The 72,089-nt window shown below is 42.3% G+C and overlaps 1 protein-coding gene across 2 annotated transcripts; it reads left to right on the top strand.

Moving 5' to 3' along the window:
- Positions 1–21,603: 21,603 nt before the first annotated feature.
- LOC144603939 (BTB/POZ domain-containing protein KCTD5-like) lies at positions 21,604–70,040 on the top strand. Of its 2 annotated transcripts, XM_078417781.1 has the most exons (7): positions 21,604–21,861; positions 42,523–42,631; positions 42,897–42,988; positions 45,216–45,311; positions 47,846–47,962; positions 59,970–60,095; positions 64,827–70,040. In XM_078417781.1, exons 1-7 carry the CDS (start codon positions 21,643–21,645, stop codon positions 64,854–64,856), a joined length of 789 nt encoding a protein of 262 aa, XP_078273907.1. In that variant the 5' UTR covers positions 21,604–21,642; the 3' UTR covers positions 64,857–70,040. The 2 variants fall into 2 exon arrangements, with proteins under 2 accessions (XP_078273907.1, XP_078273908.1); XM_078417782.1 differs by lacking the exon at positions 47,846–47,962.
- The last annotated feature ends 2,049 nt before the right edge of the window (positions 70,041–72,089 follow it).

The raw sequence follows: 72,089 nt of genomic DNA, 5'->3' as shown, positions 1-72,089 counted from the left end.
ACATTAGTATATGTCTGTCCCTATTTTTCTCTCTACAAGTTCCTCAATTATTGGTTCTGATTTGAGTGTACATGCCCAGTGTTCTTTCTGTATGTGTCTGGCCGTTGGAGTGATTATCTCAGGGGCTGCATCTGTTTTCTGTCCCCCGTGGCTGGGACAGCTACAGTGCTAAGTGACTAGATACTCAAGCCATTGGCTACCCCTGCATGGGTTAGATACAGAGCAAAGCCCAGGTTAGTGGAGGAACTGCAGATGCTGGTTTATACCGAAGATAAGACACAAAATGCTGGAGTAACTCAGCGGGTTAGGCAGTATCTCTGGAGAAAAAGAAAAGGTGATGTTTCAGGTCTAGACCCTTTTTTAGACCCAGGTTATCTTCTACCCAGCACTTCTGGATAGTTGTCTTCGGATCCATCCACCTCCAAATTATCCCATCCAACACTTTGGTGGCCGGTACTATTATCGCTTCTAGCAATTATTTCATGGATTTCATGTTTTAAACAGAGAAGTCATCCAATGCCTTTGCCTTACTGTAACCCTGGCATCAAGAGAACTGTCTTCTTTCAGTAATCAGGGTCATGATCAGTGAACAACCGATGGGGGATTGGGGCCCTCTTGTGGTAGGATGAGTCCACATCCCTGCCATAGAAACGTCCAGGCATTTAGAGAGAACTTTAAACACTATCTAACACTGGGAAAGTTCGATGGGCAATCATGGAGAGCTTTAGTCTGCATCTATCCTGTTTCGAGATTCTGTACCTAAATATATTTTCTTCCCAGTTTTCATCCTCCATTTTGAGTTTTTATTTTGCTTATTTTCATTTTATTTGAATAACAACGTTTACTTAAATCACCAAAAGAAAACTTTAATTAAAATGTTCTCCTCCCGGTCAGGTTGCATTCCAACTACAATGCCCTGCTGGTCCCAGAAGGCCTACAAACAGCCAGCAGATGCCCGGTGCTCTATCTCCAGGGATGTCCAGGTACAGTCATAATCTCAGATGAGGGGCTCATATCAACTCCATCGATGGCCTACTGTGTGGACCCATGAATAGCTGGGCTGGCCAGGTCTGGGACTAGACTGACCAGGAGATCATTTAATCAGCATGTTCCTTCAGTACTGGGTCATTAGAATGGGGCTGAAGTGCAGCCAGAATGTGAAGAGCAGTCCACTTAAACACTCAGAGGCTGCAAGCTCATTTATTCCATGAATGCATTCCATGCATACCTACACAGGCTGCAGAAATGACAGGTGGCCTGAACCTATTTAAAAAACCCTTTGCACGGGACTGCTTTGTCCTGCACTCTCCATCCCTGGTGTCCTATCTAAAGGGGAAGCACTTCCGCGTAGAGAGCTCTCCACCAAGAAACCCTACGGCTGCCAGGTGGCAAAATATACTGTCACTACACATTCAGATGAGGGCATGGAAGTGGAGAGTGTATGGAAGCAGCCCACACATAAAACACCTCTGTGCGATGTGGAATAGCGAGGAGGGGCGGCATGGTGACGCAGAGGTAGAGTTGCTGTCTTACAGCACTAGAGACCCGGGTTCGATCCTGACCACGGATGCCGTCTGTGTGACGTTTATACGTTCTCCCTGTGACCTCATGGGTTTTCCCCGGGTGTTCCAGTTTCTCCCACACTCAAAAAACATGCAGGTTTGTAGTTTAATTGGCTTTGGTAAAGATTATAAATTGTCCCTAGTGTGTAGGATAGTGCCAGTGTACGGAGATGGCTGGTCGGTGTCAGCGTAAATCCCCACACAACCCTCTCCTTTTTTTCCACCCCCTCCTCTCCGCCCCACTTAGATTCCCACCTATTTCTCACCTCCCCCCCCCCCCCCCCCCTCCTGCTATTTTCCTCACTCTAGCTCCACAATTCACAACTCCAACCCTATCTCACATCTTCTGCTTTGATCTCTGGCCTTTTTTCCAACCAACTGCCTATCACAAGAACCCTCTTGTCTGTGTACACCTATTACCCACCACACTTTGTCCTCTCTCGCCCCTCTTCTAGCTTACTTCTGCCTCCACCCCCCCCCCCCCCCCAACAATCAGTGTGAAGATGGGTCTCGACCTGAAACGTCACCTATCCATATTCTGCAGAGATGCTGTCAGATCTACTGTGTTACTCCAGCACTTTTTGTGTCCTTTTATGCTTCATTGTTGTTTATAGCATCTACAGCGGATTGCTATGTAGGTTGCTTATGCTGTGTAAGGGCCTGACCGCCTATTTTAATTAATACCTTTTATTTTATCAACTATAGTAATGTTTTTGTAATATTAGAAATTCTAAAAATGTGAAAATCGAATCTTTAATGTAGAGGTGTACCGCCACATACCGTCATGATAAAAGCGCCAGTTGTAGCTATGAATGTGTTTAATGCAAAGAGTACACTTTATGCTGCATCGGGCCTGCAGTATATAGAGGGAGGAACTGCAGATGCTGGTTTAGACAGACACAAAAAGCTGGAGTAGCTCAGCGGGTCAAGCATAGTAGGGGGTGTTTTGAGTCAAGATCCTTTTTCAGACTGAACCTCAAGTCTGAAGGTCTCGACCCGAAACGTCACCTATTCCTTTTCTCCAGACATGCGGCCTGACCCGCTGAGTTACTCCAGCTTTTTGTGTCTGCGTTATGTATACTTCTCTTGAAGGTGTGTAAAGATATTTTTTATTTTGGCATTGGCATTGCACATGTGAAGCCGCTCAGGATGTTTCGTATGTGAAGGGTGTTATGTAAATACAATTTATTGTTGTTGGTTCACTGAGAGGCATCAAGAGTATATGAAACGGTTGCAGATTTTCCACTGCTAGAATCACCAGATGTCTTAACGGTTACGGGCAGGAAATAAGTGTTGTTAGCCTTTGACAATAATTCTGTTTCTTATTCACACACGGGTGTTATTACAACAACCCTTATCCGGTGACTGATTGGGTCTTCCATTTATATTATTTTGCCTACAAGTAATGCAAATAGTTCCACAGCTTCAAACAATGCCACAAAGACTCATTGTGTAGGAAGGAACTGCAAATGCTGGTTTAAACCGAAGATAGACGCAAAATGCTGGAGTAACTCAACGGGACAGGCAGCATCTCTGGAGAGAAGGAATGGGTGTGGTTTCGGGTTGAGACATTTCTTCAGACTGATGTTCATAAAGTTCATAAAGCATGACTATTCATGCTTTCAAATAGAAATATTGATCCCTGTGAAGAATCATGAACTCAGAATGTGCCAAGTTGTAATACTTCGGTACCAATTTGTATTGGTAATAAGTGATAAGTCAAATTAACAGTCGCAATTAAAACCAAAACATAATGCAAAAATCCTTTCCCATTTCCAGCTGAAACATTAACTTTGCTTCTTCTTCCACAATGGATAGTCAGCATGTGCTTTGTGCATGGGAAATCGTGTCTCACAACTTTGATCAAGCTTTTGAAGACATGGCCAAGAAGATGGATAAGGACAGTGCGATAGACATGGACTTTAGCAAGATTTTTGTTAAGGTCCTGGATGGCAGGCTGGTCTGAAAGGTTAGATCACAGGGAATCCAGAGGAGCTAGACAATTGGATACAAAATTGGCCTGAAGGTGAGACAGAGTGATAGAGGGCTGTTTTTCACAGTGAAGGCCTGCAACGGGTGGTGTACCACAGAGATCAGTGCTGGCCCACTGTTGTTCATTACTTAAATTAACAATTTGAATCGGAATGTTGGTCCCAAAGTTAGTAAATTTGTGGATTGCACTAAAATTAGTGGTATAGTGGACAGTGAAGAAGGTTATCCAAGATTAAATGGGCCGATGAGCAGTGCAATGGCAGGTGGACTTTAATTCAGATAAATGTGTGGTGTTGCATTTTAGTAAGAAAAAGCAGGACAGGACTTTCACAATAAATGGTAGGGCCCTGGGGAGTGTTGGAGAACAGAGCAGCCTAGGGGTGCAGGTACATAGTTCCATGAAAGTAGCGACACAAAGTGGTGAAGAAGGCATTTGGCTCATTTGCCTTCATCGGTTAGAGTACTGAGTACAGGAGTTGAGGCATCATGTTACTATTGTACAAGATGATTTTAGGCCCACATTTGGAGTGCTGTGTACAGTTGTGGTGGCTGAACTCTAGGAAGAATGTCATAATACTGGAAAGGGTGCACAAAAGGTTTTGTGTGACTGCTACTTGGTCTGGAAGGTTTGAGTTATAAGGAGTGGCTGGGTTGGCTGAGTCTTCTTTCCCTTGAACGCAGCAAGCTGAGGGGACACCTTATAGAGGTTCATAAAATCACGAGGGGCATGGCCACTTCTTTCCCCTGTGGTAGGGGAGTCCATATCTTCCTATGAGAAAGTCTAAAACTCCCTTGAGGGCTTAGGACTGAGGTGAGAGGGGAAAGATTTAAAAGGAACCTAAGGGGCTTTTCTTTTCTCACACAAGGAGTGGTGTGTATGGATTGAGCTGCCAGGGGAAGCAGGGAATGCGGGTAAAATTCCAACATTTAAAAGACAGGTACATGGATAGGAAAGATTTGGAGGGATATGGGCCAAGCACAAGCAAGTGGGAATAGCTCGGTTAAGCAACTCAGTCGGCAGAGACAGGTTTGGCTGAAGAGCCTGTTTTGGGTCCATGATTCTGCAACACCACACTATGATCGCTATCAGACTTATGATCAGACACTTTTAGGCTTTTTTTCCCATTATTGAGCTTGCTTTCGGTGATGTTTCTGGTACATAATGCTCTACAAAACTATACTAAACACATTCAAAAAAATTATTTTGTAGAGTTAGTCGATCTGCATTAGAATCACACTACCCTTTTATTTATTTTTCCAAACACAGAACCCGTACAATCTACCACTTTACAGCCTCTACCAGAGACCTCATTCACAACTCCCACAGAGTCCAAAATCCTCTTCTGGATCTCAATTCTCCCCACAATGCGTTCTCTGTCTTTTTGCTTCTCGATTAATTCAGTTCACCCTTCACCACAAACGCCACAGAGGCAGAAATGTACACCACTGTAGCGACCATAGAGAATGGTCCAGGTCGTCGAACCCTCGGATTGGCCAGCGAGGTCACGTGTGAACGCGACCATGGGGATTGGTCCAGGGAGCGACATCGCTGATTGGCCAGCAATGTCATGTGCGCTTTTGGCGCCCGAAATAGACAGTTCGGCGAAGTCTTCGAAGAAGACAGTAAGTTTTTGATGGTTGTCCTTTACCTTGTTGTTTAACTCTGTATTCGAATATTGCGGCTGCAATAAACTTCTTCTACAACCAACAAGTTTTCGGACTCGCCATATTGGTGACCCCGACGTGATCTGGACGATCACCGACTAAGCAGGAACCCGACGCCTCGTTGACGATGACCGCGCCGGGCACACCGGAGTTAAGCGCGGCAAGCGTTCACCTTCCGTTGTTTTGGACGCACGCACCGCAAGCTTGGTTTATCCACACCGAAGCTCAATTTCATATAAAGAAGATATCGGACGAATCCACGATGTACTACTACCTCGTCAGCGCTCTATCGCCGGACACGACCAAGCGCGTGATGCGGTTCATCGTGAATCCACCTGCGGAAAGTAAGTACGAGGCCATGAAGAAAGTATTACTGCGAATCTTCGGGTTTAATAAGCATGGTGGTGCGGCAAGACTTCTGCACCTACCGGATCTTGGAGACCAACTGCCTTCCGTCCTCATGTCCGAAATGATGATGCTAGCCGGTGAGCATACGGATTGCCCTATGTTCGAACAGGCATTCCGCGAGAGACTTCCTGAGGATGTCCGACTGCTGCTCACGGATTGTTCTTTTAAGGACCCCGAAGCATATGCAGCGAAAGCGGACGCGCTCATAGCGGCAAAAAACAAGGCAAGCGGTTCGATCAACAAGGTCTCGACATCAGTGACCACGCCACAGCGACGGCAAGATGGCGCCACGTCTCCCGCCAATTCTCCGAAAGCCCGCCAAAAAGATCCGCACAAGCGCGGCTGGTGCTATTATCACCTACGATGGGGTAGCGAATCCCGCAACTGCCGCTTGCCTTGTACCTTCGCGGGAAATGCCTCGGCCGATCGTACATAGGGGCAGTTACGATTGGCCAGAACCGGCGCCTCTATGTCCATGATCGATTCACGGACACAGAATTTTTGGTGGACACGGGAGCCATCGTCAGCATAGTGCCGCCGACCGACCTCGAAACCAGATCGGGTAAGACAGGTCCCACCCTCATCGCGGTTAATGGCAGCCCAATTCGCACTTTCGGTATATGGAAGATGTCCCTTGTGTTAGGCCTCCGCACGTACGAATGGCCATTCATCATAGCCAACGTCAAACAAGCGATCCTGGGCGCAGATTTTCTCTGGGCTTTTTCACTGGTCCCTGATGTCCGCGGTAACGACCTCCGACCCTCCGCCGAAGATGAGCACGTCGCTCCGACAATCGCCTCCTCGCCCAGCCCTACTGTCCAGGCCGTCGTCGCGGCCCCCGACTCGTATGCTGAGATTCTGGCAGAGTTTCCAGAGCTGCTCATTCAACGTTTTGACACGCCTTCGGCCAAGCACGGCGTGGTCCATCACATCCGCACCGAAGGCCCTCCCGTTTTCGCTCGGGCCAGGAGACTACCGCCAGACAAACTGGTGGTGGCACGGGCGGAGTTCAGGAAGATGGAAGAAATGGGAATTGTCCGTCAGTCTGACAGCCCGTGGGCCTCGCCGTTACATATGGTCTCCAAGGCATCTGGGGGGTGGAGACCATGTGGCGATTATCGGCGTCTCAATGCTGTCACCACGGCTGATCGCTACCCCATACCGCACCTACAGGACTTTTCATCTGGGCTGGAAGGAGCGGTGGTGTTTTCCAAAATCGATTTGGTGCGAGGATACCACCAGATCCCGGTGCGACCGGAGGACATACAGAAAACTGCAACGATTACTCCGTTCGGGTTGTTTGAATGGTTGCGTATGCCTTTCGGTTTAAAGAACGCGGCACAGGCTTTCCAACGACTGATGGACCACGTGGGCCGGGGTTTACCCTTTTTGTTTATTTATTTAGACGACATCCTGGTCGCCAGCCCCTCAGTGCAGGAACACCAGGCCCACTTGCGGACCGTGTTCCAGCGGCTCCAAGACCACGGGCTCATTATCCAACCCTCCAAATGTCAATTCGGCCTTCCTGCTCTTGATTTTCTAGGGCACAGAATTACCCCTGCTGGCGCCTCCCCTTTGCCCGAGAAGGTGGAGGCTATCCGGGCATTTCCCAGGCCCACCACAGTAAAAGGGCTACAGGAGTTCGTAGGCATGGTTAATTTCTACCATAGGTTCGTTCCGGCAGCTGCGCGAGTCATGCGCCCGCTTTTCCAATGCCTTGCAGGGAATCCGGTAGAGTTGATATGGTCCCCGACCGCAGAGTCGGCTTTTACAGCAGCTAAGGCAGCCTTGGCAGACGCCACCATGTTGGTCCATCCGAGCCCCTCCGCCCCCACGGCCCTGATGGTTGACGCCTCTGACGTGGCGGTGGGCGGGGTTCTGGAGCAGCAGGTCGGTGGCCGTTGGCAGCCTTTAGCGTTTTTCAGCCGGCTACTAAATTCGGCCGAGCTGAAGTATAGCGCATTTGACCGAGAGCTTCTGGCTCTCTATTTAGCTGTTCGTCATTTCAGGTACTTCCTCGAGGGCCGCCCATTTGTGGCCTTTACGGACCACAAACCATTAACATTTGCTTTTTTGAAATTGTCTGACCCATGGTCGGCCCGCCAGCAGCGGCACCTGACTGCTATCTCCGAATTTACCACCGATGTCCGTCATGTCGCGGGTAAGCTTAATGCCGTTGCTGACGCCCTGTCTAGACCCGCTTTTCCCCCTATTTCGGCGGTGGACTGCGAAGTGGATCCCCAGGAGCTTGCGGAGGCACAGCTTCTAGCGGATACCGTTTCGGCATACCGGTCCACCACTTCGGGATTGAAGTTGGCCCAGGTAGCTTGTGGGTCGGAAGGCACAAAAGTCTGGTGCGATGTTTCTCTTCCCCGTCCCAGGCCGGTAGTACCGCCCTCCCTTCAGCGCCGGGTTTTCGATGCCATTCATGGGCTGGCGCACCCGTCCATCCGCTCCACCTCTGCCTTGGTAGCAGCGAGGTTTGTCTGGCATGGCCTACGGAAACAGGTAGCGGGTTGGGCACGTTCCTGCGTTCCCTGTCAGACCGCTAAAGTCCAGCGCCACGTCCAGCCCCCCGTACAGGATTTCGAGGTCCCAGCAGTTCGTTTTTTCCACATCCACGTGGATTTGGTCGGGCCTTTGCCTTCCTCCCGGGGCTGCACCCACCTCCTCACGGTGGTGGATCGGTTCACCCGGTGGCCAGAGGCTTTCCCATTGTCTGATATTTCGTCAGCGTCTTGTGCTAGGACTTTGGCCCTTCATTGGGTAGCTCGTTTCGGGGTCCCGGCAGTTATTACCACTGACAGAGGGCCACAGTTCACTTCGTCCCTCTGGGCCGCGCTCGCAGAACTGTACGGTTCCAAGTTACAACCCACTACTGCATATCACCCCCAGGCAAATGGACTCGTAGAAAGGTTCCACCGTCAACTTAAGGCATCCCTCAGTGCAAGGCTTGAAGGTCCGGACTGGGTAGACCAGCTCCCTTGGGTTCTTTTGGGCATCCGGACTGCTCCTAAGCTAGATCTCGGTGCGTCGTCCGCGGAGCTAGTATATGGCTCGACACTTCGAGTACCCGGAGATTTGTTTCCGGACCTTTCAGACCAGCTGCCTACAGTCCCATCGGTGTTAGCATCTCTCCGGGAACGGGTGGGCTCCCTGGCCCCAGTTCCAACTTCACGTCATGGGTGTCCCATGGTACATGAACCGCCTTCCCTGAAGGACTGTGAGTTTGTTTTTCTGCGAAAAGATGCCCATCGCGCCCCGTTGCAGAGGGTCTATCAAGGGCCGTTCCGGGTTTTGCGTAAGGGAACGGCTACCTTCACCTTAGACATGTGCAGCAAGAGTGAGCTCGTCTCGGTGTCCCGGCTCAAACCTGCACATTTGGATCCGGATCAACCAGTCCTGGTCGGTCAAACCCCTAGGAGAGGCCAACCTCCGTTAGTTCCGCTCAGTCCAGGACCCCCCGTTCCGACAGTTCCTCCAGGACCCCCCGTTCCGACAGTTCCTCCAGGACCCCCCGTTCCGGTAGTTCCTCCAGGACCTCCCGTTCCGGCTGTTCCGCCAAGTCTGGAACCCCCGGCTCCTGTGGTTCAGGCTGTCCCTCTCCGTACTCGTTATGGTCGCGAAATCCGGCTCCCTGCTAGGTTCCGCACCTCGGGTTCTGGGGGGGGTCATGTAGCGACCATAGAGAATGGTCCAGGTCGTCGAACCCTCGGATTGGCCAGCGAGGTCACGTGTGAACGCGACCATGGGGATTGGTCCAGGGAGCGACATCGCTGATTGGCCAGCGATGTCATGTGCGCTTTTGGCGCCCGAAATAGACAGTTCGGCGAAGTCTTCGAAGAAGACAGTAAGTTTTTGATGGTTGTCCTTTACCTTGTTGTTTAACTCTGTATTCGAATATTGCGGCTGCAATAAACTTCTTCTATAACCAACAAGTTTTCGGACTCGCCATACCACCACAATTTGTAACCTCACATCACAGCCAAATATTATTCACCACCATTTGCTGATTCATCCTCACTACCAGGTTCCCCATGTTTCCTGACGATTTCGAGACACAAGAGACCATAGATGCTGGAATCTTGATCAAAGATCAAACTGCTGGAGGAACTATTGCCTGACCCGCTACATTCCTCCAGCTGTTAGTTTCCTACAGGCTTTATCAGCCAGTATTTGTACTTTCCGGTCTTATCTTTTTTGGTAATGGCTATTATGTCAAGCTGAATTTGTACCAATAATACATTCTATTTTGGTTGGGCAAATTGCTGGAGGATTAGTGTGTTGTATTCAAAATATTTACTCCACTAACCATTTATATATTTGCAATATTAAGAGTACTCAATCCATTACAATACCATGTAGTGTGCCTTATGATGAAACTGCCTTCATTCGTATAGAGTGTAACTTCTGTCTGTAACCTTTACTGCACCATGGGCACTTGGCCCGGCTGCTTCTAGCTAAGTAAAGAAACCTGCACACCCAGCTTCAGCAAGGACACGATAGTGCTATTTATATTGTAAGACTTCCTGTAAGGCAAAAGCACACAGCAAGCACCTAATTGCTACTGTACTTGCTGCCACAATGAGTCTGAACACTGACTGTGCAGTAAAGAGCAGGCATAGGAAACGCTTGTGCAGGGAGAGTGGCAACATGGGTGGCAGAACACAAGTGTGACAGCTGCATCAATGGCTTAAAACAAAAGGGTGAACGGATGTGAAGACCCAGGGTGGAGAGCCTGCAGGTCATCTGCAGAGCAAGAGGCAGCACCACCAGGTAGTACAGGTGCCTACATTTAGACAGGTTTAGAGGAAAATGGGGCAAACGCAGGCAGGTGGGACTAATGTAGACGGCACATGTTGGTTGGGGTGGCCAGGTTGGGCTGAAGGATCTGTTTCCATGCTGTATATAGGACAGGTAGGGCAGTGAAGAAATGTAGACAGTTTGCTTTGGCACAAAATACCCCCAACCAACAATGATGTGAGAATAAATAGAAGATTGACACAGAGGCATGGGTAACCCACATGGATAATTAAGGAGAAATTAATAAAGTTTCAGTGTCATTTTTGAAGGGAGACATTTGAAATACTAATCAGAAAAATAGTAGAGACAAACAGGCGGCTGTGGAGAAAATGTAAACGTATTAAATAGTGAGATAAGATTAAGGAGAATCTCAAGACATCCTATATTAGGAGCAAGAGGGTAGCTGGAGAAATAGTGGGTCCCCTTACAATGTGGGTGAGGTTTTTAGACTTTAGAGATGCAGTGCAGAAACGGGCCCCTTGGCTAACAGAGTCCACGTCGAACAGCAATCACCCCATGCACTAGCGCTATCCTACACACTAGGGGCAATTTTACAATTTACCGAAACCAATTAACCTACATACTGTACCTGTACGTCTTTGGAATATGGGAGGAAACTAGAGAGCAACCAGAGAAAACCCAGGGTGAACGTACAAAGTCAGTACAGACAGCACCCCTAGTCAGGATCAAATCTGGGTCCCTGGCGCTGTAAGGCAGCAACTCTACCATTGCGCCACTGTACCGCCCAATAAAGTTTTCTCACCAGAATTTTCCATGGGGAAACACGTACAAGTTAATGAGTTCAGGGAGACATTTTAATAGCTTGATCGCGTCAGTAATAACAAAGTGGCGATGTCAGGTGACTTGGAATGTATTAGAATGGATAAATTCTCAGGGCTGGATGTGGTCTGTCGCAAAATGCCACGAGAAGCAAAGGGTGAGATTGCTGGGACCCTGACAGAATGTTTTATCTTTATTAGCCACAGGCAAAATATGAGAAGGAGAGAGGATAGCTAATGTCGTTCCTTTATTTAAGAGGGGCAGCAGGGATTAACTAATAACGACAGGCTGATGAACCTTATGTCAGTGGTGGAAAAATTATTAGAGAAAATTCTACATGAAAGGATTTATCTGCACTTGGAAAGGCAGGGACAGATCAGGGATTGTCAACATGACTTTATGTGGGGGAAATCCTGTCTTACCAATTTGATTGAGGTTTTTGAGGAGGTAATTGAAGAAGATTGATGAAGGTATCGTAGTAGATGTGTAGGAAAGAACTGCAGATGCTGGTTTAAATCGAAGGTACACACAAAATGCTGGAGTAACTCAACGGGACAGCCAGTATCTCTGGAGAGAAGGAATGGGTGACGTTTCGGGTCGAGATCCTTCTTCAGACTGATGTCAGGGGAGTGGGTGTGGCAGAGATAAAATGTAGTCGGAGACAGTAAGACTGGTAGGAGAACTAGGAAGGGGGAGGGGATGGAGAGAGAGGGATAGCAAGAGCTGCTTGAAGTTAGAGAAGTCAATGCTCATACCGCTGAGGTGCAAGCTACCCAAGCGAAATATGAGGTGCTGTTCCTCCAATTTGTGCTGGGCCTCACTCTGACAATAGAGGCCCAGGACAGAAAGGTCAGTGTGGGATTGGGAGGGGGAATTAAAGTGTTGAGCAACTGGGATATCAGGTAGGTTATGGTAATAGATGTTGTCTACTTGGACTTCAGAAATGCATTTAACAATGTCACACATGGCAGGCTAGTCGAAAAGGTTAAGACACATGGGATACAAGCTGGATCCTCTCCAACACCAGCACATCCTTCCTCAGATATGGGGCCCAGAATTGCTCCTAATTGTAATATATATTAACAACTTGAATGTTGATGACCAAAAAGACATTGGGGCTGAAGTCCATAGTTCCCAGAAAGTGGCAATACATGTCAATAGGGTGATGAAAAAGGCATATGACATGCTTGCCTTCATATGTTACTTACGTAAACCTTTCATAAGTCACAAAACGACACAAAGTGCTGGAGTAACTCAGCAGGTCAGGTAGCATCTCTGGAGAACATGGATAGGTGATGTTTTGGGTTGAGACCCTTGTTTTGACTTAATTGAACATAGATGGACTTCAAATTCACAATCTGTTTTTTTATTTTTTGGATATACTATACTGTATATACCATGCTTCCTCATCCCTGCTATAGAGAAACATTGATACAGTCTGACAAGTAAATGGAAGTAAGGGTTCCTTAAGAATGTAAATTCCTTGAATGCCTTGTAAAATCTGCCTAGCTCATCACTCTGAAAATACTGAAAGCTGTTAATTTACCAAATGGAGAAGAAATACAGTGAAACTGAAGGAAGTTGTTTAATGCAGAGTTCCTGGAATGCAGTAGAATTGCTTAGTGCAGCATGTTAACACTGAGAAATCAGGAGAGAATCCGAATCAGAATAACCTTTATTGTCATCCAAAAAAAACAAGTCTTTTGGACGAAATATCGTCACCCACAGTCCAACAATAAGAGCAATAAAAATAAGCAATTACACACACAACCACAAACCAACACAAAACAAAAAAAAGAAACATCCATCACAGTGAGTCTCCTCCAGTCACCTTCTCACTGTGAGGGAAGGCCAGAATGTCTTTTCTCTTCCCCTGCCGTCTTCTCCCGCGGTCAGGCTGTTGAAGTTGCCATGTTCCAGGCCGCTCACAACTCCATTCAGAAGAACATGAACTCCAGCTTTTGCTCATTGAAGCTTTTGACAGATTGAGATTTTGGCAATCCATCTTTTTCAAATGCAACCATGACAAAAATATCGAAGTGATAACGTGTATCTTTGGTAGACTTCACAGCAGCCTGACAGATGCTCCTCAACAAGTCTCAAGCCACCCCACCATTCAATACAATGACGTCTGATCTGCCCCAGGCTAGATTAGAGAGATTGGGAAAAAAACATTCATGTGGGATTAGAGTGAATGGGTGGGATGAAGGGTCTGTTTCTGTGATGTACCTCTCTATGACTCTTTTTCTTGGAAGGGGCAGCTGAAACGATTGGTATTGATTTATTATTGTCCCATGTACCAATTTACAGTGAAAATCTTTGTTTTGCTCACTATCCAGGCAAATCTCACCAGACATCAGGTAGTGCAAAACAAAAAAATAAACAGGGGACAGAATAAGGTGTTCCAGTTACGGAAAAAGTGCAAAGATAAAGTGCAGGGGCCACATCATGGTAGATTGGAAAACTGATATTTTGTCTTTAGCCTATAAAAGATTCATTCAAGAGTGTTTCTGGTCTCCGACTGGAGGCGTGGGTTCGTATCCCTCTTCTGACACCATGTTGTGGTGACCGTATAATAACAGAAGCCTTACACCTGGATAACGATCCAAAGACTTTATTAACTACATACCAAGCACGACCTCACGCCTGCACGTTCCACTTACACTAACCCGAATCTCGCAAGCAGTGGTCACTCAAAAGCTAAAGGGGCGTAACTACAAAAACATGACGCGTAACATGAGTGACACAATTACACTAATCTACAAAGAGTATGATAATAGCAGGGAAGAAGCTGTTGAATCTGGAAGTATGCGTTTTTAAGCTGATGTATATACTGCCTAATGGGAGAAGGGAGAAGAGAGAATGCTCGGGATATGAACTGTTCTTTATTATGTTGGCTACTTTCCCAAGGCAGCATGAACTGTGGATGGAGTTGATGGGAGGGAGGGGGGGGGGGTGGAAGGATGGTTTATTTGGTGGACTGGGCTACGTTCACATCTCCTGCAATTTCATGTGACCTTGGGCAGAACAGTTGGCTTCACATCCAGATTGAATGCTTTCTATGGTGCAGCCGGAGAAATTGATGAGTGTTTTTTTTTCCCTTTGTTTTATGAGGATGTAGCAGCGTTAGTGTGCTCTTTTGGCCATAGTATCAATGTGGCTGGACCAGGAGAATATTTTGGTGACATTTATGCCTAGGAACCTGAAGCTTTTTATCATCTCCATTTCAGTACTATTGACACAGAGTGGGGCCTGCTTCGTGAAGTCAATGACCAACTCTTTTGTTTTGCTGACTTGAGGGAAAGATTGTTGTCCTTACACCATGTAACTAAGCTCCCCATGTCCTTCCTGTACTCTGTCTCATCATTGTTTGAGATTCAGCTCACAATGGTGGTGTCATCTGCAAACTTGTAAACGGAGCTGGAGCTGGAGCAGAATTTGGCGGCACAGGCATGAGCATATAGGGAGTAGAGTAAGAGGCTGAGGGTGCAGCCTTGCAGAGCACTGGTGTTGAGAATTATTGTGGAAGATGTTTTGTTGCCTAACCTTACTGATTTCAATCTATGGGTCAGGAAGTTAGGAATCCAGTTGCAGAGGGATTACTGAGACCTCGGTCCAGGAGTTTGGAGATGTTTGGTTGAAGTTATGGCGTTGAAGCTGTTTCTATAGTCAATAAATAGGAGTCTGATGTAGATGTCCTGGTTATCCAAATGTTCCAGAGAAGAGTGTGGGGCCAGGGAAATGGTATCTGCCGTGGACCTGTTGCAGTGGTGGGAAAACTGCAGTGGATCATGATAGAGATGATGTGCACCATGACCAGCCTCTCAAAGCCCTTCATGATAGTGGATGCCAAAGCCACCGAACAATAGTGATGGCTACTTTGCTTTCCTTTGGCGCACAATGATAGTGGTCTTCTTAAAGCAGGTGGCAACCTCAAACTGGAGAAGGGAGAGGTTAAAGATGTCTGCAAATATTCCTGCCAGCCGATCTGAGCATGTTCCGAGGACATGACAAGGGATTGCATCTGGGCCAGTCGTTTTCTGTGGGTTCAATCTCAGAAAGGCCGATCTGATTTCTGCAATGCTGGCCGTGCATTCAGGTGCACCTGTCTGGTGGGGCATTGAACGTCATTCCACTGACCATCTGTACCAAATGAGCATAGAATGCATTGAGCTTGTTGAGGAAAGATGCATTGTTGCCACTGATTCTGGCCAAGCTTGATTTGTAGCTCATTATAGCGTGCAAGCCTTGCTACAATTAACAAGCATTGGTGTGGTTAGTCTTTGGCCTAGTCTGGAATTGTCTCCTGGCACCCCTGACGGCTTAGCGAAGGTCGTATCTAGATTTCTTGTACAGGTTGGGAACACCCGATGACCGTCTCAGACATGGACCACTCTGGAGTGAATTTCATGCTTCATCCATGATTTCCCGTCTGGATTACTCGGATTGATTTCTTTGGCACGCAGTCTTCAACACACTTGCTGATGAAATCTCTGATGGCAGTGGCATACTCATTTGGCTTGGTCCGTGTGTTGTTGAATATGGGTCATTTCACCATCTCAAAACAGTCATGTGGGAACTAATCAGTTTCCTCAGGCCATCACTGTACAACTTTCTGTACCGGATTCTCACACTTTGGTTTCTGCTTGTAAGCAGGAAGTAGGAGTACAGCCTGCTGATCAGATTTTCCAAAATGCGTGCGGGAAATGGTTTATGATGATTGTGTAGCCGTGGTCAAGGGTGTTTGACAGTATAAGTCACTGGATAGTCAAGTCAAGTCAAGTCAATTTATTTGTATAGCACATTTAAAAACAACCCACGTTGACCAAAGTGCTGCACATCTGACTAGGATAGACCACAATTGGAGTACTGGGACCAATTTGATCATTACATGAGCAATGAAGTGACAGTTTCAGAAACAGTGTGGAGGAAAATTACTATAAATGTTCCAGATTAGATCTGAGAAATTCAGGATCTCATTTTATGATAACTTTATATTTATCTGGAGTTCGCAGCAAATGTCTCATTATTGCCATCTGCAGGGAAACACCTGTATTGCTCCACCACTGCATAGCAATGGCAATGGGCATGATGGATATTTTTTAGTTCATCCAGTGGGAGATTATATCAGGACCAGTGCCGCCCACCACAGGTTCCACACTCTCCTGTCTTTTGTACAGTGTTGGAATTATGATGTCAAGAATAGGTGACATTCGAGGGCAATCCTAATCATCAAAGGTACGTTGAGAGAAAATAAACCGGAGTCATGCATGTACACAAAACACCCCAAAATCACAGATACACAATGTACACATGCACACAAATGCATGCACACCACACAAACAGATACTCAGAAACACAACACACAGACATAAATACAAACAATATACATAGACACACAAAATGCACATACATGGACACAAACAAAAACCAGAGACACACACTGTACATATGCACAAATCACACACACAACAAACACATATACTCCGGTACACACACACATATTTATTAAGTTAACTAGTCCCAAGGCAGGTGCAGCATGGTTAAGATGAAGAGATATGCTGCCTTTGCACTCCTCTGACAAGAACCATATTGTTAGATACAATGTAAGTATCTCTGTACTCATTTCACAGACAATTAGTTAAGGTAAAACAAGGGTTAACTGCAGTGTGAGCGCCTCTGAATTGTTATATCAAAATAAACGAGCTCAGCGGCTTTTAGAAAAATCGACAATTGGGCTTTGGCCACCTACGCAGTGGTTTGCAAGCATTGTTTTAAAAACTCCACCTCAGCTTTTGGAACAAACAGAATTAATAACTAAAATATAAAGAACAGGAGGCCATTATTTACAAGATTGTGTGGGCAATGGTACAATTGGTGAGCGTTTTAAATAAAACAATGGGTCATTTAGAAAAGAGACACTGCAGCAAAAAAAACTCTCATACATGGAGATTTTTTAAAACTAATCTGAGAGTTACTCAACGTCAAGAGTCAAGACTGTTTAATCATCATATGTACTGACAATGGAAAAATGAAATTCTTACTTGCAGCAGAATAACAGGCATATAAACATAATACTCATAGGTGACATAGAATAAACAAAAAATTCAATAGTGTGATAAAAAAAAGTCAGTCATTACAATAGACAAAAACCCCGGAATATCTGACAATCTGATTGTCTGGTCTATTCTCATTCTAAGATAGTGAGAACAAGAGTGGACGAAGTGAAGTAACAGTCAATAAATTATATAGTTATGTGTGGAATCTACAAAGTACATGATAAAGCTAGCTGTTCCAGGACCTGAAGTCTACTTACCCTGATCAGAGAGGACATATGTACTTGCTCACTGTCACTTATGTACTGTGATAAAACCTGGCTTTGATTCTGTTTCCTTTAAAAATATAGTGGATTTTCTCATTCATATTGCTGGTTTCTTCTGGAAAATGCATGGGGATTGAAGTGAGTCCTCTTTGCAATCTGTCAGAAAATGGATATTAGAAAGAAAATTATGCCATCTGTCAAATGATTTGTTGTTTTTTCTTTTCCCAAAATTGGAAAGAGTTTACAGAATTTCTGAAAGGCAATGCATCCTCTGAAGTGGGAAGCCTCAGATACTACAAACTGACCAGTTCTGATCTGGGTCATCTAAGTTTACAGCAGAAATCATCATCTATCTTACCGATTAGATCAAAGTGATCAAGAAGTAGCCTATGTTCAATATGTTTACGCCGTTCTGCAGCTCTGACAAAAAACATAAAGAAAGATTTAATGACGGTGGATCCGAAATCTATGCAAATTTATGGAGTCGGAATCTTGCACCCAGGGAAGGGAGCCTAGAATTTGAGGGCATGTTTGTGAAAGGGAATAAATTTAAAGGAGATCTAATAGGTACGTTTTTCATATAGAGTGCTGAAGAACGGAAACAAGCTGCCAGAGGGGGTGGTGGAGACAGTTACATATTACAATGCTGGAATGGCGGGACTGTCATATGTTGAAAGACTGGAACGACTAGGTTTGTATACACTGAAATTACGAAGGATGAGAGGAGATCTTATCGAAACATATAAGATTATTAAGGGGTTGGACTGGTTAGAGGCAGGAAACATGTTCCCAATGTTGGAGGAGTCCAGAACAAGGGGCCACAGTTTAAGAATAAGGGGTAGGCCATTTAGAACTGAGATGAGGAAAAACTTTTTCAGTCAGAGAGTTGTGAATCTGTGGAATTCTCTGCCTCAGAAGGCAGTGGAGGCCAATTCTCTGAATGAATTCAAGCGAGAGCTAGATAGAGCTCTTAAGGATAGCTGAGTCAGGGGGTATGGGGAGAAGGCAGGAACGGGGTACTGATTGAGAATGATCAGCCATGATCACATTGAATGGCGGTGCTGGCTCGAAGGGCCGAATGGCCTCCTCCTGCACCTATTGTCTATTGTCTAAAAGCATTTAGACAGATAGGGATGGCCTAATGCAGGCAAATGGGAATAGTTAGGTATTATGAAGATAGACACAAAATGGTGGAGTAACTCAGCCGGACAGGCAGCATCTCTGGAGAGAAGGAATAGGTGACGTTTCTCGTCAAGACCTTGGTTGGCCTGGGTGAGGTGGTTCAAAATGGCCCATTTTTGTACAGTGTGATTTATAATTCAACTCTTCAACAAATGTGAGGGTTTGAAGAAAGTGGCAAGCCAAAATGGGGCACGTAAACTTTTTATTTGTTGTTTCATGTTTGGTTTAGTTGGGGAGTGATTTTTCAGTTATGACACCTGAAGAACACTCCCCAGCTAAACCATGGGTAAAGGCTAGCTTTCATGTAAACTCACCATTGTTTCAAGGTCTGAGCCTTGCAAGCAACAAAAAATAATGAGTTGAAAAATAGGAAAAACAATTGTTACAAAACGAACAAGTCAATCTTTCAGTATTCAATAGCATATAAATGCAAGGAATATAGAAAATGAGGCAGATGAATTGATTCTTCATTTCCATCTCTGACGGAAACGGCCATTTCTGTATCCTCATTATGCCTCTTGCCATTAGCAATATGCTACACAAAGAATTTAATCAGCTTTTCCCTGCTATCGAACTGCTACGTTTAGTCATCTGGTCTCACCTTTTCAGATATGTTACCTTTGTTTTACCCAACCCCTTCCCCAGAATCTGTGCTGCCTCAAACTTGTCCCAGTTCAGATGAAGGGTCTCAGACATGAAACATTAACTGTTTTTCTTTCCACAGTTGTTGCCTTTCCTCTGTGTGTGTGTTGATGAGTTGAGGGCACTGGTAGATAGATAGATAGATAGATAGATAGATAGCTTTATTTGTCATCCAATATTGGACGAAATTCGGTCACCCACATGCAAATGCAAATGCAAATTTGCAAATGCAAACATGCAAATGCAAATGCAAATGCAACATTCAAGCTATTATGGAGACATGACATAAAGCGGGGCTACATTGGCGCTTAACATTCCTGGTTACAGAATTTTCAGCTAAGTTCGAAGGAGATAAAAAAAGGAGGGAGGTGGAAACATTGATTAAAAATGAAACAATCAGAGCTGTGAGAAGTGATGATATGTTAGAAGAATCATCACAGGAGGTCATATGTATTGAACAAAATAACAAAAAAGCAGTATTTGCACTGCTGGGGGTAAACTAAGGATCCCTTAAAATCTGTCAAAACATTGGTGAAAATGTGTCAATGGATTTCTGCCAAATGCAAAAAGCAGCAGAGCAGAAATAATGGGGGATTTCAATTCACAGAATATTAACTGGAAAACAGTGGGTGCAAATGAGCACAGAATTTCTAAACTACATTCAGAAGAATTTTATACTCTGCATGGAGAAAAATTCTGCAAGAAATGTGGAGGTCAATGGGCCGATGTTGAAGTTAATATGAAATTTTGGAGGAATAAATATAAATAAAGGCAATAAAACCAGTATTAGGGGGTTTCGCATCTTTGAAATTGGTTACCAATCAGGCTCAGATGAAATATATCCCAGACTGTTAAAAAAGCATGGAAACAGTACTTGGGACAGGTCAGTGATATTTCAATCTCTGCTGTCCTCTGAACCTATTGTTTTGACAATAGCAGGGAAATGTGTCAAAGGCAAAAAAAGGGGGTGGTGCAGGAATAGGCCATTCAAGCCAGCACCGCCATTCAATGTGATCATGACTGATCATCCAAAATCAGTACCCCGTTCCTGCTTTTTCCCCATATCCCTTGATTGCGTTAGTCCGAAGAGCTAAATGTAAATCTCTCTTGAAAACACGGGAAGCATAAGGGATATTGAATAATATGCTCCTAATCAGAAGGGGCTGAGAAATAGAATTGAGGTATTTGGAGATGAGTTCAGTGGGGCAGGTGCAGGCAGAAACAATAGATCTGTCAGAGTTCTGCTTGTGGATTTTGGGAAGGAGATAGAAACAAGCAGTCTGAATAAGGGTCCCAATGTAAAACAGCACCTATCCATGTCCACAAGAGATGCTGCCTGACCATTGAGTTACTCCGGCAATGGGTGTTCAGTTTACACACTTTGAAAATGTCGAGATTACTGGATAAATGCGCAATATAAATGTAAACTGTTGTAAAATAGGCAAAAGATGGAAACACTCAGGCAGCATCTGTGGGGTGAGAAACAGGGTTAACTATTTGGGTTGACTGATTGCAGAATTTTCTCTTTTTATTTCAGATTTCCAGCATCTGTGGTTTTTACGATTTTCATGTACTACCTGGTTTTGTGCCCGGAGCCTGAGGTGCCAAACTCCAACTCCAAACATCTCAGATGTGGATGAATGGGGCAGCAGCGCGGAGTATGCCGGGAGGTGTGGCATGCGGCGCACTGCGTGATGGGAGCTGTGGCGTGTGGCAACCAAAGATACTAGAGGAACAAGATGGACCACTCCGTTGAAAATGCCTATACTGGTGGAGTGCGCAAAGGAGCGCAACGTCCGCCATTTTAGCAGGCAAAATGCTATGCCTCTCGCAGGTTATGCCTCTCGCAGTGCAATCAGTGTTTTGGAGGAACAGTATGTGTGATGATACCATTAAAATGCAGAATATATCTCATCTATCAATTCACAGATTTTTGGGGGTTTTTTCTTTTAAAATGTTTCTGCGGGTTTCTGCCTACTAAAATGGCGCCATGACATACTACGTTTTTTTCGGGTCGAGTGGCCTACCTTGGTCCTCTAGTATCTTTAGTGACAAGGCAGCGTGTTGGTGGAGTGGCGCGCTGCGTGCCGTGCCGTGCGGCGCGGCGGCCCGTTGGGGAGTGCGCGCTGCGTGCCGGGGGTGTGACGTAGTGCGTGCCGGGCGTGCAGCGTGTTGGGGAGTGGGCGTGCTGCGTGCGGGGAGGTGTGGCGTGCTGCGTGCCGGGAGGTGTGGCTGTGGTGGCTGGCTGGCAGGCGGGCGGTTGGCGGTTGGTGAACGTTCGCCAGTATGGCGGCGGGGAATGGGTCGCTCTCGGATTTCGCCGAGAGTTTCAGTGATTCGTTTTGTCCGAAATGCTCCGGCATGGAGTTGGCGGCCGCTGCCAAGTGGGTTCGACTGAACGTCGGCGGCACTCGGTTCCTGAGCACTCGGCAGACCCTGTGCCGTGATCCCAAGTCATTCCTGTACCGACTGTGCCAAGCCGACCCGGACCTGGACTCAGACAAGGTGCCGGGGAAGGGAAGGGAGGAACCGCAGTAGGGTGTGGGGACGCGGGGAGAGCGGCATAAAAATCTAGTGGGGAAAGTAGAAAGGCTGAAGGGGTTTGGGTGGGAGGCTGTGGGAGTAATTGGGACATTGTGTGTGCGAGGTGTGTTGGAGAGAGGAGGCGACAGGAATAGGTGAGGAATAGAGTCTGGGCAGAAGAGTGAAGGAGGTTGTCGGCTGCTGCAGTGAGGAGATGTATTCGCCTATTTATTTTTCAGCGTTGATATGAAGTATAATCATGTACAGTCGCATAATCTTTTTGTTCACGTATAGTCTTTGACTGGATAGTATGCAAACAAAAGCTTTTCACTACCTCGGTACATGTGACAATAACAAACTAAACCACAACGGGCAGGTGGTGATGGAGGTCGTGAGCATTGGGGTACAAAGGGGTATAATGTTTTCAGACAACAGTGGTGAGGGAATGGTTCTGTTGAGGGTTTCTGATCAAAAGGGAAGATTTTGAGCAATCACAGAGCAAAATCTGAAGTGTTTATTGAAGCACTTTTTATCTTTGCACTTGTGATGTACTAATTTAGCGTGCACTGGATAATTTAAAGTGCCCCTGTAACCTGTCTTATTGGCTTTACTTAAATTATAATAAATATTGGCATTTTGGCAGTAAGTATTAAAATATGAAGGAGGGGAGAGCTGTGAACCCGAGGATTACTACTTTTACAGCTGAGATACCCAGCTGTATTGGCGAACATAATGCTCAGTGGCACCTTCCCAATTTCTGTTGGTGAATGTTAGAACATGGTGGGAGCTGAGGGGAAAGTGGGGAGAATGGTTTTTAGGGCAAATGAGTAAGGAATTATTTTGTGAGTTGCCTTGGAACCATTGAATTGATGGGCTGAAATGGACACGGATGTCGTAAGAAGATATGGAAGCTAGCCCTAATATTCCCAAAGTTTCTAACCAAATATTATTTTTTATTTTTTTGACTGGATACAGAGGGCATGTATTTCCTAGTATTTATAAAGCCTGCATAGATACTACCAGTACTAAAATTTGTTTCATAAATTACATTTTATGCTTCTATAGGATGGAAATGGTACAGCTTAAGCAAATTTATTTTGAGACGAGCAGAAAGGGAACTGGTCTGCTTAGATTGCTGAGTGCTTTGTTTTATGTATAGTGGGGTGAAAGACATACTTTGATATTAATAAAGGGGATGTATATTTGAATCAGCAAGTTCAGGCTGTTGGCCCTGGGATATATTAAGTAATACAGATGGAAAGATCCTGCGATCACCCCTATGCCCTGCTTGGTAACTGAACTTGGATAAGATGCTGCTGAGTCGCTGCAGCCTGGAGTATTCCACTGTATCTATAGATGTGTCAGCAAGAGAAGGTGTGGGCTGAGCAAGGGCATTAGACTTGTTCTGATGTCTGTATGACAATCTGGCCTTGAAATAATAAAATATGAGAATAGGGTCCCATTATCAGGCAGTATCTCACTTGCTTTGATAGTAGTTTTCAGTTTCCATTTAGGTTGATTGTAAGCCATTCTCTAGTTTTCAACGGTTGCAGACTTGATCTTTTGCAATAGGAGCATGGTATCTTATTATATTAACGACACAAATTTAATGTGGCTTTTAAGTTTTAGCTCTAACTTAACCACTTCTTTTATTGTTGATATATCTGCTGAGAATAGCAACAGTGACTGGTGATGCAAAGTCCCCTTTTGGTGATGTGAACACTGAATGTTAGGTAGACAGTGTTTTATCTGGTCTCGTTGCTCTGAAAAATGCTGTAACACTAGGTACAATTAGTTCTGCTATAACAGGGTAATTGCATTCTTTGCGTTATAAAAAATTGTATCGTAAAAACGATTGTGTTGTAGAATCCTATTGCATAGAAATAGGCCCTTCGGCCCAACTTGCTCACACTGGCCAACATGTCCCATCTAAACTAGTCCCACCCACCTGCATTTGGCCCATATCCCTCTAAACCTGCCCTATCCGTTTAAATGTTGGGATGATACATGGCTTGACTATCTCCACCTGCAGCTCGTTTCAATAGACAATAGGTGCAGGAGTAGGCCATTCAGCCCTTCGAGCCAGCACCGCCATTTCATATACCCATCTTTCCCCCTTCACCTTAAATCTATATCCTCTGGTTCTTGATTCCCGTACTCTGTTCTTTTACCCGACCTACACCTTTATAAGATCACCCCTCATCCTCCTGCGTTCCAATACATTGAGTCCTAGCCTGCTCAACCTCTCCTGATAGCTCAGGCCCTCAAGTCCTGGTAACATTTGCGTAAAGTAATCTCTGCACCTTTTCAAGCTTGGCAACATCTTTCATGTAACATGGTTCCCAAAACTGAACAAAATATTCCAAATGTGGCCTCACTAACGTCTTACACAACTGCAGCATGACCTCCCAACTGCTAAATTCCATGCGGGGTAAGGGGTATTGGTGTTAGAAATGAAAAGATCATGAGATTAGGCCTATGCCATGCTTATTAACTGAACTTGGATACGGCGATGCAGATATTGCTGGAGTGAGGTGACTCTTTGCATGCTTGTCCTTCAGGGGGAAAACTGCTATCGACCGATACAAATGACCCACCCTTTTAAATCTCTCTTCTACCTGTAAATATACCTGTTGTTCTTGAGTTGGGCTCAATTGCATTTATATATATAGTATTTAATTTGATTGGATGGTATGCAAAAGAGCCTTTCACTGTACCTCAATACAGTGGCAATAATAAACCTAAACGTCGTCGCAGCCAAGAGTATTCCACTGTATCTACCAGACTCACAATAACAAACTTACTTTTCCCACCGGAATTTAAAAAATGATGGTCTTTTTAATAGCTGCAAGTTCAGTTTTGTTACTGAAAGCTAAAGCATTCTAAATGCTGCATGTTAGTATTAATAGAGCACTATTGCACAAGTGTCAATAGAAGAGCTGTGGTGAAACTGCGTGACTCTGATGTCAGGAAACAATGGTGTCTGATTACTGCAGGGAGGTTACATGGAAACAAGTTTATTTTTTCCCAAGACAGTTTTTATCTGCTTGTCGATTTCCAAAATAACTTTAAAGTGGTTCTCTCGTTCCTAATCGAAAGCGTGTTGTAACCAATTCAGCCTGTGTGGTGCAAATGGTGCTCCCCAATTCATCGATCCTGTTATGTTCAATTAGACATATGGAAAAAACATGTTCTAGCAGTACTACCCTGTACTGACAAACGTGTGAAAAAACCTTTGTAGCGGCAACTGGTTGGTGAGAGATGGAGTCGCATAATTTTGCAAGAGAATATTTTTAACTGGGAAAGAGCATAATTTGCTTAGTCTTTTAGCGGTGAAGATTGATCTGATGTCGGGTGCATCTTCTGAATAATTCTAGTTCAGGTAGTTGATTTTACTTTGCTTCTTATGAACAGATGCAAATGTTATTTGCTGCTGTCAGGAACCGGGGAATAGATCTCAGCTTTCTGAATCAGAATTCTCTGATCCACTCGGGCAAAGAGCGGAGCAGATTCCAGTAGGGCATTGATGAAACATCCCCAAGTTTAGTAGCCATGTGTGACTCCCTCACCATGAATGCAACCATTCTTTTTTTGTGGTATGGACACCCCAAACTCAGTACTGTAACCATATCATTACGATTATACTGTATTTACAGTTCTTGTTGATACTGTTTGATGGGTTTGGAAAATGTCTTGAGATGGAAAATATTCATATCTCAACTTCAACTGCCTACGTGGCAGTTTAGCCACCAGGGTGAACTGGTTTTTAGTTAATTTTCCTTCTCAGAATCTTTATTTTCATTTAACCAATTGCAGACAGCAACTTGTAAAGAGCTATTGTTTGCTATCTCTCATAAGGTTAGCTGTTTCCAAGTATTTCAGCACCAGTGATGCACTGCACATGTTGGTGCACCACTCTAACTTTCTGAACAGAGAGCTCTCTCTGCTCTCATTACATGGCATGGAAACTCTTCCCTGGCACCCACCTCAGCAACAACCTGAAATAAATTCAGAGAAATCTTGCCAAGAATGTACCAAGAACAATCTGGCCAAGAACTTCACATGCACTGATGTTCTTGTACTTCAACTGGAGCGATTTGTGTGTGTCGTTTCTAATGACACCTTTCTTGGTGTCGAGAGGGAAACTTTGAACTAAAACATATTCCCAATAGAGTGGCATGGTTATGGGGTAGGTTCCTGCAATGATTTGTAGTGGTAAAAACTTACAGGTTATTAGTTTCTGGAAGTGTTGGCTGTTCAATAATCATTATTTAAAAAGAAGTGAGGTTCTCCACAATATCCTGATGAGTACTTATCCCGGGACCAAGATTAATAAAGCAGATGATCTGGTTGCTAATCGAATTGCTAGTTAGTATAGCGATTTTATTTATCTTTTTGACTTGCCTTCTGAGTCCAAATGGTTGGTAGGCAAGTCCACAGGAAAGCCATCGTCATTTGTCCCAATCAATGGGTATCAAATTATTTTGATATCTGCAATGGGCTGAGCCCATTATGTGAGCAATAGTGAGTCAAACCCTTGTTTTCCTCTGGTTTAAAATTGGTTGGTTTATACCTCTATGCTACAGGCAATTGTTGAAGCACCAGAACTTCCTTGGATAATGTGACCCTGCCTGATTTAGTAGCAATGAACTAAACAAAGTCAACTAAAACAAGATAATATGGAGAACATGTGTAGGAAAGAACTGCAGATATTGGTTTAAATCGAAGGTAGACACAAAATGCTGGAGTAATTCAGCAGGACAGGCAGCATCTCTGGACAGAAGGAATGGGTGACGTTTCGGGTCAAGACCCTTCTTCAGATTGATCAACATTTGTTTCCATAATTTACTTGAGTCAGGCAACAAGTACTGAGTACTGTACTGTGTTTACAGATCTGTTATGTTGTTGCAAGTAAGAATTTCATTGTTTCGTTTCACCTTGACTCATGGTAGGCTGATCCAGAAGATTAAGATCATGGGTCGGTTATTCAGATTCAGAATTGGCTTATCCATAAGGACAGGGTAGTAGTTGGAATTGTGTTATTCTGGCTAGAAGTTTGTGACCAATGGTGTTCTGCAATGAGGTAAACTGAGACCTCTGTTTGTGATATATATAAACGACTTGGACTTGAATGTAGATGGGTTGTCAAGTAAGTTTGCAGATCACACCAACATTGATGGAACACATTCAGTGAGAAATAGCAGATGGAGTTTAATCAGACTAAGGGTGAAGACTTTAACAGCTGAATGTAAGGAAATAGTATAGAGTTAATGGTAAGGCTCTTAACAGCTTTGTTTTACAGAGGGTTCTTAAGGTCTAAGTCCTTCGCTATCTAAAAGTGGCCACATTAGTAGGCATATGGTATGTTTACCTTCATTGTTCGGGCATTGAGTCAGGAAGTCATGTTGTAACTTGTTAGGACTTTGGTTAGGCTGCATTTGAAGTATTGCATGCACCCCCATTATAGACAGGCTAAGGAGGATTTGGAGATGATGCAGAAGACGTTTACCAGAATCCTGACTACATTAGGGGGTATTACTAGGAGAGGCTGGACAGACTTGGATAGTTTTCTCTGGAGTATTGGAGTTGAGGGGAGACTTTGTAAAGCTATGTACAATTGATAGGCACAGATAAAGTAGATAGTCAAACCTTTTTCCCAGGTTGGAAATGTCAAAGATGGAGGGATAGCTTTAGGGTAAGGGAGGGAGGAGTTTAAAGGAGATGTGCAGGACAAGTATTTTTACACTGAATGATGAGTCCTTGAACATGTTGCCTGGGGTGGTAGAGGAAGCAGGTATGTTAGTGGCATTCAAGAGGCTTTTACATAGGCATATAAATATGCAGAGAATGAAGGGGTATGGAAGTAGTAGAGGCAGCGGAGATTAAGGAGGCATCGTGGTCGGCACAGACATTGTGAGCTGCAGGGACTATTTCTGCTCTGTTTTGTTCTATGTACATGTCCTTGGAGGGAAGCTTGCAGATAGGCTTGCTGCAATTATCCAAGGCAGTAGAGTTTCAGATTTGAGGTGAATTCAGTTATCCAGTTATGAGCCCCCTACGTGTGCAGGAAGCAAACCATATGTGCGTCATGTTGATCTGAAATTATCTCGGTAATGCACAGCTTCAGCTGTTTGTTACTTCATCAGACCTCACTGAAACACTATTGGATGTCCATGTGAACAGAACTGCAATTATAGACAATTTTCAACTATTACCTCGTTTTGATTTTGATTAGATATAATCAGGAGACCCGTATGAGACCTCCATCTGTTCATGCGAAGGTTAAATCAGCCCTCCAGGTATTGGACGATCTGCTTAGCACACTGGAGAGTTTGTTTTGAGCTACACCCAGCTGTTGCTTAGTGAAAGGTATCTTCTCCTGGGTGCTTGCTCTGCCTCTCAAGTAGGGTGCCTGTTGAGGAGATTAATTACTGCCAGCATTTTGGGAAACCAAACAGGAGGGCAATCGATGCTCATGGTGTTTGTGGCAGTACATTTGAGGAACAATAGTGCTGATCAGGTATTAGACCTGTTTATGATTCCGATTATTACTATTATTTATGTGACCGTGTATTCATATATTGTTAAATACGATAACGTTCCAAAGAAAAAAATCTTTAATTTCATTAGTTCCAGCGACATAACTGCAAAATCTGAATAATCAAGAAAAACAGATGGCAGATAGAAAGGACTGTGACAGACGGAGAGCTTCATAACCAACAGAATATAGACTGTCTGATTTTGGCATTTGAGTCTTGAGATAATCTGAACCAGTTTACTTTCTCATAAGATAGATACAAAATGCTGGAACAACTCAGCGGGACAGGCAACATCTCTGGAGGGAAGGAATGGGTGACGTTTCGGGTCGAGACCCTTCTTCAGACTGAAGAAGGGTCTCGACCTGAAACGTCGCCCATTCCTTCTCTCCAGAGTTGCTGCCTGTCCCACTGAGTTACTCCAGCATTTTGTGTTTTTCTTTGGTTTAAACCAGCATCTGCAGTTGTTTCCTACTTTCTCATATGTTGAGATTGTACACAGGCTTCAGTTTGGGGAAGGGATTTCTCAATTTTCATCTTTCCCTTTCATTCAGTGTACTGGAGAGTGTGCTGAAGTGTGTTATCCTGTGAAGAGTAAACAATGGAGCACGGGGGATGGAACACTGGTGCCAGTGATAGCATGACTTACTAACACTAATCCCAATTCATTATTAACAACAAAGTAGTCCTTTTCAGGGTAGCAGAGCTGCAGATTTTCATTTTGTAGATTGAGTCAATTATTGTTGAACATGGCTTCAGTCCATTCATATAGATTGAGTCTTGCTCCTTCAAGTGAAGCAGAGTGCGTATAAAGATCACAAGATTGTGTGCTTCTGCTGTCAATTTGCAATGTTCACGAGTGAATAAAGTATGAGGGCAGGAATAGTTGGTACCAATGGTAGGTGGACATGTTTGTGTAGCAAAGCAGCCTTTTGCTCAGGTCTTTATGGTTACCGTTGTCAGAAAAACAAGAAATGAAGAAAAGAACCTGCCTAGCTGAGCAGTAAAATTGTATGCTGACTCGTGGTGGAAATGGTAACACTATGGTAACCGCTCGTCTTCAGCAGTTTAAAAATATATAGCGTTCTTGTGAATGCTGCAAAAATGCATATGCAGAACATGTGAAGCATTGCTACATCAATCAGCAAATTTTTCAATGTTGGTTTTCAGACATTTTGGTCTCTTTATGTAGCCAAAGGTTAGGGAGTTAGCATGCAGATGAAGCAAGCAATTAAGGGATCAAATTGTATGAAGAATGGTTTGGGAACATGACTAAAAGGAAGTCTTGCAGTAATTTCACTTGGGTGCGGTCACACCTGGTGTGCTGCATACAAAGGATGTACTATAGGCAGATTCACAAGAAGCATTCGTGGATGAGAGTGCTCCCATGAGAGGAAAATGAGTAGAAGAAGCTTCTACTCCCTGGAGTTTAGCAGAAATTGAGGCATTCTCATTGAAACATATAAGATTTTGAAAGGGATTGGCAGAGTAGGTCTAGAGAGTTTATTTCCCCTCTTGAAGGTCGGGTGCACCGTCATTCTCAAAATGAGTTATAGTCTATTTTCCCTTTGACAAGGATAAATCTTTGTTGCTCTTTGGAATATTCTACTGAGAATCTGCAAATGCTTAATCATAAAGTGGATCTGAGGGGTAAGATCCATTGTTCTTGGATTACGAAAAATGGAATGATCTAGGTTGGGAGGGTGGAATTGTCAGGATCATATATATTGAATGGTGCAGCTGTATGGGCTATTCTTATTTCTTGTGTGGAAGTGAGTGGGAATGCTCTCAAGTGAGAGACACGAGGAAATGCAGATACTGGTTTGCAAAAAAAAATGTAGGAGTAGCTCAGCAGGTTGCATCCAAGAATTATTTTGGACACAAGTAATTATTTAAACAATCTTTACTTTCTAAAGCAAAAGATCATTTGTGGAAACTTTTAACGTTGTTGGAACAGATTACATATTACACATTAACGTATTACACCACCAATATGGTGGTGAATTAATTTTAATAGTTTACCGTCCATTTTAGTGTTGATTATTTAATCCACCATTGCTTTTTCCTCTTGTTTCTGTATATATATTGTTTTATGTCTTCATTAAATGTAAAGATAATTATTGTAAAGATAAGTAAAAAGATAAGGGAGATTTGGAGGTATGAAGGAAGTGACGGAACTTGTGTATTAAGTGAGAAAATGTTGAGGTGGTTGATCCACCATGATTTACTGTCTGGTGGAACAATCTTCATGGGTTCTCAAATTTACATGTCCTCAATGTTTTCTCTGTATTGATGGAACAGCTATCTTTTTAATCAGCCTATGGATAGATCAACAGGGAATGCAATCTTGCTGGCTCTCCGCTCTGCATTGGACCACTTGGACACTAAGAACACATACGTCAGCTGTTGATCATTGACTATAGCTCCACAATCAGCACCACCAACCCCTCTAAACCTTTCTACAAACTCGGAGACCTGGGTCTCTGCTGATCCATGTGCAATTGGATCCTCGATACAAACAATACAAACTGGCCACATTTCCTCCTTGGTAATCAACACATGAGCAGCTCAAGACTATGTCCTCAGTCCCCTGCTCTACTCTCTCTAAACCAGGGGTGTCAAACTCATTTTAGGTCACAGGCCAGAATGGGCAAAATGCGACTTCATGCGGGTGGATCAGTTGTGCACGCGCGAACGCATGCGCGTGTGCTCCCACAGCTTTTGTTGCCTTCGTTTTTTCAACCTGCTCTCATGTGTCTCAGTCTCTGCTATAACTAGAAAGTGTTTCACTTTATGAATTTTGTTTCTTATGATCGGATATGGGCGTAGCTTCCACTCACCTCCTGGAGCTGGGGAGTGGGGAGGTGACAGCTGCAGATCGGACTTGCATTTTTCTTCTGCGCAAAATTCATATTTCCTGCGAGTTTAAGCGGTCATGTAGCTCACTTTCTGTGTATAATCTAACAGCGCTGGCTTTCCCTCAAATCATCCCACTGGCCGGATTGGATCCCTTCGCGGGCCGGATGTGGCCTGCGGGCCGGTAGTTTAACCCCCCTGCTCGAAACCCATGACTGTGTAGCCAGACACAGCTCCAATGCCATCTTTAAATTTACAGATGATACCATCATTTTTGCACGAATAATGGGTAGCGATGTATCAGAGTACAAGCGTGCGATTGGTAGCCTGATTAAATGGTGCCAGTACAACCACCATGCTCTCAAATGTTAGCAAGACCAAGGAGTTATTTGTTGACTTAAGGTGTGGAAAGCCAGGCAACCATGAACCTGCCTTCATCGATGGAATGACTGTGGAGAGGGTCAATAGCTTCAAATTCCCCAGTGCATGTATCTAACGATCTGTCTTGGACCAGCACATTGATGCAAACACAAAGTAAGCTCATCAATACTTCTAGTCCTTAGAAGAATACGGAGATTTGGCATGTTGCCAAATACTCTATTAAACTTCTACAGGTGAGTGATAGGAAATGTACTGACTGGTTGAATCATGGCCAGGTTCAGTACCCTCAGAAACAAAAGAGGTTATATAAAGTGAATGACATTGCCCAGTGTACCACGGGTGCTGTCCTCTCCCCAACAAATGGATATATGGGACATGCTGCCTTAAAAAGGAAGTGATATCATCAAAAACCCACACAAAACTGGCCCGACTTTCATCTTGCTACCACTATCGGGAATAATGTACAGATCCTGAAAACAGTGACTTCCAAGTTCAAGAAAACTTCTTCCCAGCAGTCATCCGGCTTATGAACATTGCACAGCACTAACTACAACCCTACCTCACCAACCAAGATCTACCTCTGAGCTTTGATTTGGTTGCAATGCAGACTTCAATTTTTGTCCTATTATAGGCTACTTACCCAAATAATGTATTGCCTTTTTGATTATTGTTTAGTGTTTCTGTTATTTCATTAGTGCGCTGCAAAGGTCCAGCAAGTAAGAATTTCATTGTTTTGTTGCCAGTGTGCACGACAATTAAACACATTTGATGCTTGAGTTAATACTTCATTTGTTTGCTCAATCTTTTATTACTTGAACATTTTTAGTTTGATTAAAGTTGTCACCTATTGCATTGGTATTAAAGAGTTTCAAATGGTGTAAGTTTGCATTGGGATGAGGTGCTACAGCTTTCAAGTGTTTGTGAATCATGAAATTTTTGAGACTTCAGAACAAAAGTCAAACTTGTGTTTGGAGAGAGTATAATTGTAATGAGCTATTCTTTGTTTCCCTGGAGGTACTGTGCAAATTACAGTGGAAGTATGGCTTTGTGATTTGACTCTTGTTCTTATGAACAGTGAGATAATTGTTTTTATCCTTGATAATGAATTATTCTGATTGCTTAGGTACCTTTGGGTTAACAGGTCCACCAGTTTCCCTGAGTCGCAAGAGAATACTGAATGTAGGTGCAAAGGAAACTATTACAATTTTGTTACATTTTGTCACTGGAGGAGGGAAATCAGCAAAATCATTAAGGATTTAACAATCCATTTGTCCTCTCAAAGGAACTTTTAATATTGCACCCAATACAAGTTTAACTGAAGTGCAGTCAACAATGCATAAAATGCTGCAGTCAAAGTTCTACAGTGAGATAAATTGCAGTGTTATTTAATGTATTGGCGTATTTATTTTTTCCTTGGAGTGCAAGAGGCTGAGTGGTGATCTTATAGAGGTGTATAAGTATCAAGAGGGGAATAGATCGGGTCATCTTCCCAGAGTGAGGGAGTCAAAAACTAGAGGGCATAGGTTTAAGGTGAGAGGGAAAAAAATTAATAGGAACCTGAGGGTCAACGTTTTCTCACAGGGTGAGGCCATATGGAACAGGCTGCCAGAGGACGTTGTTGAGGCAGGTACAGTAACAAATAAAGGATATTTGGACAGGTGCATGGATAGGAAAGGTCTAGTGATATAGGGTCAGGTTTGGACAAATGGGACTAGTTTGCATTGGGCATCTTGATAGGTCTGCACAAGTTTGGCCATAAAGGGCCAGTTTTTGTGCTGTAGGAGTCCATGTTGACATTAGTAGAGACAAGTGGTAGCGAAATACTTGGAATAAAATGTACTGGGAGGAGTTGACTGTTAGATATGTTGGCTGTTCTTTTTTGAAAATTTCATGTCATGCAGTTGCCAGTTCAAATATTATTCTAGAGACTTAGTTACATCATTCCAATTGTAATTGGTGCTGAAGAGATACTGTAATATTGCAGGTGTCATTAAAAATATCCTGTTTTTTTATTTTATATCCCTTCTAGCAACATTTGGGGTTCTCCAAACAATTGTCAATTGATGTTTGAGCATTTGAGATTTTTAAAAATTATTTTTCTTTGTTAATTAAAGCTAGTAAGCAATACGAGGAAAAGCCAGGTATTTGGAGTGAGGTAGCTGATTAGTCGTGATCTTATTGAATACCACTTTTGGAACTGAGTTTTCATCCCCTGTTCCTTTATTCCTAACAACTTGCTTAACCTAGCTGGCTTTGAGTCAACAGTAAATTTGGATATCATCTGAGCTTTGTGTCAGCAATAAACTTGGATAATATCCAATTGTTCCTTTAATTTAAATAGATTGTGTATGGTTGGGACCATGGCACAGATTGTGTGTCAGTCTGCTAATTACAAACTGTCAATTTGAAAATGACCTGCTTATGCCTGCACATGCCTTTTATTTCTTGGCCAGTTATTGTTTGCTGTATGGATCGTGATGATCTTCCAACTACATCCAGTTCCACAAAAAAGTAGAGTTGCTAGAGGATCTCAGTGGGTCAAGCAGCATCTGTGGAGGGAAATGGAAGGTCAAATCCTCGGGTCGAGGCCCTTATCAGGACCAGTCCAGAATGATCTTTACCCAAAATGTCAACTGTCCATTTCTCTCTCGGGATGCTTCCTTATCCACTTAAGTTCCTCCATGGTCGTGGGCTTCCTAACAACATCATCTTTTTGAGCACAAATTCAGATGTGATCCTGCATTTTATCAAAAGATTCAGTCAGAAACTTATTTGGTGCAATCAGATGTACATTTTACTGATCTGCTGATGTGGTATTTAAGGTAGAGACGTTCTAAGTGGAGTAAAAATCACTGAAAATGCTTTCAACCATTTTCACTTTCCACTTTTTGACATACGATGCACTTACCATAAAAGCCACATCATAGTTTACAGTCTGGATAAGTCCATCAATGGATAGTTCTAATGTTACTCTGCATTATTCATATCGGTTCCATTATAGCTGCAGATTGTGGTTTATTGCAATTTGTTCTGTTACTCCTGATTCTTATGTTCTTCTACATAGGAACTCGCATGAAACCAGTGGGTGTGCACAGTGTTAAATTATCAGACAGCATGAATGCTAAAGTTCCGATTTGTCACATATCCCCATCCCACTAACCAACATTCACCTCACACCAAACACATAATTTGGCAGTGTGAGAATGTAACCATCTGAAAATTTAGTTGTCATACAACTGCTTGGGAATTTCTTTCAGGAAAAAATTGTTATCTGGGTGCCTCTGCTAACTCGAGCAACCAAGGCTTGTTCTTAATAATTGATGTTGCAATCAACAATTCTTGCATAATTAATGTTCCCAACTGAGTCTGAGACCTATTTTCCTCCCTGAAGAATGCAAACTGCATTACTTACATGGGAATACCAAAAGGTTGCTTTCTTTTCCTCCAAATTTGCTTCCTCATTGAGGCCATTTGTTATGCCCTGTTCCAGAGCATCAGCTGCACCCCTACCATGTAGTTCGCACAAAAAGCTCTCCACTCTGAAGCATCCTTAAAAAGATCATATTCCTTTCAATATGAAAAAGATGGAGCTGACAATGGCGATTAAGACTATTTGCAAACAGAATTTTTTGAAAACCAACCCAATTATTGATTCACTTTCTTCTTTGTCCAATTCCCTGTTTTAACCTGGTTTCAAAAGTCTAAACAAATTGCAAACATTACAGGAGCTTTCTCTCTCAAGAAATGGAAGGTGTGAACTCAAACAATGGAGACCAACATTATTGCAGCATTTTAAATATTTAACATAATAGTTTTATATTCTATAGAATAAATACTCAACATTTATCGAAATCCAATGATTAAGGCTATTTCAAGCCTTAAGTTTATGTGTTGTGTGACAAGCGTGAGGTGAATATCTTTTAGTTTCAAAAACAAATGTTATTATGTACAAGAATATGTACAAGAACTATAAAATAGCACAGGGCTTTCTTGCCGATCGTAGTGTCATCCCATCTGTACATTCATATTGTTGTCAATTCAATGCATCGTCCTGTCAAGTTAGTACATTCTTTGTACCAACAACACACGCAGCTTTTGTTGCTTTTCACTGTACCTTGGTACACGTGACAATAAACTGAACATTTCTTTTCAAGGGAAAGGAGTGGATTAAGCATTAGATTTTCATTCATCTCCTGCCTGTGATGGCTTAAAATGGAAATCTAGGAACAACTTTTATTTTGGCAGAGACTTGTAGAAATTAAACCTCATCTTATCAGACTTATTTCTCAAACCAAATGTCTTCTTTTAATTTTGCAAGATATAAAAGTTGTACTAAAGGCCAGATACTGATCACTGTGAGCTAACGTGTAAACAAAACTTGCAAAATGTCACGAGCATATAATGCTAACTTGTGGCTTTTAAACTTTTTGTTATGTTATAATGAACTAAGGCAAGCTAACTTTGCAAATGGCCTGTTGCACTGCAGGTGCCTGCATCAGCCAGTCTGTCTGTGCAGTCCATTCAGCTCGACATGATAAATCCTCGGCCTCATTATCATTTCTGGAATAGAGCCAATAAAGTAGTGCTGCTCTGCAAAAAAAGCCCAGGGGGCAAAAATAATTTGGAATGATTCAGACCCTGGTGAATACTAACAATTAACTGGTCCCCTGCCGGATTCAATCTGATCCCAATTCACTTCGAATATGCAAGACTAAAAACCTCACTGTACATTCACAAGGGACTGATCATGTATCCAAAATAAGCAGTAACCTGCTGCAACAATACGGCTGAACAGTGTTGACTCAGAGTTAAGTGATGGAAGTCAAGTTCAGAGAATCTGCATCTGAAACCTTAACTAAATCATACTCTGAAGGTATTGGCAGGTCTGAAAGTTGGTTTTGGATTTCTGTAATCATTGGAATTTGCTGTTTACTGTTGGATCTGGAAAGGAAGACTTGGAAAAATAATCACCACTTTTATTTCACAATTTCAACAAACATTCCACCTTTCTCTAGTAATTTCTGCTATCCATAAAGTGTTTACACCTCCTGCAAGCTGGTTGTTTGGTCCTTTACTTGTGCTGTTCTCCATGGCTTTATTATCCTTATGTTTATCCATTCATTCTACTTCCCATCCATTCCCATTCATTTTTCTTTTTTCCAAAACATTTCCACCGTCCCCACGTCCATCCCTACTGGGAGCTTCTGCAAAACATTTGCAGGATGTATTTTTCTAGGAAGTAAGTGAATTCTGTTGTGTTCAGGGTCAGGTGCCTACATTATTTAACCAGTTCTGCTTTTTATATTTTCTTCTCTCCCCTCATATTCTGATATTAAACTGAACAACACAACAGCACTATTTGGTTCTGTCCTCAAGGTTTATATGAAAAGTTGACCTTGTACTCCTCCACAGATGCTGTCTGCCCAGCATGGCTCCAATATTTTCAGGTTTGATTCACAGCCACATTCTCCTCAATGTCATTGTTGGCTGTGATGCCAGATTGTTAAGCTGGCCTCCTGCTTTATAAATGTCTGGCCAATTCCTAAGGCAGATTCCTAGCTTCTTGAAAGAAGTTACCTTATGTGACAGCAAATGACAGGACATTCCAGCCATTTTCATATACTAGGGAATTTACTGGTTTATTATTACACTACAAAAAGTATTGCCCATTCTCTGCTATTAATATTAAGAGCTGTAAAATAGTTTGTAAATTTGTGTTGGAAAGAGGTGGATTTTTAAAAAAAAGTTGTACCTTGGTATGAAGGTACAAATAGTGTGTTAATTAATTAATTCCTTCTAGTACTGTAATGCTTGGCTATTAGATCTGTTTAATCCTGTCTCCAATATTTTTCCTGTGACCGAAGATGGTCACAAAATGCTGGAGAGAAATTCATGTTTTTCCTGTTACTTAACGATAACATATTATCAGTTATCATCCATTTACAGCCCTAAATCAAATAGTTCTTGAGATTTTGATAAAAATTTTAACTAATTTAAAACTCTGGCCCTTGCCCATAGATCCTTTTCAGTGTCTATATCTAGCTTTAGCATGTCCCTTAGCATGTTGTCTTGGCCCTTTGAATGTGTTACCTTGTGGCCTTGCTCTGTGACACTAGTGAGTTTTGGTAATATGTATTTTGCTGCAATGGTTTTCCAGAAGCGACTGATACTTGTCTCCACGCGTGTCTCTGGGAACAGCGTATGCAGCACAGAATCCTCTGTTGTGCAATTTCTGACAGTGAATCTCAACAAATATTCTTGCATCGCTTTCAGTTCATTCCTTCAAAGGACCCAGGTAATGGTCTCACTTCCAGTGCAGCCATCACAAGGGTTGTGTGCAGTACCAATACTCCAACAATTAAAGATCTGATGGGGAAGGCCTTTTTCCCCGCCAATTAGTAATACAAACTGCAAGGTGCTTGCAGTGCTTGTTTGAAAGCTTTGCTGATTAGGCATCCTGCAAAAGAAACTGACAGTCTACTCTGGGAACAAACTAGATGCACTGTCTTTTTTTCCTGTAGAGTTCTGATAACACTTTTTTTCAGACCATTAACTAATTGATTTGTAATTAAATATATTCTTCTGGGTAAAGTCTCCTACTAGGGGCAGGTGGTGTGGAACAGGCTAATTAAATCAAACATTTTGATGGCCAGGTTCATCCTGTGTAAAGATGAGCATGAATAGAATCTCTACTTGTAATGACACTTGGTGTTTGCATTTTCATGGTCCATGCACAGCTTGATGCAGCCACCCATAGTTAGCCATAAGAGCAAGGGCCATGATGGTAGTTTTCTTTATTTTTCTGGAGGTTAATTCATCAAGGTTTTGCAAATTTGCTTTATTTTTGGCCTGCTGATGAAACAAAAAGTCTTGGCTGATTGCTACTGCACAGTTGTGGAATATGGCCGAACCTGTAGCAAATGCATCAACTCTGAGAGCCTCTCATTCCTGTGATTGACAGGGAGAGCTCTTACCCGTATACGAGATGTTTTCCACCTCCTGATGAGTAAATATGGCAAGCATCAGGTGCTGTTGTAGCTCAATTTGCCACTGGATAAGCTGATTGTGCTTCAGGCAAGAGGGACAAATAGATTTTTTTTAATGAAATGAGCAAAACTGACTTTTACAAAAAATTATGAAAATAAGTTTTGTTTTGCTATTTTTGTGAAAACCCATGAAATCATCAAGACCAGTTTCCTGCTTACTTCACAGTAAGACCTACCACCAACCATCTGGTTACATGCAACCACCTTGCTGTGCTTGCAGCAATACACTGAGTTAGTGTTAACTCTGTGGTTATGGAATGAGTCAGGGCAGCACGGTGACACTGCGGTAGAGTTGCTGCCTTCCACTGCCAGAGGCCAGTGTTCGATCCTGACTACGGTGCTGTCTGTACGGAGTTTGTACATTTTCCCTGTGACTGCGTGGATTTTCCCTGGGTGCTCCGGTTTCCTCCCACACTCCAAAAGACACGGGTTTGTAGGTCAATTGGCTTGGGTAAAAATTATAAATTGTCCCTAGTGTGTAAGATAGTGCTAGAGTACAGGGATCGCTGTTCGACGCAGACTTGGTGGGACGAGGGGCCTGTTTCTGCACTGCATCTCTAAACTAAATGAAGCATAGTACTACCAGGGACTGGGACTATTATTTTTCTTTTGGGATTTGACCAGACAGAGCATATTTGTGTTGAATATTTCTGCATCATGTGGTGGAATGGCCAATTAAGAAGGCAGCTAATATCGCTTGATTCCTATGGTCTGCCTATGTGCAGTCATACTCGGCACTAGTAGAGCGGTTTTGTTCCAACCATGACCTCGCTTTTTTAATATTGTACTTTAGATTATTATTGCTAGATTCCACAGGGATCCTAGAGGATATATGAATGCCAGAGGACAAAAGAATGAAAGCAATAATAGGAGAGAAAGCAGTCATGGTGAAAGTATGAGAATTTTTATCTTTTGTGACTAGGTTTTATAGATTATAATTTTTTTTAAATACTGGTAAACATTATGCACATATTTCTTCAACCATCTACCATCTACTAAGTATGTGTAGCGCTGATTTGGCAAACATGAGAGCAAGATTCCAGTAATGGCAAAGTGATGCAGCTGGTAGGCCTGCTGCCTCACAGTGCCAGAGATCTGGGTTTGATCCTGACCTTGGGTGCTGTTTGTGTGGAGTTTGTACACGTTCCCTGTGACCATGTGGGTTTCCTCCGGTACTCCAGTTTTCTACATTTCAAAGACATGCAGGTTTATGGGTCAGTTGGCCTCTGTCAATTGCCCCTGATTTATAGGGAATAGATACAAAAATGGGGTAACATAGAACTAATGTGAATTATGGTTGTCATGAACTCAGTGAATCGAAGGGCTTGTTTCCATGCAAAATCTAAAATTTAATTGAACAGAGCACCCACTTTTCAAATCAAAGCTCATTAACTTGATTCCAAAACTAAAATAACAGATGCTAGAAATCTCAAATAAAACACCACAGCAAGATACTGGCAGACAAAGCAATGTCCGCAAAGGGAAAAACAGAGCCTTCCTTAACACTTCAGAGCTCTTCTCTCCACAGATGTGACATGGTGTCCTATAATTCAATTTCAAGTGCCTTTAAAGTGTGTTTGGACGTCATGTTTTGATATTGGTGATGTTTCAGGCTGCCAGTGCAGACTGCATTCCTGTGCATAGGATCTTTAAAATGAACTCACTAGCTTCCCAAGACTGGAGACCTGCTTATTTTTTTAAAAAACCTATGGCCTTATGGGTCTGAAAATTACATGTAAGCAAAAAAAACCTTCTCCTTTGGTATATTTAATACAGTACTGGGTTATGTCCCCTATTTCTGTTCTCCCAGTATTCTTTCTATGGTGTGGATTATAATCCTGCTTAAAATAGTAGTAATGACTTTATTGTCACGTGTACCTATATGCAGTGAAATGGTTCATTTTGCATACAATCTATTTAAATCATCAAACCGTGCATAAGCACAATCATACACGTACATAAGGCAGCAACTGAGTAGATTTCCACTGAGGCAGTACATAAAGTTGCCATGTTTTTGGTGTCACCTTGTAGCTTTTAAGTATCATGTTCTTGAAGGTATCGGGTCTTATCTAGGCTTTACAGATCTGTTGTCCTGCTGGCGGCACAGGATCAGTAGGATAGTGGGAGAAATGGGTGTGCATCTAGGTGGGGCACCTGGAAAAGATTTGGGGGCGATTGGGTTGGTTAATTACGTGAAATTGAAAAATTCAATGTTCATACTGTTGGGTTGTAAGCACACAACCGCCCTTCTCTGCATCCATCTATCATTTGCCTAGCTTTGTTCCGGTCCTACCTCTCTTCCAGCTCTCTCACCCCTGCCATAATCAGTCTGAGAATGATCCTGACTTGAAACATCACCTATCCATGTTCTCCAGAGGTTTTCTGACTTCCTGACTTACTCCAGCATTTGACTTTTGTTCCTTTTCACACTTAGTCACTGACTGTCTTTTCAGTTTGGTGGAATTTTCATTCTTTGTAGCTAATAATTCCCGTTGTTTCTTTAATTTGGTAGCTAGATGTTGCAGTTGCCTCCTGGTTCACTTCATTCTCCCTTATCAGTGGAAAGATATTGCCACAGCTATCAGTTGGCTCCTGATTGCTGTAAGAGGTAACAAAATATAAACTAACATGAGGCATCGGATTCATGATACTGGTACTGTACAATATTAAATAGTTGTATATTCAATAACCAATAACACTACGCAACAACATTTCACTTTTTTAAAATTTACAACATCCAGCAGATGCAACAGATTGCAAAGACTGCATTTCAGACCTCATGCCTTCATGTTCTGTTTACATTCAGTGTTCGTTACATGAGCTTTATTTGAGTTGAGGCTCTGAGATAATACTGTATCCCACAAGGTGGACACAAAATGCTGGAGTACCTCAGCGGGACAGGCAGCACCTCTGGAGAAAAGGAATGGGTGACGTTTCGGGTCGAGACCCTTCTTCAGAGTGATCAGTCTGAAGAAGGGCCTCGACCCGAAACGTCACTGATTCCTTCTCTCCAGAGATGCTGCCTGTCCCGCTGAGTTACTCCAGCATTTTGTATCTACCTTCAATTGAAACCATCATTTGTAGTTCTTTCCTACACACCGTCTCCCACAATGGTGATCTCTGCCTGTCCTATTCATTATATCCTAACCTTCTTCCCTTCAGCATATTCCCTCAATTTTTTTCCAGAAATATATTGTTTTCTATCATCTGATATTTCTCATTGCAGCGAAATAAACAGATCAATACTGTGTGGTTTTGTTGATGAGCAGGTTGTTCCCCAGGAATGTTACCACTTGTTCAAGTACTGGCACACTTGATGTCAACAGAATGCCTTCTGTTCAGTGCTTGCATCTTGCAGTTTTAACAATTTCTTTGCAGCTGATTTTTGTAATTTCAGAAAGCCTACAGGCTTCCTTCTGTATCCATAATCTGAATCTTTAATTTTTTAATTATATAGTTATCCATTCAGATAAAAAATTTAAAAGCGCATATTCGAGCTTTTCCTTTTGATTTGAGATTTGAGCTGAACTGACTTTTACATTTAAAAGCTATTGCAACTGAAGGTTAAATTGCAATAGGTTGTTAGCAAGGTATTGTGCAGACTCTGGAACATAACTAAGTTGGTAAATTAAACATGTTGCGATTATGGATTATCCAGTCCACATTACTGAACTATACTATTTGAATGAGTGCTACATGGGAACAGAGGATGAATGGGTAGAAAGGTAAATAGTTTTTTTTTAATGAATTGGTCTACTGAAAAACATGTTTGAGTGTACTTATAAAGTATAATTTTTGTAACCAGATGATTGTTTGAAATGCAGGATGATACTGGTGCTTACCTAATAGACCGAGATCCCACCTATTTTGGCCCAGTCCTGAACTATCTGCGACATGGGAAGCTGGTTATTAATAAGGATTTAGCAGAGGAAGGCAAGTCATCACCATCTTTTGTTTATTTTTATTATGTTCCTTGATTTTAAAAACAAAAGTTTTTTGATTGCCGAGCTCATTCTATTTTGTATTGTATGTAATTTGATTCTGTCTCTCTTACTCTCACATACTTTGCGTGTCAGTAAAAGGCAGTATTTAAAACTCTCGTCAAAGGCAGAGAACTGAGTTGCGATTATCAGGAACTTTTTAAACTCTCTGCAGGTTTATAGCTTAAAGTACTTCATTGGTGATTTGTTCCTTTTAGGTGTACTGGAGGAAGCAGAGTTTTACAACATCACATCACTAATAAAGTTAGTGAAAGACAGGATAGGAGAAAGAGACACCAAAACATTACAGGTGAGTGAAAAGAGACCTCCAAATATGTGCAATTATCCTTGAGGATTGGTGGGGAGAGGCTGCAAGCAAGATATCCATGGTTAAAGAAAGACACAATCGGGTAGTAATTTTCATGCCTGCTTCTGGTATCCAAAGGTATATTATAACTGCATTGTGGATTGGAGACCCACACCTGACACTTAAAAACACTACCCAGTTATCTTGGCCAGTATAAGACTCTCAAGTACCATAGCCAAAAATAAAGATTCTGCCGTTATCCTTGCTGTGTACAAAATGACTCGGGTAAAGAATAGCCAGTGCTCTCAAAAGATGGTCATTATCAATGAATTGAAACCACGTAGGAAGGCTTTAGAAACGCAGAAAGATATAACAGTGAGCAGAAAAAAAGCATAATAGCAGAAGCTATGTAGAGATCAAATAGTTTTATTTGGTATTACAACCCTCGAGAGTGAAGAGTAGACACAATGCTGGAGTAACTCAGCGGGACAGGCAGCATCTCTGGAGAGAAGGAATGGGTGACATTTCTGGTCAAGACCCTTCAGTCTGAAGAAGGGTCTCGACCCGAATTGTCACCCATTCCTTCCCTCCAGAGATGCTGCCTGTCCCGCTGAGTTACTCCAGCATTTTGTGTCTACCGTCCATTTAAACCAGCATCTGCAGTTCTTTCCTACACTAGATAGTGGAGATTTTATTTTTTAAATTAGTGTGCAAATAAGTGCCATTTTGCTGAATGGTTTTAGTACTTGAGAAAATTGTTGCCATTAAAGTGCAAAGACTGCAGCAGCATTGTAAAACACCCACAGTGAATGTGTTCAGAAAATAGAACTTATTGTAACTCAGAAATCTAAAAGAGACTAATTTGAACGTCGATTGCAATACTAAAGGAGAAATGACTGCTCAGGAAATGCAGTCAGCCAAGAGCACAGGAAAAGCTGCAGCCTCACTTCTGCAGAGCCTGCTAAAATCCAGTCTTTAATGAAGGTATGTGCAGCTTATCTGCTAAGTGCTGAGTTCAGCCTGTGTCTCAAGCAGATTTCTTTTGCAATTATTTAAGTGTTACCAAGCAGTCTGTTCTTGCTGTAGGGAGAGAAAATTGGACAAGATTTCCAGCTCTGATCTATTCGGCCATCCCTGGTGGAAGCCCTTGAGGGGTAGCACAGTGGTGCAGTGGTAGTGCTGCTGCTTTACAATGCTAGAGACCTGGGTTTGATCCTGACTACGGGTGCTGTCTGTACGGAGTTTGTACATTCTCCCTGCATTTGCATGGGTTTCCCGGTTTCCGCCCCACCCTCCAAAGACGTACAGGTTTGTAGGTTAATTGGCATTGGTAAAAAATTTAATTGTCCCTAATGTGCAGGGTAGTGTTAGTGTACGGGGTGACCGCTGGTCGACGCAGAGACGGTGCACCAAAGGGCCTGTTTCTGCGCTGTATTTCTAAAATCTAAAGGATGAGGGGACAGAGTCAGGAATCGCTGAGGATTAAGTAAAATTCTCAGTTTAGTCACGTGATAATGACCATCAACGGCAGAACATGGAATAAAGTTTGTAAACAAATATTCTTTCAAGACATTGGACAGTCTGTTAGGTAATTTATTTTGGATTGTTTGACAATATTACTTTACACTGAGAAACAGTTATTTTCAAGTCTACAGAGAGAATCCATTCAATGAAATAAGCACACTATCCCTGTTTAATAATTAGCTGCTTGAAAATGATAATTGACGTGAAAGCTCTGCCCTCTGCACATATAACGAACCAAAACATTAACAGGAATACTTTCCCCTCTCTGCCTGAGCTAACATGGCAATCCAATAACCACCTAACCGAGATTTAATGTACTCACACTTTCTCCCCCATGTTTGCTTTCTTTATCAATCATCTTGCTGCTTGGAGAATTTTGGAAATTGAGAGTTTGAGGGTTGCTGAAGAGGTGGACAGGGGGCTGGGATGGAAGATAGGGGGTTGAACGGTGGGAGGAGGTTCTCAAGGGGACTAAATGGGTAATCTGGCCTGATCAAGAAGATACAAATAGACATAGATTTAGAAGTGTAAGTTATACCTGTGAATTTATCATCAGCAATTTAAACAAAATTTATTGATCCAGTTTAAGATTCGATAAACATTATTTCCATTATTGGAAAGTCCTGAGTGTTCACTGCATTTCATAATATATTCTATAATAGGTTTGTGAGCTAAGAATTTATTTCTTCTTGACTATAATCTTCAGATCCCAATGAAACATGTCTACAGAGTGCTACAGTGCCAAGAAGAGGAACTCACCCAGATGGTGTCGACAATGTCTGATGGATGGAAGTTTGAACAGGTAAGGATGCTAAAATATTCCCTTGAACAGGAAGCAATCAAAAATTACATTGTTGTTTCACTTCTATTTTGGTCCTCCACACAGGACTCAGAAATCAGCAGCTGTGTATTCAACAGTAGTTGGCTACATCAGAAACAGATTCAAAGCATGCAGATTTTCTTGGATTTATTCTCAATTCAGTGTTTATCGCTGGACAACCAACTGACATTTCCAAGCTGGAGTTGAGTGTTTAAAATAAATCTGTTTAAAAAGTGTTTGAGTCTGGTGATACAAACACAGTGCTTGGGAAAGATAGACACAAAGTGCTGGAATAACTCAGTGGGTCAGGCAGCCTGAAGGTCAGTGTGAAGAAGGGTCCCAACCCAAAACGTCATCCATCGTTTTTTTTTCCAGAGATGCTATCTGACCTGCTAAGGTACTCCAGCACTTTGTATCTATCTTTGGAAAAAAAACAGCATCAGCAGTTCCTTTCCACATAGTGCTTGGGGACTCGACTATTGCTGCAGCTTGAATCATTCCCAGCTTTCTTTTTGTAGCTATCTAGGAACATGGTTGGTCTTCCATTCCAGGGCAAGGTTCTTCACTAAAGATGTGTCCTCGTATTGCAATCCCCCCTCCCATGATTAGAAGCATATCTGGGTAATGCATTTCTGATTGTCTCATTTAAATTCTCTTACCTGTGATTTAAATCAGCCACATTCTACTGACAATTACTGTTAGCACTAACCCCGTGAAAACGCTCCGTTTTCATTGGAAATCATAAATAATTGTGCATAATTAGTTGTGCATTACTTCCCTATGTCTAGCTTTGGAGAAGAGGTGTAAAAACAATGCACGTTGTGTTCACTTTTTCTATTGTAATACAATATTTCATACCTTATTTATAATGGAGCAGCAGTGCTGCTACTGGCAGGGATGTGTAATTACAGCAATACCTGCTCACACAGACAATGTTTAATTTAGAATGAACATTTTTCTAAAGTCAATGTATTGGACTGTCAACTTGGGCTGTTTTACCCTTGTTTAATGTTCTTTTGTCCTTTCCCCATCTCAGCCTACTGCACTTAAACGGTATGCATGTTTTGACTCATAAGCCCCACAGATCAATCAACTTTTTTTTCATACTTACAGAAAATAAAGCTTGTGTTTATATAGTGTCCACTTGCATTTCTCAAAGCCTTTGGCTGTCTCTCATGCAATAGCATTGTTGGCAAATCGCCTGATAAGTGAGAGATTTAGCCTCCCATTTAAACAAGTACTTTCATGAACTTTCCCTGTGACATACGAGTTGGCTTTGTTTATTTCAGTTAGTCTATGATCAAGTATTTCAAAGGTGATTGTTTAAATCTTTTAAATCCAAGCATCTGTCCTGGCATTTGCTGTTTTCTGCATCCTAGAATCCCTTGACATTTCAAGCTTTAATAAAACAATGGCACTAAAGTTACATAATCTGTTGAGTCTCCTTTTGCTTCAAGATAAAATAATTTCGGTTAATTCAATTAAACATAAAAGTAAATATTTTTATGCCAATAAGCCATCCCAAATTACTTTGATGGGAAAGTATATTTTTGGGGGATAAATTGCCTAAGGATTTTCTGTTCAAATAATAAGTCTTGGGGAGTTGTTCATGTCACAAATATTGTGCTCTATATCCCAGAGTGTGGTAAATTTTGGTCAGTTTTCCCCTCTGCCAACTTAATTCTGCTCTTTTAAAGTAGGGACCTTGCACTTTCCAACTCTTTTAAGGAACTAGTTCTAGGTACCTTCTTCAGCCCTTCTCCACCCTGCATGCTTCTCCACAGTTGCTTGCACCCCTGCTTCTATCCCTCCATCCATTTCACTTACTTTACAGCTGCTGGATGACACCCCTTCCTCGCTGCTGCAGCATGTCTGCCTTTGATTGTCATGTTATGCTTGCAATCCGTTCAACCACATGTGGCATGACTTAAACCCTATCCTGCCCATGGCTATTTAGTCCTTTCCAGTTGGTGAAAGGCTAACAGATTATTTTCTTCCTTCCTCAGCCCCAAACGCCCTGACTGATCTGATGACTTAGTAGAATTGAGAAGTTATTTGTGGCCGTGTACTGTTTTGTTTTAAGCGAAGGCCCTTGTCTTTTCTCTTCCTCCACTTTAGCCCCCACTTTCTTGAGCCCACTATCTTAAGCCCACTCGCTCCAATGGAGCAGCTGCAGATGTGAACAAAGCAATAATCACCCATTAGTGCTCCATTACCGTAGACCGACCGGGTGGTTCTCGTGTCTAAGCAGATGCCCGCAGATTACGGGATGTTCATACCACACAGCATTCTGTAACCTGAATAAAGAGATGGACTTGTTTTACAGTTCAATATTTCTGGTGTTATTGTTTTAAGTATTTGCCACATTTTAGCATTGGAAATTTGTGTCACTGAAACTGTAATTGATATGTTAATAATTATTAAGATATTTTTACTTTACATCTTTTGAAAACTTGAAATGAAAGAACTCTTGTAATACACCCACTGTTACAAACACTCTGCTCTGGTTGTTACAGCTGGTCAGTATAGGTTCCCCCTATGGCCTCGGGCGGGACCATCAGTCAGAATTTCTGCTGATTGTGTCGCGGGAAGTGAAGGGGGAGGAGACCAGTTTCCACAACAGCAGCAGCGAGGTCTGTCCCAGTAATACCCTCCACATTCATTCTAATAATGCACGACCTGTCTTCCTGCTTCTTACCATTACCCGCTTTCCATTCCATTCTTCATCCTTTGAAAGGTCAATTTACATCACCATTTCAATTCTGGTTGTGCTGATATTCTGTTTATATGTCGGAGTTGATAGATAAAAAATATCTATAGTCTGTACCCATTTTCACACCTTTTGCTGCAATTGTGTGCAAAGCTCAATGCATTGTGCTTTTGCTTTCTGTAATAGTTTTAACAGCTTTCAAAAGGTATATTGACCAAAAATATAGATTATAAAATCAGATTTGGAAATACAATCTTTCCTGAGGCAAGTTTGTTACTGTTAGTAATCATACACTGGAATTTAGAAGGATGAGAGGAGATCTTATCGAAACGTATAAGATTATTAAGGGGTTGGACACGTTAGAGGCAGGAAACATGTTCCCAATGTTGGGGGAGTCCAGAACAAGGGGCCACAGTTTAAGAATAAGGGATAGGCCATTTAGAACTGAGATGAGAAAAAACTTTTTCAGTCAGAGAGTTGTGAATCTGTGGAATTCTCTGCCTCAGAAGGCAGTGGAGGCCAATTCTCTGAATGCATTCAAGAGAGAGCTAGATAGAGCTCTTAAGAATAGCGGAGTCAGGGGGTATGGGGAGAAGGCAGGAACGGGGTACTGAGTGAGAATGATTAGCCATGATCTCATTGAATGGCGGTGCTGGCTCGAAGGGCCGAATGGCCTCCTCCTGCACCTATTGTCTATTGTCATGTCTTTGCTTGATTTTTGATGAAACCTGCAGCAGTCTTGAATAACCCTAGGATAAGGGCTAATGGTTAATCTTTCTGCTGTTCACATCCCTTTGCATGATTGCCTTTCCATTGGGCTGTCCACATGATTTTGGAATTGCTTTTTAAAAATATGCAATAAAATTCTTCAGATAATCTTTTTCCAAGTTGTCCTGCGGCAGGACACTGAAGCTTTAGTATTAAATCAAGAAATCAGCAACACTCACCAGTACAGCCAGTGTCTGGAGAGAGCCACAGAAGATGGGTTTCTAAAGAAGGGTCACCCATTCCTTCTCTCCAGAGATGCTGCCTGTCCCGCTGAGTTACTCCAGCTTTTTGTGTCTATCTTTGCCACAGAAGATGATGCTTTGGATCAATGTCCTTTTGCAGAATTGGTGCCCATCCCCCACAGATATTGTCTAACCCACTGGAGGATTGCAGCATCTGCAGTCTTTTGCTGCTTGGTGAATTGAGGCATTCTCTCTAGAGTCCAGATTGACCCTGATGGGTTTGATTTCTCGGCACAGATCACAGCAAGATTTTTATGCACATTTGATGCCTATTAATAATTTAAAGGAATTTGTAATTGCTACTCGTTTTAGTCTTATTTTAAAGGCAGATCGTTTTCTTTTCTGACTGTATTTTTTAAATTAAATAATCTGGACAATGTAAAAAGCATACAAACTGCTCTGTTCCTTAAAATCTGTCAGCTAATGGGTGTAGACCACATCCTTCTGTTTTGTGGCATTGAATTGGATCCTTACACCTGGAGGCAATGGAGTTGGAAGTACATGGATTCAATTCTTAGTCTCTGCCCATTTAGGTAATCTTAGCCAGTGCCCCATTTTGGCTTCAAGAGAAAAATTAAGTTCTCCAAATCTGTACAAAAACTCCATTGGAAGTATGATTGGAAGTCAGCTATCCACCCCAATTTGTTGGCCCCTTCAGAAAATGAATGGATATTTGAACAAGATATTGGGATGTTATCAATACCTTTTCATGTTTTCATGTTTTAAATGTATTACCTCCTTGGATTCTCTACACCTCTAAGCACTTAGATAGCAGATAGTTGATGAAATGATTTAAATTTAAAGTTGTTCCAAATATGACAGAGTCATCAGTACAGTACTGAGTACATGGCATAAATTAAATGTCTTGGAGGTAACTGAGATAACACTATATGAAGAGATGTTCAAAATACTGCATCTTATATTAAAATTGTATTCTATCCTGTTCATGCCAGTGTTATCTCGGGTTCAAGTAGAACAATAAATTGATATCTTGAGGATATGCTTGATTGCTGGCAATCACGGAGAAAAGTAGTCTTTCCGTTGTGAAAGATTTACTTGCTCGTCCTCGGGAGATTAAGGAGCTATTGGGAGAGATCTGGACTGCGTGTTGGTTTGAGTAGTTTGAGTGGCCTTTTAACATTAGATGCCTCTTGCAATGAACAAGATGAACTTTGCAAAACTTGAAAATTGAAAGTGAAGACAAAATGCACAGAATTTCTGGCATGTTGCCAAAGCAGCTTGAATAACTTCTGAATATGCATATTTCTGAACTACATCGAGTCCAAATTCAAGCTTCTCCAACGTTGCATATTTTAAAGGCCAGCATCCATTAAAAACAGTGCCAAAAAGTGTATTACCAAATGGGAGCCACTGGGGAGTAGAAGTAAAAGCTTTAAATGTAGGTTTGGGCCCTTATTATAGTTGCAAAAACATGAGGGACTTATCAATATAAAGCTTCTGTTTTAAGTGGTTTGCAATATTCTTAGTTTATACATCAATAATCTCAAAGTCTAGACAGAAGACGAAACCAGTGAGGAGACCTGAAAGCAAGCCACCATCCGCCCTACTTTGAAAGTGATTTGAAAGTGAAAATGGCAATTCATAATCAAAACATGGCAGACATGATTTTATTTTAAGAACAACTGTTGTCCTGTTCAGTTCCTAACATTCCAACACTTTATGGGAAGCAGGTTTTGAAGTGGCCAAGGCTCATCCATTACCCAATGATTATTTATGCTGAGTGGAGATCAGTTCAAGAATTGCTGAAATTAACGGAGCTACAGATGAGAGGGGCAAGTTGGTGGAGCTATGTGTTTCTAATATTCTTGAAAATTAGTTGCTATTGTCTAGTCAATCTGTATATTTAAAGTTCCTCCATAAGATCATAGCAGTGAAGAAGTATGATGAATATTCAAGGGCAATTTTTTTTATTAGCTATGTTTTCCTGACGATTATCAGCTGGGTGCTTGCATCGGCCATGTTTGCCTTTGTGAATGACAAACTGCACCACATCCTTTTCAATTTTTGGTCTTTGAGACGTTAGATTTTTCTGAACTTGTCTATTATTATTTAAAATATAAGTTATTCCTTCATAAGGTTTTACTAACAAGTAATGTATCATGAGGATCTGTCAAATTATAGTTCTTCCGTTCGTGATCTTTATTATTTCAATATGGAGGCAAAGTTTAGACTGCAGGAAGGTATAGATGATTGTGTCAATTAAAAGTGGCAAATGGAATTTAACCAGGGAAATTTAGGGTAATGTTTTTAGGAACTGTTACAGGACAAGAGTATAAAATAAATGAAATATTGAATGAAACGAGGGAAGAATGGAATCTTGAAGAGCATATACAGTGGTTATATGATACTTGGGAGAGATCAATGAGACGATTTAAAAAGCATACTGAATGCTTTCCTTTATTTGGCAAGGCTGGAAATATATTGTACACCAACTAGACCACAGTTGTTGCAGGTTACAGGTAAGATATGAATGTGCTGGAGATGGTGTAGAAGAGATGTATGAAGATGTTGCCAGGAACATATCGAGCATAGAACAGTACAGCACAGGAACAGTTCCTTTGGCCTCCCCAATGTCTGTGCCGAACATGACGCAAAGACCAACACTTATCTGCCTGCGCATAATCTGGTCCCTCCAGCTTCTATAACTCCCTTTATTATGCAGATGGAAGAGAAGTGAAACAAAAATGCTCCCCATCCTTGATTTATCTTTGGCCCGAGATATAATGGGTGAATTTAGTTGGCTGTACCAACAGAAACTGCCAGCACGTGTCCTGAATCCAGAGCTTGATAACAGATTTGAGGAGACTAAATCTATCACCGTGCTGAACATGGAGTCTAATGAGACCTGATCTTGTTGCAATTCCAAGCAAATATCTGGGGCATTCCTTTTTGTGTCCTGCGCCTGTCAGATCTGTTGAAGGCTCTGAGATTCCAGTGTCGATTCATGACCTATGGAAGGCATCAGTTTGTGCTTTTATTTTTCTAATTTCCATCAAATGTAATAGTTTTTAAATATCTCAATGTCATTTAAAAATAAAATCCATGTCAAATTTTACAGGAACTAAAGCTGTGTCCACAGCCTTGCCTTCCATTAAAGCCTGTTAGAGGTGATCTGTTGGCATGACTTCTGTGCTTTTCTGCCTTTCACACCTGTCCTAGGTAAGCAATAATATCAGCAAAGAAGAAATTAATTAAAATAAGAAATAAAATTAATGACATCTTAAACTAAAAGCATAAAATGCAGAAATATTCAACCAGGCAGGCAGCGTCTAATGTTGAAGTGTCAAGACGTCAGAAAAAAGGCTCTTCAACTTGAAGTGCTAATTCTATATTTCTGTTTCCATTTATGCTCTCTACCGTATAGAGCATTTCCCAGATATTCTGTTTTTGCTTAAATTTAGGAAAACAGGATGTTTAGTCCGGGGCACTTAATTCCATCCACTTATGAAGAGAAAATATTAACATTGTGGAAAGATTTCATAAGATTAGCCTTCCACTGAAACACCTGGCTTCCTGCCTCTTGAAGTACTCTTGATTGCTGTGTACCTCCGCACGACAAATTCCTTCTCTAAGTATTGTGCCCTGGTTCCCTCTGCTTCAATGCTGGTTCTGTTCTTAGTGTTAAACTGCTTTTTCCACTTTAATGAACACCAGCATCCTTGAACCTGTAACAGGGCTGACGTGGGGTTAATGTTGTTCTCAATAGAAGAGTTGGTTTGAGAGCTCCACTTGATCTGTCTCTTGAGGGAAAATAGCTTGGCAATAGTTTCTGCGTTTCTCTGTTATGTCAGAGCCTGTTTAGTCATTGTACACCTGGCATACCCCAGGCTATTTACTGTTTTGCTGTTTTCGTTAAGCTGTTCACAATTATTAGCAAAGAACTGAGTTGCATGTTGGTTGAATCATGCAGGGAAATGTCAAGAAGGGTGAGATATTATTGCCCCCTATTATGCTAGAAACCACTTCTGTAAATTCTCCAGTGACCAAATATCTAAATTTATGCTTCCTTGAAACCTAAGATTAAGATTATAGGATTCTAAGTGGTTTATCTAAAACAAAGCTATTTCAAATATTTCCTGACACAATGATGTGAGACATAGTAGGATGTGCTGGTTGTGTACAGTGTGATCAGGGTGGTCTGTTTGAATAAGACGGAAGCTGTTTTGTTTTTGCATACTTGCTTCTGACCTTTCGTGGGGAGTTGCAGCAGCTGGATGTACCCAGCTGGCAGACCAGACATGTCTAATGTACTGGGTGGAAAATAAAAACTGAATTTCTTTAGATGTGTATCTTACCAAGTCTCCTGAACTGACAGACTGGCCAGAATAAACCTGAATGCGTATCTAATAATGGTGACTTTTATCTCACTGCCTTTTAAAAACAAAAGGGGGTTGTGCAGTAACCCTCAAATAATCTGACACTCAAGACTTTAGTGCAGGATTAGCTGATTTTTTTAAAGACAGTTTCTATTAATATCTCTAGTCCATTTTGAAAAGTATATTATGCAATATGAAAGTGAGTTGTGCAATAAAACAGGTGAGTGTAAAGGGAGTGTGGCAACTGTTGTTTGGGTGAGTGTAAAGGGAGTGTGGGAACTGGATCCCAGGGGTGTTATTGAGAGCACAGCAACTAAACCCCTGGATAGCTTCAGTGGAATACGGGAATGCAGCCCCGTATGTTAACTGGAACATGGGAACAAGGCCCCAATGAAAAGGAGCATGGTAAATATTACGTGGGTAACCAGCTGCGGAACTCAGAATTGTTCGATAGCAGATTTTCAGTTTTACGCTATATCCAGAGAGCTTTAGATTCAGTTGGCACCTGGTTGTTGAATAATCTCAATAGTAGTGATGCTGCAGTTGTCCTCACTTTCTTCAGGAGGGATAAATCAGTCGGTGATTCCGTACCTGATTTCAGTTCAGTACATTAGGCGCAATCTGTTTCAACTTCCCAGTGATGCATTTATTCCATGAAGAAGTAGCCAGACAGATTTGTAAGGAGTAATCATACTTAGATTTGCCACCAGAGTGATCATAAATCTGAATGAGTTTGCTCATTGAACGCTCACTAATGGGTCCTGTCTAGGTCACATTTGTTGCTCGGCTGAGGGGTGGGATGAAAATGGAAAGAACAAAGGGGACATTTGTGATAAGATGAAGATCAGGAGTAAACAAGTGTTACATGTCATGATGGTAAAGGCCGATGGTAGTGAAAACATGCTAATCGCAGCTGACCTGTACAGAGAAAGGGTAAAAAGAGAATGCTGAAAATGGATAGAGAGAGGGAAACTGTTGGAACAGAAAGACACATAAAATGGGAAAATCTGGAACATAGCAGATTGCTAGAATATTTATTGCATGACAAAAGTTCTTTTGACTGCAATTCCTCTTGTCCTACGACCCATAACTTCCTCCCAGTTTCATTGCCTTTTCTGATGATATCTTCTGCAATGCCACTGAGATCTTACTTTCTCCTTAAATTTTGTTAGTCCCGACCCAAACCATCACCTAAACATCTTCTCCAGAGATTCTGCCTGACTCACTGAGTTATTCCAGCCCTTTCTCCTTTTTTTGCAAGTCAGCATATGCAGTTCCTTGTGTCTACATTTTCCTCCTCTATAGTTGATGGGACTCTCAACTTCATCTAAATCTTTGCTACTTATGCTCTTACCCCACCAACCTCCACATTCAATGTCATTTGTGACATCTGCTGCTCTGACCTTGCTGTCGTGAGCAGACAGCGCTCTACCTCCTCTCCCTCATCAGCATTCCAGCTGACTGTTCTAGCTGTGACTCTGATTTACTGTCTATTCTATGTCCAACAGCACCCATTCTCCATCTCACAACACATTCCCATGCAACCAAAGGAGATGCACCATTTGCCCATCATCTCATAACTTCCCTTCCCAATTCACTTGCACTTAAATTTATTGTATTTAGTGCTCGTGATGTGATCTCTAACAGATTGGAGAAGCCAAATACTGATTAAGTGACTGCTTTAGATACTATCTCTATTCAGTCCAAGGGGTGAGCCTGAGCTTCCTTTCATCTGCCTGTTTGTATTGAGAGTATTATCTTCAGGCATTTGCTTGCTAAACAACCATTGCCTGCCCTGATGCTGACTAGTGGAACCAGAGCTGACTGTTGATGTCGTGGGTGCAAAAACAAGCAGGACCTATTTGTTATTTTCTTGCTGCAAATCTGTTTACGATAATGTTTATTCCTGGTCCCCGGGGTATCTTCCCTTGGGGCATTGTTACAAAAACATTCCATGCGCCTAGTTCTCCTCTTTGTTTTCTGAGAGAGACACCAATTAAACCACTGAATTGAAAAAATTACCTTTCAATTAATTGTTGACTTTTTAAAGGTCCAAGTCTACATTGAGTCTGAAGGCTTCCAACCCGAGATGCCACCTTTTCTCCAGAGAAGCTGCCTGACCTGCTGAGTTACTCCAGCATTTTGCGTTTATCTTCAGAAATAAACCAGCATCTGAGATTTCTTCCTACACATTTTCTCTCCTCAAAATTTGCTCTGTGCTCTGACTGAAAGCTTTCCATTCTCAGGAGCAAGCCAGGCAGTGACGTGGAGCAAGGACCCTGGCCTGTCAATCCATGCAAGGACAGGCTCCTGAGTAAGCAAAGAGGGTAGTCTTTTGTGAGGAATGGACCATATTGTTGCCTTTAAGGGATATGGCTCAGATGCCTGCCTTTTGCTCCTAAAGCGATTAAAATATTACATTTTGGAGATTAATAGACCAGCTGTTCTAGTTTCTCACATAAAGTGGTGATGCCTTACAGAGCATATGACAGGCAAGCCCAGGGTTGATCCTGGAAGATGCAACAAGCTGATGAAAATCTCAGTTTTGGGAGAGAAGAGAGTTGGAATCTGGGAAGTTCCCCTCTCATCCTGTCAAATTTTCCACACCTGCATTTTTTATTTCCACCAGGTGATCATTCTGGCGCTGATTAGTAGAAAAAGGTGGTTCCTTTTCTACTGGGGATCTTTGCCCCATACAGAAATAATTGCACCTCTTGCTTGAAAAAACTCAGAGAATCACACTCCTGATCTTGTACCTGCTCCTGCAGGATGTGAAGTGGACCATGATGCTCCTCCTTCATCACAGACCCTTGATGTGTGTGGTGTTTGGCCACAGTGCCAGCTCTAGATCATTGGCCAGTTGTTGCTCAAAGAAGATAGGCAGGATGTCCACTGCTGCTCACAAGCCTGTCCTTGCATGGATTGACAGGCCAGGGTCCTTGCTCCACATCACTGCCTGGCTTGCTCCTGAGAATGGAAAGCTTTCAGTCAGAGCACAGACCAATTTTGGGAAGAGAAAATGTGTAGGAAGAAATCTCAGATGCTGGTTTACTTCTGAAGATAGACGCAAAATGCTGGAGTAACTCAGCAGGTCAGGCAGCATCTCAGGAGAAAAGGTGGCGTTTCGGGTTGGAACCCTTCAGACTTTCAGGGTTCTGACCCATAATATCACCTACTCCTTTCCTCCAGAGATGCTGCCTGACCTGCTGAGTTACTCCAACATTTTGCATCTATCTTCCTTGTGTAGAGAGACAGCATAGGATTCTCAATACTCTGACTGATGAAGGCCAAAATGCCAAAAACCTTTTTGACCACCTTATCTACCTGCAACTCGACCTTTAAGGAACCATGCACCTGTACTCCTAGATCCATCTGTTCTACAATACTACCCAGAGGCCTATCATTTACTGTGTAGGTCCTGCCCTTGTTCGACATCCCAAAATGTAACACCTCACACTTCTCTGTATTAAATTTCATCAACAATTCCTCTGCCCACCTGGCCAATCGATCCAGATCCTGCTGCAATCTTTCACAACCATCTTCACTATCTGCAAAGCCACTCACTTCTGTATCATTAAGGAATCTTATCTCAGCCTTTGGGTTGCTAAGTTTGGATTAAAAAAGTCATGAACTCGTTGTGAGCTGGGTCCTAATGAAATTAAGGAAAAATGATCTGAGGCAGAAATTTCTGAAGCATGGCTCCGAGCGACTCCGTAATTATGGGTCCAATCTGAGACGGAAGCATTTTCTTAGACTCCACAGTTTGTTAAACTGCAATTGTCATTTCCCAAATAGGATGTTTGTCCAGTGTGGGGCCATCACTCTCCTGACTGAGTCCACTCAGCTGCATCAACCTCAGTCACGACTGCCTTCAGCTCCAGGATCCGTGTCTCTAAACAGCTGCAGAGAATGTTTACTGAACCTCTAAAGCTGTGGTTCTGATCTCATCACAAAGATAGTTACATCGGTTCGTTCTATCCTCTGCCGCAGTTAGAACATTTTGGTGTGACATATCGTAGCATTTTTTGGTATTGGTATTTTGGTTTATTTTTGTCACGTGCACCGACATACAGTTAAAAAATACTGTTCTGTGTGCTATCCAGGCAAATCAATCCAGATCATACAAGAGTACAATCAAACCATACAGGTGGTGCAAAAAGAGAAAGGAAATAGTACAGAATATAGTGCTACAGCTAGTGTGTAAAACAAAAGTGCAAGGACTGCAATTGGTTGATTGGCAGTTTACAAATACATTCTTAGTTTATGAGAGGTCTGTTCAAGAGTGATAAATGTTTTTGTTTCCAGTGGTACATGCTTTCAAGCTTTGTATTTTCTGACAGGAGAAAGGAGAAGAGAGAATGACTGAGGTGTATGTAAGTGGTTCATAAGCTTTACACTGCATCTTGGTACACATGGCCATAAACCTAGCTAACTAACTAACTTAATTATGTTGGCTGCTTTCCCTGGGCGGCAAGGTGCAGGTGGAGTCGATGGGTTTGGACTAGTTTATGTGATGGTCTAGGTAGGCTGTGCAATTCTTGCGGTCGTGGGCAGAGTAGTTGCCGTACCAAGTCATGATGTATCCTGAAAGGATGCTTTCTTCAGTATATTTGCAGTTTATGTATACACTTGTCAGAACTGATTTCATGAATTATTTCACCCTGATCTCCTGCCTTTGTTGGCCTGTGACAATCAATAATTTAAATGAACATAGCTGAGGTTTGTTGCTTTGTGATTTACGTCCTCATGCGAGGTATTGCAGTGAGACTGAATGGGAGACTGAGGAGGTAGTAGAGAGGGAGCAAGAGGGTGTAACTAGTAGAGTGGATAAGGGAGAACCAGTCGATGTGTTATATCTGGACTTTCAGAAGGCCTTAGACAAGGTCCCACATAGGAGATTGGTGTACAAACTTAAAGCACACGGTATTGAGGGTTCAGTGTTGAGGTGGATAGAAAATTGGTTGGCGGACAGGAAGCAAAGAGTAGGAATAAACTGGTCCTTTTCGGAATGGCAGGCAGTGACTAGTGGGGTACCGCAAGGCTCAGTGCTGGGACCCCAGTTATTTACAGTGTGTATTAATGATTTGGACGAGGGAATTGAATGCAACATCTCTAAGTTTGCGGATGACACGAAGCTGGGTGGCAGTGTTAGCTGCGAGGAGGATGCTAGGAGGCTGCAGAGTGACTTGGATAGATTAGGCGAGTGGGCAAATGCATGGCAGATGCAATATAATGTGGATAAATGTGAGGTTATCCACTTTGGCGGCAAGAACAGGAAGCAGAGTATTACCTGAATGGTGACCGATTGGGAGAAGGGGAGATGCAACGTGACCTGGGTGTCATGGTGCACCAGTCATTGAAAGCAAGCATGCAGGTGCAGCAGGCAATGAAGAAAGCGAATGGTATGTTGGCATTCATAGCAAGAGGATTTGAGTTTAGGAGCAGGGAGGTTCTGCTGCAGTTGTACAGGGCCTTGGTGAGACCGCACCTGGAGTATTGTGTGCAGTTTTGGTCTCCTAACCTGAGGAAAGACGTTCTTGCCTTAGAGGGAGTACAGAGAAGGTTCACCAGATTGATCCCTGGGATGGCGGGACTTACATATGAGGAAAGACTAGATAGACTGGGCTTGTACTCGCTGGAATTTAGAAGACTGAGGGGGGATCTTATAGAAACATATAAAATTCTTAAGGGGTTGGAGAGGCTAGATGCGGGAAGATTGTTCCCGATGTTGGGGGAGTCCAGAACCAGGGGTCACAGCTTAAGGATAAGGGGGAAGTCTTTTAGGACCGAGATGAGAAAACATTTCTTCACACAGAGAGTGGTGAGTCTGTGGAATTCTCTGCCACAGAAGGTAGTTGAGGCCAGTTCATTGGCTATATTTAAGAGGGAGTTAGATGTGGCCCTTTTTGCTAAAGGGATCAGGGGGTATGGAGAGAAGGCAGGTACAGGCTACTGAGCTGAATGATCAGCCATGATCATATTGAATGGCGGTGCAGGCTCGAAGGGCCGAATGGCCTACTCCTGCACCTATTTTCTATGTTCTATGTTTTCTATGTCTACAGGAAAGAGAAACAAATGAGAGTTGCCGGTGGGACTATTTTCTAAGGACCAATGTTTGTTCTGGATCAGCTTGTATTTATTGTTGGTCTGTGGACACGTTATGAAAGTATGTTGATGAATTATTCTGTTGCTCCAGCACATTTGAGGTTCTCAAAGCAAAACCAGCTGTGCCTACCCTGGTTTGTTTCAACAAGTGTCAGAGTTATAGTCACTTCTACTCTTCATTGTACATGAGTAAATTGGTGATGCTTGTGCTTGTTGAAACTTTCACCACATAACCTGGAAAGTGGGAGCATCGACCAACACATCTGTCCCTCCCTTCTGCTTTCATGTTGCTGTTTGTCCCTCTTATAAGCATGGCCTACCTTTACATATCTCATTTAAAGTGATGAAAGCTGAAGGTGGGTCTTTGTAATTTGGAAGGTCGGGGAAAGTTTGTCACTGTATTTCCCTGATTGCATGACTCAATGTATGTTTGAATGCTAATACTTTGTATTAAATACACTCTCTTCTCTTTTACCAGCTGGTTAGTATGGGCTCTTCCTACAACTATGGGAATGAAGATCAGGCTGAATTTCTTTGTGTGGTCTCCAGAGAGTTGCATAATACTCCTTATGGCACAGACTCTGAACCCAGTGAAAAGGCCAAGGTGAGTGTAATTATACAGAGATCATACACTGTCTCCTGAATGCTGGCTTTTGTGGTTTTCATCCCAGTCCATGTTGCTGTCTTAAATTCTAACCAAAAGGAGTTTGGAGAAGTGTCAAATGGTCTGAGAATGGCCATCATTGTGCAGTTCACTCTTGATCGAACAGAATTACAGTTATATTACTGTTACGCCATGTGAATGGGGCAATACAGCTCACTCTTCAATTGAGAACATATCATGGGGACATTAAATACAGGGAGTGGGTGCTCCAACTCTCAACGTGAACAGAAAACAGTCTTAATAACTTCATGCTTGCCAATATTAGCATCATGCCATATTATATTCTCAGATCTATTTCTGATGTATTCAGATGAGACAAATCTAACAAAAAACATATTTGCATTGTTGCTAATATTGCTACTGGTACTTATTATGCAGTAACAGTGCAGAGAGCCCGACATTCGCCAGTGCTGGATTTAGCAATGAGTGCAAAATAATTTGTCTACCAGAGCTTTTCAAACCTGCTATTTATTTTATCAAACCAGGCATGGATATGGGGGGAATGCTTTGTGGCTTGATTAACATCTTAAAGTCATTTTGGTTTAGAATCCTAGACATAGAAATATACAGCATGGAAACAGATCCTTTGGCTCACCAAGTCTGCACTGACCATCAAGAGCATTTGTACACTTCAACTGGTGGTTTAAAAAAATAAATAAAGACCTCTACCTGGATCAAATCCCATTGGGAATAGTAGAGATAGTATTCCTAACTCCAGTCATCCCGATGACTGAGTGCATATAGTGTATTTCCATCTGAACAACCCACTGAATATGAGCACTTTAAGCATTCAATCACTGTTTATTTTCGGATTATTTCTGCACAACCAAATGCATTGATTAGCATTGTTTTGTTCCATTTTGATGAATTAGATTATTGTCCCATTTGTTTTAGTTTCAGGCATTTTAACATTTTATTCTCAACCTGGATAATTAAAGTAACCTTTACATTCATACATATACAATACGGAAACAGGCCCTTCATCCTAACTCACCATATCAAACAAAGATACCTATCTAAACTAATCCCATTTTTCTGTGCTTGGCCCATTTCTCTCTGAACCTTTCCTCTCCATATACTATCCAAATGTTATATCACCATGCACTTTTTGAAAATATTGAATGTCGGTTATCATAAATACAGCTTCAGTTCAGAAAAGTATATTTAATGTGGTGTATAATTACCCTGTGATGTCCTGAGAGAGCTTTTCTCATCTCCCAGTAGGAGAGCTTTTAATATTTATCATTCAGGAAGTGGAGGAGGGGGGATTGTTCAGAGAAGCAGCAAGTGCTTTTGCAGTGTAACCTTTCCATATTTCATTGTAACATGGAAGGAGGCCAGTCAGCCAACTCAGCAATCATGTTCTCCCACTATTCTGCCCTCTGCCCTATTTCACCACCAACTTGCGCACTAAGGCATTTACAGTGACCATTTAACCCAGCAACGCACATATTTTTGGCACATGAGAGAGGTCTGAAGATGAAGAGGAACTGCTCAAGGTCACAGACAGAACATGCAAACTCCACAATGATAGCACTGGAGATCAGGATTGAACCTGAGCACTAGAGATATGCCACTTATTTAGAATCGTAAGGGGAGTATTTTCATGTTAACCCATCCTAGGCAGTTTTGTGGGCGGTAGTTTGTGTTTTCCACCTTAGTAATATCTCTGGCCAAATGTCAATGACTTGGCAATGAAAAGACACAACGTCAGCCATCATTCCAGTTTTGGGTTATGACTCCAAGATTCAAGTGCAAGCCAAGTCTGCTCCAGTTGTGCTTCCTGACTGAATTGATGGTTAAATAAGATGATTTTCATAAAGTAATGCCACCTGATGTCCCCCATTCAACAAAGCTGTTCACTGAAACACGGAGTGGGAAAATCTGACTTTGCTCTCGTTCCACCTGGTGAATTTGTGAACACTGAGGGCAGAGTTTTGCTGCTGGGTGAACGACAGGTTCTTTATTTCTGTACAACAGTGAAGAACTTACTGGCGCTCTGTCTGGGCATCTCATGTGCAATGTGACTGAGATAACAAACACGCCTGTTGACAGTTTGGATAGGGGCGGCACGGTAGCGCAGCGGTAGAGTTGCTGCTTTACAGCGAATGCAGCGCCGGAGACTCAGGTTCGATCCTGACTACAGGTGCTGCACTGTAAGGAGTTTGTACGTTCTCCCCGTGACCTGCGTGGGTTTTCTCCGAGATCTTCGGTTTCCTCCCACACTCCAAAGACGTACAGGTATGTAGGTTAATTGGCTGGGTAAATGTAAAAATTGTCCCTAGTGGGTGTAGGATAGTGTTAATGTACGGGGATCACTGGGCGGCACGGACTTGGTGGGCCGAAAAGGCCTGTTTCCGGCTGTATATATATGATGATATGATATGATGATTATGAGTTCAAATTTGTGAAAATAGCAGATGGGGTAATCTTTTTCTAATTTGCTAATCTTTTTCCACTATTTTATTTGAGCACATTTTATTTTTACTTTTGTTGCTGACAGAGTTAACTAGAATTTGGAAACAATTGCCTACAACAATGTCTTCCTTACTGTTTACATTTCTGCATGCTGCATGCTGAATCCAGAGCGACGATGAAGAAACGATAAATTTGAAATAAAATGTATCGGTGAGCACGAGTAATCCGTTGGAAAAAAGCACAGATCCCCTCAGTTCTCCTCTGTTTGCCCTCGCCTCTGTAGAGTTCCCATCCGCGACCCTAACCGTCACTTGCCTTGATCTGCCCTGCCCTGGACCAGCCTTGATGCTTGCTGCCTGGTAGTATGGTAATGTGCTGTGTGTTACACTGCTGTTGCATGCTCTGCTGTGCTATGGGCAGAGATATTTGAAGCATTCAAACTTAGGAAAACATTCCTTGATCTAGAGAATTTCTGTAAAACTCCTGCACCACACTTGCCCTGTTGCCAGTGTACCAAACTGAGCACTAGATGTTGATGAAATGTTCAGTTACTGGCATCGTGTTGCCCAGCCTCTTTGGGCCCTACAATGCAGCTCCAGAACCTGGCCTAAATTTGTTCATGCTTGCTAAGGTTAGCTTTAACATGTTCAGTCTGAAGAAGGGTCTCGTAAGTATGTTAATCCTCCAGCTGATCCTCAACTGATTGGTCCATGGTGTTCACCCTGTACTTGCCTTCTGATCACAACAGCTTACCTTCATAGATTTTTTTTTAAAACAAGGCATGCAAAGGAATTTATCAAAGAAAAATTGAGGCGGTTGCTTAAGTAGATAAGGCAAATGAGCCAAAAACTTGGTAATTGCTTGGTTTATGCAGTGCCCCGAGGAAATTAAAATATGTAAAGTTTTATAGAGGGAATTGTGGAGCTAACAGCTTAGTCATGAAATTTGGTGTGGTTTAGGATGTGGTGTGAAGTATTCTGGATGATTTCAAGTTTACTGGAGCAAAGAGGGAGGGGAATGGAGAAATGATGGGATTGTCAAGTCTGGAGGTGATAACAAAAATTGGGATAAGGGGACTAGGGCACGGATGATAAAGGTGGGAAGAGAGCACTTGTGATGATGAGGATGTGTGTTTACTGATCATCTTGGACAAATATCCAAACTTGTGAACAGACAGGTCAGAGGGAGAGGGATGGACTCCCTTGAGAAAGACAGCAGTTAACATTCTATCTGGAAGTGTCTCCCGTTTCAGGCCAGACTGCCCTGAATAATTTGATACCTAGCTCGCTTTGCTTCAACCAGAAAAAAAATCTGTGGGAGAAGGATGTGTTTTCATTCTTGGTAAAGTTACTCTTCCATGATTGGTTCTCTACACTCACTTCCTTTGTCTTATGTTCTATATGGGTCCCTAAAAGGAAGACTGATGAATGGGACATTAGTTTAACTGCTGTGGGCCAGCGTGGCATCTACTCCATAAATTTAGTCTATAGAAATGTGGAGCTATTGGGCAAGGGACATAAACTGAGCTGTCCATTGTACATGACTTCACTGTGTTTACTCCCAATGCTGTCAGTGCACTAGTGTCCATTCCCTGAAGGGGGCACACTATTTTTGTTCACACAAAGGTGGAGTCCATTGAATCACAAGAGTCAGACTGGCCCTTCAGCCTTGGATCTGAGTTGGCTGAGCTGAAGGTAATTGTGCAACAATTGGCTTCAGGTTCAGGATTCATCTTGCTTCACTCATCTACTGGAAATGTGGAGTCTGAAGAAGGGTCTCGACCCAAAACGTCACTCGTTCCTTCTCTCCAGAGATGCTGCCTGACCCGCTGCGTTACTCCAGCATTTTGTGTCTTACAGCTGGATGGCCTGCAGTGTCTATAATTCCATCTTGTGTTTGGAAAATGACCTCTCGACTAAGGCACATCAGTTAAGAGTCAATATCTTCAGAGGTCATGTGAAATCTCTGTCCGTCCTGTTGAATTTGCTGTAGTTCTGTACCACAGCACTTGCTGCGTGCGGTCTATGGTCAATACAGTAACAACTGATTAGTCTACCAGGGCAGTCCTTTTTGTAGATCTTGGGTAGGATCTTGGACAGCCTTGAATGGTCCCAACCCCAAAATGCTATCAGTCCATTTACTCTTGTATCTCCACTTGACCATGTTGAGTGTTGTATATTGTGGGCCATAGACAAGGTAATGTCATCTGCTGGGATGCTGGGATTACCATAAATGTTTTATTTTCTTTTACAGATTCTGCAAGAACGAGGATCACGGATGTGAAGTCAGTATTGACTTTGGCCATGGAAGGAGATTTAAGTTATTGTCCTGTCAGAAGAAATGCAAATTCAAACAGAGACCAACCTAAGAGCTCTGTGACATGAACATTTCTTGCAACATCTTTAAACATTGATCGCTTTTTCTCTGGCTATCTTTCTTGCTATCATTTTCTCACTGCCTCTCTCATTATTGTAATCTCATTCCCTATTATGTTCTCGTGCTTTCTTGCTATTGATTTCCCACTTGCTTTCTCATTATGACCTCCTCACTATTGTCTGACACTTTCTCACTATTGCTCTGTCACTCTTTCTTGCAACCATTTTCTCACTGCCTTGCTATTGCTTTCTCACTGTCTTTCTCATTATAGCCTCAGTCTTGTTATCAATTCCTCACTTAGTTTCTCTTTCTTGCCATTAGTTTCTCTTTCTTGCCATTAGTTTCTCTTTCTTGCCATCAGTTTCTCTTTCTCGCCATTAATTTCTCTTTCTTGCTGTTGCTTTCTCACATTGTTTTCTCTTTCTTGCTATTGCTTTCTTTCACCTTTTCTGTCACTTTCTTACTTTTTCTCACAATTACTGTCGCTTTTTCTTGCTATTGCTGTCTCTCTACTTCACTGACTGCATTTTTTAACTGACAGTGAACACTTCAAGGGTTTAGAATTCTTTATGCATTATAAAGACGGCCATATATTGAAGCCTGTCTGTGCTAGCTGGGAGCAGCAGATACCTTGGTATCAGGAACTCATCTGGCCAGAGGGCTGTTCTGATGCTTCCTTTCCCTCCTGGGATTAGACCAATGAACTCCTGTTTACAAAAGAATTAGCTTGTTATTTTACAAAGAAACCTGGAGCCTGAACCAAGTGTATAACTGAGGTACAGTTTACCAATTACAAAATGAAGACAGTGCCTCATTCAACAGATGCACTCCCACCCAGTGCCACTTTGATTACACTAGTTCCTTTATAAATGGTTATATAGGTTTCAAGAAGAAGCAAATTTAGCAGTTGGATCATCGTCTTTCAATGTACCTTGTAAATAGGCTGTATTGGTTGGCTGGGTGCTCTGGAAGGGGCTGGGAGGTGGGCTTAAGAAATTTGATGGAATAATTCAGCTCCTGTTGTCAACTAAAAGTGATTTTAAATTAAAGCTCATTGTTTGGGGAAACAAATGAATGGAAGAAATTTAAATTCTGATGGGATATTTTTAATCTGGTTGCTGATTTACTGCTTTTTATTTCACTAGTTGCTGTTTTAAGTGGTTTGTATGCTTTAGAATTCCTTTGTATATATTTTTAGGGTTCTGGTGTGGATTATTACTGATAGGTTAAACTGCTAAACTTTTCCAATATGTTTTAAACCTTTATATAAAAATTGTCCAAACAAATATAATCCTTGGACTTTGTGAAATTTCACCATTTCAGAACCATGTTTCAATTATGCTTGCGCACTTTTCTCATTGTCAGAAACTGCAATGCTATTGTCCACGTTCAATCATGATCTGAACAAAACACAACACAGCCAAACAATTTTGTTCCCATCGGCATTAAGTTTGGGCTACATCAGGAATTCATTTTAAGTCTGTAGACAAAGTGGGCTTCCTCCTTTCTCTTAAAGGTCTGGTTTAGCACTCTCTCATTCTTTATGGTAAGACATAGGAACAGCATGTGAGGGCATTTACTATCCAAGCTTTCTTCCTATATTGAAGTTGCTTCCTGAACAATTCCTGATCAGATTCACCACGGGAAAATTAGTCATTTGGGTGAAAGTGCTGGGCACTCCTGCAATGGGACTCTGCAGGAAGACAAAGTGGGTGGGGGAGAGTGGGAATGAAATGGTGGCTAGTTCACCACAATCTGCAGCTGCCAAGAACAATTTTACATAGAATCACAAGATGTTACCTCTTGTTCATGATGTTCCAATCCCTGGTATCCTTGTGTTTACACAGCCTTCACTGCTTTACTGTGCTATTTAAACAGATCCACAACATTTTCCCTCATAAGAAGATGCTGGAGTTGGAAATGATCCAACAGGTCAGATACTGTATGTGGAAAGTTTAGATTTTGATCAAGGACTATTCAATCATGTGAAACATTAATTGTTTCTCTCTCTCTCTCTCTTTCTCACCTGAACTCAGTATTTCTAGAATTTTCAATTTAATTCAGAATTCTGGCAACTGCAGCTTATTGATGCCGCACAGCACAAGGGACCCAGGTTTGACCCTGACCTCTGGTGCTGTTCCTGAATGCACGTTCTCTCTGTGAATGCAAGGATTTCCTCCAAGTGTTCCAGTTTCCTCCTGCGTCCTAAAGTCATGCCTGCAGGTTAATTGACATCTGTAAATTACCTCTAAGTGTGGCTTAATGTTAAGAATCAAATGGGAGTTAATGGGCATGTGTAAGAGAGAATAAGCATTGGCGAAAGAGGGTAAATGGGTCTAATGGAATTGCTCTCCTGGAAACTGACATGATAGGTGAATGGCCTCCTTTTGTGTCATTTTGAAATGAGTTCCAATCAGAGTGAACCATGTACAGCTCAAATTACTATCTTGACGGTCTTGATGTACAAGTGCCTAGCGAACCACTACTCATTCCCTTTCAGTTGTGAAAATCCTCAGCAAAATATTTTCGGAGCAATAGAGCACAAATCTTGGGTTTATCAAACCTGTAGCCAGCTGCTGCCACCCTTCCAAATTACCATTGTGTTTGCTAAGGGAAGGAAGTGGGTGAAGGGGCCATATGTGGTGGATATCAAAATAATTGCTGCTGTCAAACTCAAACTTAATCGTGAGCTTCAACATACACATGTACAAGTGCACTCCAATTGCACTGAATGCACTCCAATTGCTGATTGGAATCCAAGCTTCCAGCTTAATGCAGGTGTTTGCAAAATCTGCATCCTTTGTTTTTTAGTGCACTCAACTCTTCATGTTCTGAACGAAGTCCCACCTGTGCCTGTGTGGCCCAGTGGCGCAGCTGGTAGAGCTCACAGCGCTAAAGACCTGGTTTGATCCTGACCTTGGGTGCTGTCTATGTGGAATTTGCAAGTTCTCACTGCGACCGCATGGGTTTCCTCCTGGTGCTCCCACATCCCAAAGACGTGCAAGTGTGTAGGGATGAGAAGTAGAGCTAGTGTGAACGGATGGTCGATGGTCACTTTGGACATGGCAGGCCAAAAGGCCTATTTTCATGCTGTATCTTTCCATCAATATTGAAATATAGAATATTACAGATGTCATAAATCAATTACAAACAGAAAATTGTAGAAATGCTCAGTGGTGGGAGAGAAAACTAATGTTTAACATGAATAAGCTTTTGTCAGAACTGGAAAAGTACAGAAGATGGCAGTGGTGAGAGGCAGCTACATGGATCAGAGAGGGGTGGGGGGGGGGTGCGATCCGTGACGGACGGTGGCAGGTAGAGGATTAAGAGAATTCAAGGAGAAAAGTAGTACTGAAATGATGGCCTAGATATATGAATTATTTGGAATTACTATTGAAAAGTATGTTGGATACTATGGAAACAGGACATGTTGTAAATACTCATTATCTAAAATTGTTGAGCGCGCTTCTAGTTCAGAGGCTGCCAAGTGCTACATCCATTGGCTTTTACACTCCAAATGGATTCTCCTGTGGAACATGGCACTTAAGAGCCAACAAGCAATGATTTCATGTAACATCTACTTCAAACCACATGAGTACTATACATAGCTCTGACACTTTGGGAAAGATGATGAGGTTCAGGAAAAGGCCAAGCATAGACCTGAGGAAATAAAAATAGTAAAAAGTTGGATCTTTTGTTAGAGAAGTGATTACAACCCAAAGGCATTCAGCGGTAAAGAGGGGGGAAAAAGATATAAAATAGGGCTGATTTGGAAAAGAGAGAGGGAGAACAACAGTTCAGATTGTGGAAATTATTGACAGTCAGTCGAGAAAGAAAATGCCAACAAAGCAAGATTATGTTGGATGGGTAAATGGAGAAAATAGGGTTGAAGGGAACATTGAGGTTGAAGGGGGGAAAACTGCTGGAGGAACTCGGAGGGTCATATCATATCATATCATATATATACAGCGCGGAAACAGGCCTTTTCGGCCCACCAAGTCCGCGCCGCCCAGCGATCCCCGTACATTAACACTATCCTACACCCACTAGGGACAATTTTTTACATTTACCCAGCCAATTAACCTACAAACCTGTACGTCTTTGGAGTGTGGGAGGAAACCCACGCAGGTCACGGGGAGAACGTACAAACTCCTTACAGTGCAGCACCCGTAGTCAGGATCGAACCTGAGTCTCCGGCGCTGCATTCGCTGTAAAGCAGCAACTCTACCGCTGCGCTACCGTGGTCAAGCAGCATCTGTGGGGCAAGTGAATAGTCGGCATGTCAGGTCGTAGCCTTGCATCTTGCTGCAGGTTCACCACTGAAGTGCTACAGATGCTGCCTGACCCGAGTTCTTCCAGCAATTTGTTTTTTTGTTGCAGATTCCAGCATCTGCAGTCTATTGTGCCTCCTGGTGTTGTATATAGGAACACGTTGTGAATGGTAAAGACCGGTTGGGCCAAGTGTAGTTCCATAGGTACTTATAGTTAATAAGTAAATTCATTGAAATTTTGGTGGACAAGAAGATAAATTAGTGTGAGCCACAAGAACAGCAGGAGGCCTCCAATTAAATCTAGATCAGGAAGGGGTAGTCAGACTAGATTTCTGATTCTGGTAATTCTATCAGGGTTGTCTACTTTAAAAGCTATCAAAGATGACCAACTACTGTGTATCAGACATTGGCTATCTTTGCAAACTGTCCCACCACTGAATTAAAAGCAGAGTAGGAGAGTAGAAAATTGGTTAATAATTTGCTTTATTTATGATTCCATTTGTAGCACTCAGTTCCTGTTCTTAAAAAAAAAAAACAGGGCTGCAGACAATGCAATATTAATCTTTTAAGGGCTATGTGCATGTCCAAAGGGGTTCCCTTCTTGTGACAGTAACAAACGTACAGATGTTTGTATTTTCAATCATATAAACTGTTATCATGAAATACGGATGTTGATTCCCAGGAGAAGGTTGCATTCAACGGGAGTGTCATTCAACTAAACAATCTTCCAAAGGCTACTTCATTTTCTTGTGCTAAATTTGGAGAAGCTGGAAGTCTTTATGTAAGTTTCTGGATTTGGCTGAACAAAATAAAAACACATCCCTCCGTCTGACTGTAATGGTATCCTGTATGTTCACACTGCCTATGATGCAGAATCTGCCTCAAAGCCCTTCACACAATTACTAAATGTATAATGGTATCTGGGTAAGTGCAGGTATAGCCCCATGCCTACTTCCCCAAAACAAGCCACTGGCAGAACTATAAACTGCAACAAAATTATCTGAAGTAGGCAATTCCCACACTGAGTTGTGAACCCAAACTCAGAATGGTCTGGCCCAGACTTGGGAGAGTTTGGAACAATAAGTTAGCAGCCACTGTAAATGACAAGATATGAAAGCCTGCTCAGTGAGGTGTGAATTCATTGGGGATTCTGCTAAAGAGGGGCACAAGAACAGGTGCCTTTAACACAGCAAAATACCTCGGCTCTTTGCGGGAACTTAAAGATACTTAAAGATAATGGAAGCCATTGAGAAGACATGAGGAAGTTTGGTGAAAGAGGTGTGGTTTTTAAAAATCTGCTTAAAGGACAAAAGAGGGATAGAGTGGTTTAGGAGAAGAATTTCAGAGCACAAGTCCTGTACAGTCTAAACCGTTGCTCTTAATGATGAATTTACTGAATGCAGGATGATTAGGAAGGCAGAAAAAGAGATTGTAGATATTGCAATTGGTTCATGTACGGATGAGGGTTACATACCGGGAAGGAGGGAGGGATTGGAAAACAAGTATTTTAAAATCAAGATGTTGCTCAACCAGGAGACTGGAGGGATTGGAAAACAAGAGTATTTTAAAATCAAGATGTTGCTCAACCAGGAACCGTTCTAAGCCATCAGGCTCAGGAATGATGGTGAATAGGATGTGGTGCAAGTTAGAACAAAAGCTCAAAATGGTTGTGTTTATAGAAAGCAAAATAAGGTTGATCAGGAATAAATTGAAATGAACAAAACAGTGCATGGGGAACTCAGCAGGTCAGGCAATTTCTGTAGAGGAAATGAACAGACAGCGTTTCACGTTGAGACTCTTCAGACTGGAGCAGTGGGGAGAACTGACTGAAGAATGATTCGGATCCACAGAAGGCAGTGGAGACCAATTCACTGGATGTTTTCAAGAGAGAGTTAGATTTAGCTCTTAGGGCTAAAAGAATCAAGGGATATGGGGAAAAGGGAACGGGATACTGATTTTAGATGATCAGCCATGATCATATTGAATGGTGGTGCTGGTTCAAAGGGCTGAATGGCCTACTCCTGCACCTATTTTTCTATGTCATCTGTCCAATTCCTCCACAGATGATGCCTGACCTGTTGAGTTCCTCCAGCACTTTGAATTTTGCTCCAGAATCCAAAATCTACAATTCTTTGTGTTTCCAAGAAATTTAAATAGTTTAGTTAGAGATACTAAAGTTACAGATACTAATAATTTAACACAAAATCCAAGGCAAGGACAAAATTGGATAAAGTAGTAGTAGTGGAGTAAATAAGACGAGGTCTGGTGTAGTTAATTTCATGGTGAAACGTGCCAACAAAGGGGCAAACAGACTAGTTCAGTTTCGGATTGCTGACAAGAAGGATCAATGGCTCGAGAGTGGAGTTTAAGACAAAGGCAAAGGCTGAGTTTTCCCAAATTTAACTTGAAAAAAATCTCTCTTGAGTCAGCCCTGGTTATTGGATGAGAAGGCTGAAGATCATGGATCCTTGAATGGATCATGGTGAAATAAAGCTGAATTACCAGGGTACATATGGAAACTGGCTGTTATTGAGGGGCATTATGAAGATAAGAATGGGTTAAGGGGGGTGCGGGGAACCTTTTGTGCACCAGTGATAATACTGCAGGTCCAGAAAAAGTGACTGCTCCTGTTTCTCTGGCTTTAAGTGGATTGGAACCAGCTGGGTGTGATGAGGACTGAGGCTGCAGTGCCTTCAATGCATGGTTGCTCCAGTTAAGTCATAGATATAATTATGCAGCATAGAAACAGGCCCTTCAGCCCAACGTATTCATGCGGACCAAGGTGTCTGTTGACACCACTGCAGTTTTTCTGAGTTGGCCCATAACCCTCTAAACCTTTTCTACCCACATACCAGTCCAAATGTCTCTT

This window comes from Rhinoraja longicauda, chromosome 21 (genome assembly GCF_053455715.1).
Source record: "Rhinoraja longicauda isolate Sanriku21f chromosome 21, sRhiLon1.1, whole genome shotgun sequence".
In the NCBI taxonomy this organism is placed as follows: domain Eukaryota; kingdom Metazoa; phylum Chordata; class Chondrichthyes; order Rajiformes; family Arhynchobatidae; genus Rhinoraja; species Rhinoraja longicauda.
The sequence above is the reverse complement of the archived record's forward strand: the minus strand, read 5'-3'. Positions and strand labels throughout refer to the sequence as shown.

Coding starts and splice junctions, on each gene's coding strand:
- LOC144603939 (XM_078417781.1), top strand. CDS start 21,643: ATGGCGGCGGGGAATGGGTCGCTCTCGGATTTCGCCGAGAGTTTCAGT. Junction 21,862..42,522: donor CGGACCTGGACTCAGACAAG/GTGCCGGGGAAG, acceptor TTTGAAATGCAG/GATGATACTGGTGCTTACCT. Junction 60,096..64,826: donor AACCCAGTGAAAAGGCCAAG/GTGAGTGTAATT, acceptor TTTCTTTTACAG/ATTCTGCAAGAACGAGGATC.